The 72,089-nt window shown below is 43.4% G+C and overlaps 1 long non-coding RNA gene across 1 annotated transcript; it reads right to left on the bottom strand.

Annotated features, from left to right (window-relative positions):
* Nucleotides 1–44,823: 44,823 nt before the first annotated feature.
* On the bottom strand, nt 44,824–70,961 carry LOC128343014 (uncharacterized). The gene is made up of 3 exons (XR_008315305.1): nt 70,048–70,961; nt 69,404–69,472; nt 44,824–44,869 (listed from the first exon to the last, which is right to left on the bottom strand). It is a non-coding gene; the product is annotated as an uncharacterized LOC128343014 (long non-coding RNA).
* Nucleotides 70,962–72,089: the final 1,128 nt, after the last annotated feature.

Here is a 72,089-nt window from a genome sequence, read left to right as displayed (position 1 = left end):
AGTGGTTCCAGTCTCTTGATTTTTTTAGCAGGGGGGAGGGCATAGCCAATGAAAGAGCATGTTGAGTCAACATTCAAAAACATTATTAACATCCATCTACTCCATCACTCTTTGTGAATGGATTTGCTGAGATTAAACGGCAAAGATTCGTGACCTAACTCATAATTTAACTCAGTATTGATTCTTTTCTCAGAATCAACATAGGTGAAAAGGTTACCTTCTGCCCGTACTCCTGCTTTAAAAAAATGTTTTCTCAGTGTCTTTATCTATTGCTACTTAAGAAGGAAGAAAGACTCCATTTCTTCTTATAGGGCTTACCTAAGGGTAGACATGGTCATCTGGTACCTTCTTTGTTTGCTTCCTGGAGCCAAGCAAAGTCAGCCCTCTTCTCCCAAATCTACTGAGTTTTTTTAAATGGTATGAGATCCTTTTCATTGCCTATTACAACCTGCCATCTTTATTTGCTTTTACCAGGGTTTTTCTTTTGCTTCATGGCTTCATTGTATTTTTATTCATTATCATCACTTGTAGCTGCTGCATTATAGCTATATTCTTTGTTCGTATCCGATGTTATATTGTAAGCTGCTTTGAGGTTATTCTGAGAAAGGCAGTCTATATATATTTTAAATTAATAAAATGTATTGATTAAAGTTATTGATATAGATTCATTCATATTAGATTTGGAGAGGTTAACAGGCAAACACAACTGATTCTGTGTCTCTGAACTTTGTATTAAGGCTCTGTTTTCTCAAAGAGCTTACAACACTGGAGAAAATAGCCACCTTTGGTGTACGGTCATCGGAATTCTAGAGCATTGAGCAATTCCTGCCAACTGATTACACAGCATTAATGAAAGATTAACTATTTAATGCATTAGCTTTTTGTGGCTGCACAGAACAGCTGTGCACTTGGCCAAGCCCCGTCTATCCCCCACGCAACATGTATTTTCTCATAGCTTGCCAGTCGCTTTGAGCTTCTTTACCTCTCTCAGCTGGGACATAAACCCATTTAGATCTCTGAAGCATAGTTAAAATAGTTCTTCATTTAATTCATTAATAATGCTAGAGGCCATGACTTTAGAGCCTATGCCAGGGTGCTATATAAATAATAAATAATGATTATTCTTTTTGTGTCTCAGACATTGCTGATTTCTTAAAAGTTATCAGGTGGATTGCAGCATGATATATCAAACATGTCTAGACAAAGATGATAATTAGATGCTTGTTTTTGCATGTTTGTGGTTTTGCATTATGTGCAAATGCCATCTAATTTTAGTTTAGGCAGCATTTGCACATAACACAAAACTGCAGCTAAAAAGGGCAGAGGTTTAAAAGGGCAGCCCCAACCAGGAATTCTTGAATGGCTCTGCTCTACTTTTTGTATGGTGATGTTGGGGAATATGTTCCGTCCCTAGACTTACTCATGAGAAGGTCTGGGCAGTAGGATAAACACTGCCTCCAGTGAAAGGAGTTGTAGCAGATTACAAGCCTTTGTCTCAGAGCAAGCCCACATGAGGGGAAGAAAATTGCCGGATCATCTCCTCTATGCTTTCCGAGTAAAGGCTTCTCCCAAAACTTTCCTGTAATCTTGGTAGGCTCTAACCACCCACTTATTGACAGAGCTTAAATCTTGCCCCCCTGGGCTTGGGTGGAAATTCTAGGGAAAACTGTCTTCTTCTTTTGCTATTGAAAAAGTATACAAAATCTTTCCATGTGCAAGTGGTGAGAAAAACTGGTAGTTACTGAACGTCTGAGTTGTGTTGCACCAGAGACACCCCCTTCCTTCCAGCCCATCCACCCATTTGAACATGGCCATCTTTATTTTTGCCTAGAATGGCAACCTCACTCTTCTGGAGTTGCAGACAACCGGGGCTCCCTTCTCCCACAATTCCCCATGGTGGCAGATCTGCATAAAATAAATACTGCGGAACACCGATCCGAACCTCGGGAATTTGAATGAGATTAAAGATCTGTCCCTGGTCCCGCTGTTTCTCCAGTTTGCCTACCTGGCTACTTCCTGACACATGGAGTATCAAAATCTCCTTTGGGTGTGTGAAAGTCTTCCTTGGAGAGTAGGTGGTAGGTGGTCACTGTGCAAAAGTTCTATCATTAACCAGAGAGAACATGGGGCCTCACATAAGTGGGAGACCCTTTTTTTAATGGCTCAACTCATAAGCACACAGTCCACTGGAAGAACAAGAGTTGGCAAGCCTAAGGTCTTCCCCAGTAGACTGAGAGTGCTCATCCCTTGGTGGCAAGCCACCGCAGGAGCAGGAGTGTGGTTTGCTTTCCATGGACTACTTTGCCGGGGTGAGCCATCGCAAGAGCATCCTTGGTCACAGTGGGCCGGAGCCCAGGATCCTTTGCCCTCCTTTATATACATATCCCCTCCTAGGGATTAAAATGCCCTTTCCCTGCCCTCCTTTATATACATATCCCCTCCTAGGGATTAAAATGCCCTTTCCCTGCCAAGGGCAGGTGGGTCATTCAAAAAGGCATGATCGTGCTTGGCACGCCCCCTTGAAGACCGTGGCCAATGGCTGCCACCCTGGAGAGGGGCTGATGCCTTCCCTGCAGTCTGGCAATGCAAGCACTACAGAGCTTAGTGGGATGCTGCCTCTGTGGACCAAGAAGAGGGATGGACTCCCCTGCCCTGAAAACGGAGGTTGCTGGACTGTGGTTGGATGAACGTCTGCACTGCAATTCACAGTTTGAAAAATTAACCACAGGTTTGGCAACCTTCGTTTGCACATTATGTGCGAATGTGGTGAGTACTTGTTCCAGTGAAATCAATCTCACAAAGTGTGTGTGTGTGTGTGTGTGTGTGTGTGTGTGTGTGTGTGTGTGTGTAATTAATAGTTGCACTGATCTAGAGCTTCTCATTTATTATATAGTGGCTAAGAGTGAACTAGATTTCCCAGTTCAATACAGCACTGTGAATGCAGTAGATGTCTCTAGATTTCTCTTTTTCAGTATTTCTCAGTCTCAACAACAGTGTTCCCTCTAACAGGGATTCCCAGATGTTGTTGACTACAGCTCCTATAATCCCCAAGCAAAAGCCATTGCAGCTGGGGATTCTGGGAGTTGTAGTCAACAACATTTGGGAATCCCTCTTAGAGGAAACACTGCTCAACAATTTATCTGCAGGATAAGAATAATGCCTTATACAGCTGTCATACCAGCTGCTGAAATAATGTTAGTGAAGTGTTTGAAGCACTCTGACTGCAACCCTGTGCTTTCTGACTGAAGAGTAAGCACCACTGAATTCAGTGGAACTCACTTCTGAGTAGACTTGCCTGGCACTGAGCTGCAAAAAGCTGCTGTCTGGATGCTAGATAGTGTTATTGTCCGTTAGTCTGTTACACAGTGAAACCTTTCAATATATATATAGTTTAATGAAGAGGTTAGATCATGGTGTAGAATCTGCCACCACACCCACACGGGCATTGCTTGGACAATCCAAACTTTATGCAGAAGCGAGAGATGCATTTCTGTGCAAAAACTGGAGGTGGGGGGGGGAGGAGCACAATAAGCCAGTGGGGCAAAGTATGAACTATATCCATTGGGTCCTGGTGTATTTTTACTAACTGGGAAATTTTAAAACATAGTTGTGAGTAAAATAATTGACAAAGCAATATTTAAATCAAACTAGAGAAAATAATTTGAAGCTCATGCTAACTATGCAAATGCTTAAATCTCCCTTTTGTTGTATGTTTTGCTGCAGAGATTTGTCTTTTACCATTTTGTCCAGCCCCATAACTATAAATCTTTCTTTGTTCCTGTCACTGTGTAATATTTCCTGAGGCTCTTCCCAAGATTATTTCAGGTAGCAATAAATTCTTACTCATGCTTGAGGATGAACCAGTCTGACTGTGTGGTTAGAAACTATGTTATGGTAAATGTGACCATCAAATATTATAACACTGTTCGTTATTGAAGACTGCTCATGCAAACCAAAGTTCTAACCCTTTTAAGAATTGCAAATATTCCCTTCTTAAAAGTAGACCAGCAAAAAAAAAGTGGTCAAAGAAGCTGTGATATTTTTAAAAATGTTCAGATGCATCTCCTGAAGTGCTAAATGACTCTTCTCAGCTAAGTTTTTTTGTTATCCCTACATAACAGGGAATTTACACTTGTAAGGAAATAATGCCCTAGTCCTTTTGCTGAGTCACTTTGCTGAGATAGTTCCTCTCTTGAGAATCATCTCAGTCCTGTGTGATAAGAGCAAGGTCCAGTGGGCCTTACCTCTGAGTCTCATGCATAGGAATCCTGACACTAGGGCACACTCTAGCTCTATGTGTAGTCTGTCATTAGTGTTGCTCTGCTGGTATCCCCCTCACACCTACCTATTCCGGAGCTGGCCAACCCGCTAGGTGAACTAGAGTGCCAAGCAGAAAGGGGCACCAATCAGTGTTCCCTCTAACAGGGATTCCCAGATGTTGTTGACTACAACTCCCATAATTCCCAAGCAAAAGCCATTGCTGCTGGGGATTCTGGGAGTTGTAGTCAACAACATCTGGGGGGCGCCAATGGCCTAGGTCATGTGTGCCACCTGCTGGCATACTCCCCCCGCCCCTGTAGGCAGGTGCATGCACTATCAGTGCTAGCCAGCTGGGTGACAGGGATCATTCCCCATTACCACAGCCAGCCACAGCCAGCCAGGTAATGAGTGACCAGGAGCAGGAATGTGCACCAGCAGAGCCAGCCAGTCAGCCACAGCCAACCAGCTAACTAGGGTGGCCAACAGGGATCGCCCACCCAACAGGAGGTGCCCTCCCACATGGGCAAAGGGGGTGGAAGAATGCTAAAACCAAGCTTTGCCTCTGGCACCCCTCATCCTTAGGCTGGCCCCGACCCACACAAGCGCCATGGACTGTTTCAGACATCATGTGAAACCAAAGTTAAAGCTTGTCTTTGTGAGACAGCCTTTAGCCTCAGGAGCGTGTGCTCTCCTCTCCTCTCCCCAATCATGTTCAGGTCAGAAGAATTCCACTTCTGGCTTTGGGTAGAAACAAACCAGATCAGAAACAGACCGACCTTGGTTTATTCTAACCAAAGTTCTTGTGGAAAACCAAGATCTGAATCCAAGGTTTCAAGTGGGCTTCAGTTCTCAGTTCATTTCAAGGAAGCTGATTAAAATAAACCAAGATCAATCACTTCAGGCATCATAAGCAATCTTGGTTTGTTTCTAACCAAAATTGAAAGTAGGATTCTTTCACATGGGCAGCAGAGGGGACAGTGCATGCTCCTGTGACTACTAGGATACAATGTTCTCACCAAGATTTTACCATGGTTCCACAGGATGTCTGATCAGTCAAGAGAGCATAGACTTGTTCGCAATTTGTGCAGGGATGGGGTTTGGTAAAAGAACTGATAAAAGCATATGATGGGCCCTTATTTGACATCCTAAAGGCCTGCTAGAAATCTGGGACAGGCATCACAACCCTGTACATATTGAAGAGCTTTTTATGTGAAGTGGGATAGCGATCAATGTTTCTTCCATTTGTCACATGTTAACTTGCCACTTTAGTTGGTGTAGCACAAACCACAGTTGGCACTGTAGCCCCTAAAGTACAAGCATCATTTGTGGCTCTTTGGCAACAATGTGGGTAGGTAAAACAACAACCCCCATTTCTTTCTCCTCCCACCCACTGACCATGCACTTCTCCCTCATCATATAACACAGAAAATGCTGCAATGGAAATTAGCCACCTTTCTCCATGGCTTCTTTAAAATGGAAGAACAAGAAATCCCCCCCACACACTAATATTCCAGTGAATCAAGATGAAAAGTCCAGTCTTAAAAGCATTGTCATGTTTTGCAAAGCTGCTTGACTAAAAACAAGCTTTTAAAAAAACACCTGCATCTCATATGTATCAGCTACATGTTTGCATGTTAGATGTCTCTCAGTTTCAAGAATGACTGCCTGAGATTACAACATGTAGACATACTTGCCTATCCATCCATATTTGGAGCGTACCACATCTGCTTTTGGAGGCACTGCTTTGGCTGTTTGCTGACTATATTGTGCACAAGGGGATTTCTTTTCTCTCTTTTCCTCCTTCCCTGTAATTTTTCCCACACCCCCTTAACAACACATGTAAGTTCATGACATTATTTTCAACCCATTCGCTCGATTCAGTCTGACTCACTGAATCTTCCTCCTTGTTCTTCAGTAAATATTTCCCCATTAATGCATCCTCGCAGGTTCAACCTGCGGTTACTCACATTTTAAAGGGATTTTTCCGCCTGGTACTTTAAACACTTACTGGGCTTGCACTTGCATGATGCAGGTGCTCCCTTGTAGCAAGGAAAGTCTGTGTCAGCAGCACTGACAGTATAAAGGGGGCATGCAAATGTTATTAACCCATTGTAAGCTGCAGAATGATTAAAATGGTAAAGTTGTAAAGCAGGTGTCAAATAAATGTAATGCAACACAGACTAGGGCATTATCTACAGTATCTTGGGAGACAGGAGATTTGATGTTTGGACTCCATATGTACAATTCTGCAAACCAAACTATACAGATGAATAGCTCAAGTTGGTGAACTGGGCCTTGCGGTCAATTGTGAAAATTGCAAGCAGTTCATAGGGTCAACTACAGTAGTGCTCCCAACATTTCACTGAAAGACTGTGAGACGCTTCACATGATCAGTGTGAAGCACCTGAGAGGGTTCCGCTCGTAGCTAGGTAGCCGGATCGGCTGCCCACACAACTGCCGGCTCTATCATGGAGCTGACAGGGACAGCAGGGATAGGGGGCCGAGCGGCCCCCGGAAGTTCCAGGATGCCCTGCGCGAGTCCACAGGGCATCCTGGAGAGAGCCCCCAAGCCTGAGAGGCTGCTTGCAGCCTCCCAGCAGGGGTCTCCTTATGTGTTGCCATGGCGCGGAGCTGTGCAATGGCAGCACAGGATCCAAAAACCTGGGTTAGCGGAGCACTCGCTCTGCTAACCTGGGCCAAGGGGAGAACTACTTTGGCAGGCTAGCCACCAGAGAACCACCGGGCTCACCCATGAGCCCTCTAGTTCTCACGTTGGCGGAAAAACGGGCTAGGCTTCTTTAGCCCGGTTTTTCCCCATCATGAGAATAGCCTCTGTATTTGTAGAGTTGGAAGTTCTTCATCTCGCCCAAGGCACAAAATATCATGAAAGATCTCTTCCCTCCCCCCCCCCTTCTCTCTCTCGATGGCCCTCAACTTCTTGGACATCTTCAAAGCCACCAAGAGAACCATTTCTGCCAGAAGGCTGTTTTCTCTTCCAGAGTGAAAGATACATTAGCTATAATTACAATCACTGACATTCTGTGAGGGAAGCCATGCACCCAAGAGAGGTGCGTGGCTCACTGCTTCTGTGGCATTCACCAGCCTGTCAGTGCTCCTAGCAAAGGCAGGGGAGGCTTCGTGAGACCAATGCTGTACATCATCACTGTTGTGATTTACTCCCAATGGGAATGATGGAAATAGGTCGTCGCAGTGATGATGTATACTTGTTTGCACAGAGCCTCCCCTACCTTCTCTAGGAGTGCCAATGGGATGGTGAGTGCCATAGAAGCTGTGGGCCGCACATCCCTCTTGGCTGCATGGCTCACGGAGCAAAACCTCAGCCATCCACCATTGAATTTTTTTAGCTTCCAATCTTTATAGCGTATACATTCAAAGTACTGGTTTTGAACTGTAAAACTCCTAATACCATAGGCTCCATTTCATCCACTAAGGTTGACTTTAAGGCAGCCTGTTCTCAATACATGGAGCAGCCCTGCATCACTGAGCCTGCATTGACTGTGGAAGAGCTCTCCGACTCAGCTGCAAGGAGCATGATGAAGGCGGGCAGCAAAAGTGGGTGGGATGGGGGCAATGGAGGTAAGGCAGCGGTGAAGGCAGGTGGGGGGGCCTCCTCAAAACTTTGCCTCAGGGCTCCTCCCAATCTTGTTACATCACTGATTCAGGACCAACACAGCTGTCATCTGAAGGGCCTCGCATTCGAATTGAATGAATTGTTTATTTTGATCATTGAGCAGAATCACACAAAAACCCAATAAGAGAAAAACAAAAGAAAAAGATCACTTTAAATCCATAATTCAGTTAAAGATTTAACTAATAGTAACCCCATCATTAAAGCTATACACTAAACTGATACCAGCTTCCGGTGGACTTTCCCAGCTATTGAACAAAACTTGGCAACATTTAACGAAATTTTATCAGATGCATCTGTTAAAAGCAAATTAAGATAAAAATTATCTGAATGGCCTGGAAATTCTTTTATGAGGGGTAATAAATAGTAATCTCAAATGTCCCTATAAAAATTATATTATACAGTAGCATACATGTGCTATTGTTTTTATACTCCCACTGGTGCAAGGGCAAAATCTCTCAGCATAAGGTCTTTTATTCATCCATCTTATTTATTTATTATTTCTCACTGTAAGCTGCTTTGGAACCTTTTGTTGAAAAGCGGTATATAAATATTTGTTGTTGTTGTTGTTGTTGTTTTATTGTACCTGCCATCTAGTATGGCCATTTGAAGTGCATTGAGACGAGCTAGTCTAGAGCTTTGCAATACTCGGGAATAGTTACTATACTAGATATCTAACTGGTTTATTATTGACACCTTGGTTTCCTGAGGAACTCCTCTGGGCATGTGATGAAACTCTATCTTCTTCTATAAATCTAATATATGTTGCTTAACTACCAACTTGGCTTTTGAAAACTCTATAGATTTTAAATAACCTGGTGATAGCCCATGGTACAACAACTTCTTCTCCACAGCTTGTTTCCAATAAGATTGAAAACCATCTGCAAGTACCAATGCTACCAAACCAGAAGGATGGGAAATTTATTTTAATTTTAACCATAGAGCAAAGATGTTTAGCCATTGCTAAGTGGTAATCTTTGTGAATCCCTATATTTACTAGGTGGGTCTCTGTTTAATTTTCCTTTTTTGTTCCTAGCAGCAAGAGAGGAGCAGCTGCCAAACAAGGCTTCTATTTCAAAAGGAATTCAGACAGACCTTTTTGTGTGTGTGCTTGATCCTGAGAATAGCATGACTGCTCCTGGGAACTGTAATATTTTCAGGAGTTGTGACCATTGCAACAGTCTCTGAAAAGACTACGATTTTGAGGAGCACCCACACTGAATGAATGAATGGATGAATGAATGAATGAATTTTATTACAGTCAATGACCAGCAATCAAAAGATAAAATTAAAATGATTAAAATTAAAAAAATCAAAACAACAGGATTGGGTAATAGAGCATCAGAACAGAAGGAACTGTAATACTCTTCTGATCAACCTGGCATATTTTTTAGAAGTGGCTTAATCCAGGTAATGTGAATGTTCCTAAAATATTGTGTCCCAGTATAAATGTCCCAGTATAAATGTCCCAGTATAAAAGAACATGTGAGATGGACTCGATATTGCCTGAACCACATGGACATAACTGGTTCCTGAGCACTATTCTCTTAAATCTGCTATCCAAAATGGCATAAGGAAGGACATTAAACTTCGCCAGTGAGAAAGCTCTCCTTGGATTTAGAATAGTCAGATTTGTGAGGTATGCAACTGGCTGAGAGTAGTTTGAGAAGCTACCTGGAATTCTACTGATGTTTACAAGCCTTAAATCAGATTGCTTTTCTGTATCTGCAATACATTGTTTAATAATTTCTTTGGTGGTGTCATGTCCCAATGGAAGTAGATATTGTGGTGAGAGAGGCCTTATCTGCCCAATTTATCATAAAGGCTCTTATAATTAGAGTGGAACCTCAATACCGGGGGGGCAAGGCCCTGATGGTAAAAAATATAACTTGAGCCAGTAGTTAAATGTGTGAAACCACCCATGGGCCTCGACTCTGGTTAAACCCACCTCTAGGTGTAGGGTGGCATTTGAAACACATCTAGGCACCTGGAAAATGGCACGAAGGAATCTAGACTGAACCGCTTCCATGGGTTTGAAGTTACAGGTGAAACAGATCGGGATCCCATATAACATTTGAGCCAGTATTTTGTCCTGGTATACCTTAACAGCCGCTGGGATGAAATAGCCCCCTCTAGGGTGGAAAATATTCAGTATAGCAGATGCGCTCCTCTGTGCACTTGCTGTAGCATGTTCACATTGTGCACCTATGTACCATTTGCATGAAAAATTATACCTAAGTACTTATAGCTCCTAATTTTCCATTTGTGTGATTTTGGTCATTTGGCAAATACCATAACCCTAGTCTTTGGGGTGTTTATGACTAGAGACTCATCTTCGCAAAACTGTGTAAATCTTTGTAGTGATCTTCTCATGCTGACTACTGTCCTCGATAGTATAGCCACATGGTCGGCATAAAAGTAGGATCAAAATGGGTCTGCCTGCTAGCTTAGATGGATGGAGGTCAGAGTTATCCAGAAGGGGAACTAAAAAATTAATATAGAAATTAAACAGACAGAGAGCAAGGATACATCCTTGCTTAACCCCCTTCCATGTAGCTACAGGTTCAGACAGATGACCTTTGTTACTGCACTTTACTCTCAGTGTGGTGATTTCATACAGCATACGGATGAGCAGCACCCACACTGTTCCCAGGATTGCAGAAGAACTACAGACTGGGGGAAATTTATTTCAGGAACAAACTTCAAAGGGGGAAGTGATGGAAGAGTTTTCAGCACCCTCCCATGCATCCCTTCAGTGTTTTAAATCTCAGCCTCACCCCGCTTCACACATGACTAGAGGAGGCCCACATTTAAAGATATGGATTTGCTGCTATCACATGTAGTTTGGCCTTGTGTGTATGGGGGTGGAGAACTCCAGTGGAAATATTTGCTGGATTCCACCCCCTCCCTATCTGGCATTCTTTCTGGTGCTCATTAAATGGGATTCTAAATTTCAGTCAGGGATGTATTTTAAAACCATTTTAATGAAAAAAAATTCTAATCCCATCTAATCACACTATAAGTGCTCTTTTTCTCTTCAAAGGGAAACCAGTGTAAAAATTTAATGCATGCCTCTGCCTGGCTGCATTAGAGGTGTTTGGCCAGTCTTAAATCCGATTAATGTAACTGTTACAGATTACAGAGAAATCATTTCTGATAGCAGATAGTCACAGCAACTCAAAGGAGAGTCATATTTGCAATATGTACTGTGAAGACATAGTTGTGATATTTAAACAGACAGGCATAACAATGTGCGGCCGTCAAACTTTTTAATCATTCTATTAGAAAAAGAAACAGCATTTCTCTCACTCAGATCACAGACATAAACTATCTTTCCAAGTTGTCTTGTAATAGCCTAATTGGCTAAACAATAAACCTTTGACTGACTGACCTTTCCAAGTCATTTGTTGGAAATAAATATAGGCTTTGATTCTGCATCCAGCTAAGACCTCATAAGACTTGTTAATTTAAATAAGCAGATGGAACTGTCATAGACTGAAACCATAGGCAGATGAGGTTAATTTCTATGGTATTCAGTATGCCAAAAAGGCAAGCCTCCTGATTCTAATAAAGTAGATCCCTTTGTGGCATTACCCCACTCAGCTTCTGTAATTGGTTTTTCTTGGAGTCCAGGAAGGCTGACCCATAGTTTGCAAACTCCCTACTCAGTAATCACAGCAACTGACATCCTCCACAGTGCTACCAGCAATGGTGGCCAGTGAGCACTGGTGGCAAACCTATCTGCTACTGGTACCTGTAATGCTCTGCAGGGCGGAGGTGCCCAACCCGTGGTGCCCACATTATTTGCGTGGTGACGTCGATGGCTTCCAAGAGCCTGTGCTGAAGGAGAGGAGTACCGTCGGGGCCTAGGGGAGCCACTGCCAGCCTGCCATCTTATTTATTTATTATTTCTCTGTGTAAACCGCCCTGAGCCATTTTTGGAAGGGCGGTATAGAAAGTGACCTCCTGCTCACCCATCCACCCTTTTCCAACCCCATAGAGTTCCTCTTTGCTTGTAAAGGGAATCCTTACTGGATTCCCCTTGGCAAGCATGCAGAACGGGGGCAAACCGAGCTGAACCAGTTCAACCCGGTTCTAGTGCAAGAACCCAATCACCAGCTGGTTCTAACAAACCAGCTCATTCAGTTTGAATCTGAACTGAACCAGCTGGAGAGGTTCCATGTATACCCCTAACTCAAAAATGGCCAATACTGACCTCACCTTTTCAGGAAAGGGCAAGAGTCCACTGACTGGTCATATGCTATGTGTATACATGGTCCTAGATTTCCTATAAAGAATGTCAGGTGGCAGAACTGGGAAGGACTTCTGCTTGAGACCTTGAAATGTCACTGCCAGACAGATTAGATAGTACTTCTCCCAGGCTCTTTGCTTGCAAACAGTCTAAAAAAGAAGAGCACCAGTAATATGAAAGCAGCAACCAGGTAAGGAGTTGAGGACATGTGGGGTGGCCTAGGCGGGGGATGGAGGGTGTTAAGAGGAGTCCTGCTTAGGCACCAAAATGTTTTGGGCTGGCCCTGCTAGTGGTGACAGCTTACCCATCACACTGTCATCATTCTTCTTCAAATGATCTTGACTGGCTACCAATATGTTTCTGGGCCAAATACAAAGTGCTGGTGAGGCCTTCTGAGATCATCAGGAGAGATCTGGTTGCAGTTGATTATGCGTTGTGTGAAAAAGTACTTCTGTTTGTTCGTCCTAAATTTCTCGGCAATCAGTTTCATGGGATGACCCCTGGTTCTAGTGTTATGTGAGGGGGATGTGGCCTCTTTTTAAAACATTGCATAAACTGCATGCCACTGTATGATCTTTCAGTTAGCCAAATATTTTGGATAAGCGTACACCTCCCCAAACATTCAGCGGCTGGCATGATACACAACATTCTGGCTCTGTTACATTGTGCCTCAGGACTTCTGCAGACTCATAGAGCAGCCCCAACACTGTTAAGAATGAGTGGTAGTGCAAGCAGTATTTCCAGTTTCCCCCACTGTAACAACCAGTGGAAACTACTGAAGAGCTGCTTACACTATCATTCATCTTAACAGTGTCGAGACTGCTTTACGAGTCCTCAGCAGCCCCAGGGCTCAGTGTTACAGCTCCAGGACACTGCATATCCTGTCAGTCAGTAAAGATCATTGTGGTTAATTTCTAGAAATAAAAGTAAAGGTAAAGTTGTGCTGTCGCGTCGGTGTTGACTCCTAGCGACCACAGAGCCATGTGTTTTTCTGTGGTAGAATACAGGAGGAGTTTACCATTGCCATCTCCCACACAGTAGAAGATGATGCCCTTCAGCATCTTCCTATATCTCTGCTGCCCAATATATAGGTGTTTCCCATAGTCTGGGAAACATACCAGCAGAGATTCGAACCAGCAACCTCTTGCTTCCTAGGCAAGTTACTTCCCTGCTGCACCAATCCAAAAAGGAGAAAGTGGTTATATGCCTAATATTTCTGGAAACACAGCACAAGTCAGAAGCAGGGAGAACACCTGCAATTAGAGTACTTTCTCTTTTAATGACTATTTGGGTTTGGCTATGACTGCCGGGTTGCAAATGGTATGGTCCTGGCAATATCAGTCATGGCAATATCAGCAGGCTGTTTATGCAGGCCTCTCTACCATTGCTCCGTACTTTGGTAGATTTGCTTTGTTCAGGAGGCCCGTAGGATCAAGCTTACTGTCAGCAGGGGAAAAGCAGCCTTTCTGAAAATGCTCATTCATGGACGTCGTGTGGGATTAAAGCAAATCTTTCGTATAATGATAAGTACTATAATCGAAAGGATTTGTACTAATTCCATGCATGTTGTGAGTATTTGAATATTTTTTTTTCCTGGGGGGATTTTTCCCCCTATTTGCTTTACAAAAACTTGGATTCATACCAAAGCCTAATGACTCTACTTTATATTAATCTTCTCTAAGAAGCTAAACTTGAAAACTGCAAGGAAGGGGGATGGAAATCCTGCTAATTTATTTTAGAGAAAAGGTGTCATAATTTGAATAAGAAACAGCAAGCAAAGGATAAGGAGAAGTTAAGAAAAGGCTCAGGCAATCACTTAAAAGCACTGTACCTAGAGAGACTGTGAGAGAAGCTTCAGTGTGTTTCAATGTTCTCACAATTGTCTATTTTCACTTTGATAATAGGTGCCAGTGTAACTGATGTGAAAATCTGAACATTCATTCCAGATTTTCACATTTTACTATGCTATACCATACGTTAGAATAGATGTTATCATACTGTACTTCTAAACAGGAAGCAAACGTGGCTTCAAAGAATGTTGAACAATGCAGAACATATAAGTTCATCTGTGGTAGGACTAAGCTAATGTTAACTGACAAGCAGAGAGAATGCACAGAATATGGAGTATAAAGTTGAACCTGGGAAATGTTACCCAAAATTTAAACATATTTTCATCTTGGAAGATAAAACAGGAATTACTGCACTGGATTTCCTGCAATTCTCAAAGAATTGAAAAAGGACAGAATGACACTGTGGCGAATGGGAGAATGGAAATTTTCTTTCCTTCTGACTCAGCTCAGTTAATGAATAAACTGACTGAACCAGTTCTAACCAGCTCCTAGCAGTCTTCTCAGTCAACTAGCTCAGGAATGACTTCTATCAGCGATGAGTCATTTCCGCAGCATGCTCAGGGAAGCAACCCACAAACAATTAAAAATCCTCAACTTTCAAAAACCAGAAAGCTAAGAAAAATATTCTGGTAAACCCAGAAGTTCTGGTAGGTCACTGCTGCCACCAGATCTCTCCTACAAGCTACTCTTAATGGGAATTGGAATGATCAAAGATCCCTGTTCCCCTTTTCCTCCTTGCTAACAAGCAAGTGTATAAATCTAGTTGTTCTCCCAGGCGTCTGCCTGCACATGGAGTTAATTGTTAATTGGCCAAGCTCTCACTGTGTTTTGCACCAGAGAGATCCCCCTTCTTCTCTGTCTTCTCCTGCTGGGTTAATAATCAACCTTTGGAGGCTTGTAAAAAGTAAAGAACAGAGAAAAAAAGACTTTTTATTAAAATTACTACAGACTAGTTCCACCTGAGGCTTTTAGCTTTTTAGATACGCTTTAAAAAATAGTTCCAAAAATACTTCAAAAAGTGTGGTTACTTTTGTTGGAGATAAACTTCCAGTGCATCGACCTTTTGCACCAACTGTCCTAATGACCACTAGGGGCATTGGGAGTAGAGACAGTGAGTAAGGGTCTCCCTATCAGTCCCTACTCTATGACCCCTGAACTGACTCTGCAGCACTTCCTGTGCTGAGTCACAATGCTTCCTTTCCTCCTAGAGAGCAGATGGAAACATCTCTCTCTCTCTCTCCTTACCTATCCATTATGTAGTCCTTTAGATTAGGTATAGGTCTTTCCTAACTAAGTGTATTTAACCAATAAATATTTAATGTTTATTCATACAAGGATCTCCACGTGATTTCTCTAAATAGCTGAAATATCTAAACCATCCTCTGCTACCTACTCTGTAACTGGAGTGTGTGCTCATTCCTTAGTGCTCTGCTGTTTTTCCTATTAAAAATCAACAACCTTTAACAACTTTTTAGTTTGTTACAAGAATACTTCAAATGCACCCATATGGTTCTGAGGTGGCACACTTTGAAATCTTAGTTACTCAGTTGCAAAGAACAGACACTTAGGAAAATGCAAAGTACTCATACCAAAGCAAAATAAATTCCTGATGCACAATCTGACTCTTTTCCTAGGCTAAATTCGCAAACCCAAAGCCCTGGCTTTTTGTCCTTGAACTCATGAAACTTCTGATGAGAATCAAGCCTCCTGCAATCCTGTCTTACAAGGATCTACAGTCATCCTGCTGCAGCAAACTACATTGCTGCATGCCCTCTATGCTCCCAGCACAGACTTCCTTTCCTCTTTCCAGAATTGCCCCCTGCCGCTCTCATGTCCCACTCACCTTGTGGACTGATTCGTTGAGGCCTGGAGTTCACCAGCCTGTCAAAAAAGACAAGGGTTCACTTCCTGTTAACTCTTTAGAGAGTGGGGAGACTGGTCACTACAGACGCAAAGATGTGTGTTTTGGTCATAACATGTCAAAAACAAAGTGCAGCATAACTATGTTTGCACTAGCCCAAACAAACATGTAGGCAAGTTCATTACTGGAACTACTTCTAGATATGGGGCTACCTTTGAAGATGACTTGGAAAGAACAGCAAACACAGTGTGCTGCAGACAATTCAACTCTTGACGGGCAAGATGCATAGATTTAAGTTCCATTGAACTGGCTACTGCTCTGTTTCTAAATGCAATTAAAAGTACTAAACTTAAAGCCCTGAACTTCGTGCCTACATACTTTAGTGAACAACTTTTCACTAAACTGTTGGAACTGGGACCCTAGCAGCATCTCCTCCAGCTACAATGTCTCATAGTGACCACTGGAGGGCTTTAGGGTCATGGATGAAAAGTGCTGGACTCCTACCCTCTTTGTTCTCACAGAGTTTGTAGTCTCCATTTTTGTGTCTCCAGAGTTGGCTGGTTGTTTAGTCTCTCTCCCCTTCAGCTTTCCTATCCTTTTGTAACTTCTAAATAAATCCTTCTTGTTCTTCAAACTTAAAGAACTGTCTACAGACCTCTTGCTTGGCTGAATTCTCCCCAAATTGATTTTGGTTTGCTAATGGGAGTTGAACTGCCATCCATCTCCTACACCTCCATGCCCCCTGAAAACTATACCGGGGGAGAGGGAGCTTCTGCATGCGCAGCCATTACTTGCATGAAACCAGAAGAGCCATTTCCATCACAGTATCTTTTTTGTGAGATGCACTTCCAAAGGAGATTGCCTGGCCCCCTCCTTGGTTAATTTCCTTCAACAGATGAAAATATTTTCCTTATGAAAGGAATTTTCTGGAATCAGTTCAGTGCTGGTTTATTTTGTTGAACTATAGACAGCACCAGTCCAAGCCCTTTAGGTAACTGAGGCAGAGTGCCAAATGCTGCCCGTGCCTTCATAGCCCTGCCTCCTGCTTCACCTACTGCCCTCCGTCCCCTCCTCACCACCACTCTTGCTGATGTACCACCCCAAATGTGGTTCTTTTCTGGGTCAGATAGCCAAAGACTTCACCAGATTAGAAAGGTTAAAAAAGGGCTTTTTATTTGCTCTATCGTAGCAAAGGTTCTCGTCAGCTAATGCTCAACCTCCAGAATGCCTGCTCTGTGATACGGCAGCATATTTATACAGCAAAGTTAAGAAATAAGTTTCGTTTCTCAAAGAAAGATGAGTTCAGTTTCCCAACAGTAAAGATAAGACAGTAGAAATAACTTTCGATTTCCCCCACAACAGCTCCCCCAAATCATCTTCAGTCAGTACTCCTCCACTAACCATCTAAGCACATGCCCAAGCCTTCTTCTGCTCATTCTCTGCTTGCATGGCAGTTACAGCAAAGAAAGATAACAGCTTCTAATAAGATAATACTCCACAGCCCCACCCTGCTCTTTATGTGCCACATGCATAATCCTAAAAGCATAATGATCCTAACAGCAAATAACATTACTGCTATACATCATTGCCATTGACCTCCTCTTCATTGGCTGCTGCCACCTCACTCATTAGCACTCAACAACAACAAGCCACTACAACTACCCTGACCTCCTGAAAATCCATCGCTTGAGATGACCACCTTAAGTCATCTCCTTATGAGCCCAGCCCTGTCTACAGATTACTGTATAGTCTGGATGCATTTTAATTGCTGTTGGTCGTCTGGAATGGGGTTGGTATTTTAGTTTATTATGTTATTGCTTTTATATTTTTATTCATTTTTGTGATGTTTTGTTGCATTATGAATTATGTTGCCTTAATTATGTTCAGGTACAGAAGGCAATTGATGAATGACAGAAGGAGATAAAGAGTGCAGTGGGGAGGAGACAGAGGCAGGGAGAGAAACAGAGACATATGGCTTAGATCCAAAGAACCATGAGTAGGAGAAAATTCATTAGTTGGTGCTGTTCTCTGACCTCTTGAACAAACACTAGCAGAAGACTTCTCAAAGTGCAGCAGCACAATGTATTAGGGCTGCCTTAAAGTATGAAAAACAAGGGGTACATAGCATCCATAATTGTCCTTAGTCTGAAACCAGATTCCAGAATATGTTGGGTACCACTGTAAGCATTTGAGGAATGCCCTCCTCATTTTATTGAACTCCCCACACTAAACCTCCCCATGCAAAACATCTCCCCCTGAAAGTGTATTTCCTCTCCCCTAAAAAACAACATTTTAAATGAGGAGTTGTTTCTCAAGCTTTCTCTCTGTTTGCACCCCTGATGGTACCCATGGTGATTATGAAATAAACACAGGCCGTAGCATAAAAACCATAGCTGGTCATTAAAAGGCCCTGAAAAAAGCTTGTGCAGTGCCTCGCACATACTCTTGAAAAAAAGGGAATGATTTCTCTGGGTTTGGGGTCCACTTTCTCCTGCAACACTCTTCTGCTAAATTGGAAACAAACTCTTTTGTGAGCAGATTTGTGGAAGGATACATTAGGATCCAAGCCATTGGTTCTCATTGCAACCATTGATCTGTAGGTGTTCAACAATTAAGAATTATTGTTATTTATTTTAGGTATGATCCTTTGCTGTGCAGGCACAGTATATTCAGACATGGACAAATTGCTATAATGCTCAACAGACCCCCATTTCTCCCCTGTCTCCACTGGTGATGCAGAAATGCAAATGGTGCACCAGGGCAGTCTGGGGAGTGGGAGAAATGGGCATGCCTTGCATATCCAGCCCTCTCCTCTACTTGTCCATGTGACACAAAGCCATGCAGTTCTTACCTCCCAGCCTTCCAGAGGGGCCATCTCATTTTAAGAGGGGATTGCTCTGAAGAAAAATGCTGTGATTTTCAAAACAGAACAGGCTGCATTTTGCACATTTGTCATATGACCCATTGTGGCAGGTGAGGAAAGGGTTAACTCTTTTTCTTGAACTGAGCAAATGCCACAGCTGTTGCCTGCCCTTAGCAGAAGGATCACTTGCCTCCAAGACTAGTCATGCAAAAAAGGGATGAAATATGGCTTACCTCAGATGGAAGGAGATAGCTAATCTGAAAGAGATTATAAAAGGAGAGAGTATTGGAAAGGCTTATCGCTGAGAATCTGGCCTCGTGGTTGAAAAGAAACTTGGACTGCAAGAAACCCTTATATGCTGCATGCTGTGTTGGTTGGTAAAGGAGGTTTAGAAAGCCTCTCTGCTGCAAAATGTTACTGTCATGCTAATAATGTTGCATCGCTGCTGCTTACAAATATTCATGCTCTACCTCCACATGACCTGACATTCCAAGTTCTGCATGAAAATATACCCAGCCATCCTCAACAGTTATTTGATTGGGAGGCACATCTTCATCAGGCCATTGGTTTTAAAATCAGTGATATATTTGCGTGGTAGCTAGTCACAGAATGTAAGAGTTGGAAGGTGAGTATAAAATGTAAGAGTTGGAAGGAGGAGAGCTGGTCTTGTGGTAGCAAGCATGACTTGTCCCCTGAGCTAAGCAGGGTCTGCCCTGGTTGCATATGAATGGGAGACTAGAAGTGTGAGCACTGTAAGATTTTCCCCTCAGGGGATGGAGCCGCTCTGGGAAGAGCAGAAGGTTTCAAGTTCCTTCCCTGGCTTCTCCAAGATAGGGCTCAGAGAGATTCCCGCCTGCAGCCTTGAAGATGCTGCTGCCAGTCTGTGAAGACAATACTGAGCTAGATAGACCAATGGTCTGACTCAGTATATGGCAGCTTCCTATGTTCCTATGACCTTGGAGGGCTTGCAGTCCAACCCACTGCACTTGGCAAGAAACTGCTACAGCATCCCTGACAGATGCCTGTCTAGCCTCTGACTGAAAACCTCTAACAGAGAGCACACACACCCACCCAGTGCACGAGGCAGACTGCTCCATTGTCAATCAGATCTTACAAATTCTTCCTAATATCTAGCGTGAATCTGCTTCCTTGTCATTTCAACCCATCAATTCTAGTCCTTTCCTCAGGAGTCACAGAGAACAAGTCCACTCCATCTTCTATCTGACTGTCATTTAGATATTTGGAGATGGCTATCATATCTCCCCTTAGTGCTCTCTTCTTCAGGCTAAATATACCCATCTTCTCCAACCATTCCTCATAGGACTTGGTTTCTAGACCCTCCTCATCTATGTTAATTTGAACCCTTATCATCTGAGACAGGGTTTTTCTGTGGCCAGGTCAGTCTCCTAGTTATGAATTCCATTGTATCCATCACTAGCATGCCACAACCAAGAACTAGAACCACAGTGAGTCAAGAATGGCCCTTGACCTTTAAGGCGAAGAAGAGGGCAACCAAGATGATCAGGGGCCTAGAGCACCTTTCTTATGAGGCAAGGCTACAACACCTGGGTCTATTTAGTTTAGAAAAAAGACGACCGTGGGGAGACATGATAGAGGTCTATAAAACCATGTATGGTGTGGAGAAAGTGGATAGAGGGAAATTCTTCTCCCTCTCACATAACACTAGAACCAGAGGTCATCCCATGAAATTGATTGCCAGGAAATCTAGGACCAACAAACGGAAGTACTTTTTCACACAGCACATAATCAACTTGTGGATTTCTCTGCCACGAGATGTGGTGACAGCCAACAACCTGGATGGTTGTTTAAGAGGGGTTTGGATAACTTCATGGAGGAGAGGTCTATCAATGGCTACTAGTTGGGGGGCTATAAGCCATCTCCAGCCTCAGACAGGATGCCTCTGAGTACCAGTTGCAGGGGAGTAACAGCAGGAGAGAGGGCATGCCCTCAACTCCTGCCTGTAGACTTCCAGCGGCATCTGGTGGGCCACTGTGTGAAACAGGATGCTAGATGGGCCTTAGGCCTGATCCCGCAGGGCTGTTCTTATGTTCTAAGGATATTGCCACAAAAACATCAGATTTTCACTACTCAGTGACATCATTGAGCTGGCTACTGTTGTTCAGTGTCACATGTCTCTCATTTTCTGCTCCTTCACAACACTAGAAGCGGGGTCATCCCATGAAACTGAAGGCCAGGAAATTTAGGACCAACAAACGGAAGTACTTTTTCACACAGCACAGAATTAATTTATGGAATTCTCTGCTATGAGAGGTGGTGATGGCCACTAGCATGGATGGCTTTAAAAGGGGCTTGGACAAATTCATGGAGGACAGGTCTATCAATGGCTACTAGTTGATGACTATAGGCCACCTCCAGCCTGAGGCAAGAAGCCTCTAAATACCAGTTGCAGGGGAGCAAGAGCAAGAGTGAGACCGTGCCCTCACCTCTAGCTTGTGGGCTTCTCAGAGACATCTGGTGGGCCACAGTGTGAAATAGGATGCTGGACTAGATAGGCCTTGGGCTTGATCCAGCAGGGCTGTCTTATGTAATGGCTAAATGTGCTTCACTGTGTTAGGCTGCAAACACAGCCCCAATGAGTAACTGAACCATTGCCTCTCTGCTTGCCTGCTACCTCCCTCATCAAGCCTCTGAGCAGATGCATTGTCAAATGGCTTGGGCTCAGGGTATTTAAGAGAGCGCTTTCTTTGTCATGAAACCTGTCATCTACTATGATCTTCTGGAGAGGTCTGGTTATGGTGGGTGACTCGGGACTGCGCTTTCTCTGTGGCTGCCCTGGTGCTTTGCCCCCTGTTGAAATAAGCGATCTCCTTCTCTGATTGTTTTCAGGAAGACCCTAAAGATTCACCTGATCTCGCAACCTTTTAACTGGAATTAATTTTAATAATGTAACAACTTGTTTTATGAGTGTTTTAATTGTGTTTTATGGATTTTTAATGTTTTTACTTTTTATATAGTTTGAAATTGTGTACACTGCCTAGAGATGTATATATCAGATGGTATAAAAATATGATAGATAGATAGATAGATAGATAGATAGATAGATAGATAGATAGATAGATATTCAAAACCTACCATCCTGAAGAAATGCAATTATACCATACCATAAAAGAAACCTAACAGAACATTATTGTAATAGATGTCAAATATATTACATGATTATGATACCCATTTTGTGTTTGTGTCCAAATTGTGCCCAGGAGAGATGCTGCCATGGTTCCACCTTGGTTACACTTCATCTTGGAATATATATAAAACTGGTGCTGTCGTTATACTACCCTTCCACAAGGAGTTGGCCAACTATATTGTTTGCATTTCAATAATGCAAGTTTAATAAGATTCCCATGTTTATACTTTCATACAGTACACCATACAGTTAATAAGATCTTGGTGTGGCATTTATCATCGAGTGGGAAGCACTATTTGTTAACCTTTTATTCATTTGCAGCATGATGGTTATTCTTATTGACTATTGCATTTTGTCTTCTCCAGGCTACAAATGAAAATCAATTGTAAGCAATGTAACAAGTAGCCATTTCCATTTCCAATTTTTAATCCTCCATCCAATAGATGGGGCTGGGATTTAAGGCTCTATATTTTGTCTTGGGCAATGAGGCTATTTCTGCCATGTTACACCTGGCTCCCATTTAATTGATTGATTGATTAAGTGCCATCAAGTCGGTCTCAACTCTTAGCGACCATGTATATAGATTCTCTCCAGGATGATATGTCTTCGACGTGGCCATTTAATTAGTTCTTACTGTATCTAGAGATAGGGGTGCACCTAGGTTATTTTATACCCTGGACCTTAAGGCCTTTGGAGCCTCCCACCCCCACTGCTGCAAGTTAAGTATCATCCCCCTACACACACACACACACACACACACACCATGACACGTGTGTGTCCCCACCTCCCCCTCTGTCTCTAAAGCACCCAGCACACTCGGCCGCCTGGTGTAGTATGGGCCAGTGGTGACCACAGCACCAATTGGCCTGTAACATTTTAATGGTTGTAGTTTTAAAAGTTTATTTAGCAGAAACAGAAGAGATTGGCCTCTGACCTAATCACTGGATCTTTAGTAAAACAGATTATCACTCAAATGAATGAAAAAAGGCTTCAAGAACACTTTGCTTAATTGAGCTACAAAAGAAGCTCATACTGTTGACCATTTTAGCCACACGTTCTCTTCATCAGTGTGTAACCATGCTATGCGTCCGCAAAGCCATATGTGACCAGACAACTATAACTGTTCAGTCTCCCGCCTGTCATATAGCCCATATTTTACTCTCATTCTGAGGACTGTATCTAGTCTACAACTACTCAAGTTTCCTGGTATGCGAGAAACCCCCTGTAGATTCTCCCTTGTAAGTGCTTATCATTTAGTCCTCTTCCTTCTGCACCTCATTCCTAATTCTTTGTCTAATTTTCAGTGTTAGCAATATGCTTTTGGATCGTATTTCCATAAAAAGAGCTACTTCTTTTGTTCTTCTCTCCTCCAAATCTGAATAACCTGTTTTCTATGGATACAGAGCATTTGTCTGCATAACCAAACAGTACTGTGTCTCTCCGGTGTGGGGGACGGAGGGGACTTTTGGATACAGACAACACTTTGGCTATAGCCTGACTTCTTTTAACCCCGGCTATTAGCACTAAGTAGCCATTTAATCAATATTCTACCTATCTTTGATGCCTAATTGTATATCACCTTTTGTTTTCCCCTTCTCTTTTCTTTTCTTCTCTTCTCTCCTCGAAAAAAAATACTCTATAACAAAACCCTTGATTTTGGGTGTCCAGAAAGTCTGCCCTAATTCCACAGTACCTTAAAACTTCTTGTTCTTGGATGGACATATTGAAGAGTTGCTGCACCAGACCAAAATAGAAGGGGCAACTTGGGCAAATTCTTGTGCTGGGCCCCCACTTCTAATAGTGCCCAGTAACATTTCCCATGTATTCATATATTTCTGGCTGCCCTTGATGGTGCCAAGTACCAGAAAAGCTAGCCTGGTCAGTAGACATACTCCTTCTTCAGCAGCACCACCTGAGCAGCTATGCTGAAAGAGGGAAATGTCCTTGCTATTATTGTTGTCCACTGCAAACCTCCCCATTGGGCCCTGGGCCCTGTCAAGTCTATTAGCAGAAGTGGGCAGTAGCAGCAGCAAAGGATATCCTCCTCATACTTCAGGGATTGGTTGAATAAGCCATCTGAGGTCATAGGTCTTCAGGCCAATGCCAAAACTGGTTGGCCCTTGATGCCAGTCTTGAGCTGTCCTGAATTTAGTAAAAGAGAGTTTGCTTAAACCTCAAATCAGATCAGTTTGTATAATTAGGGTTTGTGCTAATTATGTGTTTTTGCCTATCAAAAGATAAATAGGTGTTCAGGTAGCAATAGCAACCCTAAGTGAGGGCGAGTGTGTGAAATGTGGTTAAATTATTATTAATCTTGCATGAATTTTAAAGAATATTATGCTAATCAAACACAGAAAAATGGAAGATGAAAGCACAGAAACTACAGCCGAATGCCAAAACATCACATAGCCTACAGTTAAATCTAAAAGAGCAAAAAGGAGCTTCTAAGACAATTTTATTTTACTTAGGCAAAAGAAGCTCTTACCAAATACTTAAGTGGCAATCTTCAGCACATTTACCTGGGAGTAAATTCTATAGAATTCAGTAGGACTTACTTACTTCCAAGTAAAGGTGCCAAGGATTGAGCTACACTTGAGACATATCACTTCCATTGTCCTTGCTTTCCTTGTGTGAGCTAAAAACATAAGAACAACCTTACTGGACCAGGCCCAAGGCCAATCTAGTCCAGAATCCTGTTTCACACAGTGTTCTACCAGATGCCTCTTGAGAAGCCCATAGGCAAGAGATGAGGCCATGCCCTCTCTCTTGCTGTTGCTCCCCTGCAACCGCATCTTGCCTCTGCTGTAGGTGGCCTATAGCCACCAGACTACTAGCCATTGGCGCCATTCACACATAACAGGAAACCAGAGTTGAAGGGGCCTGAGGTTGAATTTGTTGTACATTCAAATGCATGCAAGCATTCGAGAAGCTGCAATTCGGACACCAAAGCAACCGGCGGTTTGAGTTGAGGAAGAAAGCTCCTGTGGCTGTAATTGGCTGGCGGGGCTATCCTTCATTCCAGAAAGAAGCCAGGCAGAAAGTTTCCCCTCCTCTCTGCAGTCTCCCTGACTTCAGACAGGGTCCTGGGGGTTACATCTGAATGCAGACAGGTAAATGTGATGGGGGAAGGGTGGAATCGCAGTTCCATTGGACCCGCAGTTCCACATTACATGTGAAGACGGCCATTGATATGCCTGTCCTCCATGAATTTGTCTAAGTCCCTTTTAAAGCCATCCAAGCTAGTGGCCATCACCACATCCCAGGGCAGAGAATTCCAAATATTAACTATGTGTTGTGTGAAAAAGTACTTTCTTTTGTTGGTCCTAAATTTTCCAGCCTTCGGTTTCATGGGATGATTCCTGGTTCTAGAGTGAGAGAGGGTGAAAAATTTCTCTCTGTCCACTCTCTCTACTCCATGCATAATTTTATACACCTCGATCATGTCTCCCTGTAGTCACCTCTTGTCCAAACTAAAAACCCCACATGCTGTTGCTTTGCCTTATAAGGAAGGTGCTCCAGGCCCCTGATCATCTTGGTTGCACTCTTCTGCACCTTTTCCAGTTCTACAATGTCCTTCGTAAGATATAGAAACCATAACTGTATGCACTGTAATCCAAATGTGGCCACACCACAGATCTGTATAAGGGCATTATAATATTAGCATTTTTATTTTCAATCCCCTTCCTGATGATCTCTAGTATGGAATTTGTCTTTTTCACAGGTGTAACGCACTGAATCAACACTTTCAACAAGTGGTCTACCACAACCCCAAGATCTCTCTCCTGGTCAGTCACTGACAGCTCAGACCCCATCAGTGTATATGTGAAGTTGGTCAGTGGGGGGGCGAAGTTTCCCCACTTTACACTTGCTTACATTGAACTGCATTTGACATTTTGTTGCCCAATCACTCAGTTTGGAGAGATCCTGTTGGAGCTCCTCACAATCTGTTGTGGATTTCGTTACCCTAAATAGTTTAGTGTCATCTGAAATTTGGCCACTTCACTGGCTACCCCAGCTTCCAGATCAGGGATTCTCAACGTTGGGTCCCCAGATGTTATTGTACTTCAACTCCCATAATTCCCAACTGAAGGCCTCTGGGGCTGGGGATTATGGGAATTGAAGCCCAATAACCTCTGGGGACCCAACGTTGAGAATCCCTATTCTAGATCATTTATCAAAATGTTAAAGAGCACAGACCCCTGGGGGACCCTGCTTCTTACATCCCTTCATTGTGAAAACTGTCCATTTATTCCTAACCTCTGTTTCCTGTCCTTCAACCAGTCACAATCAATCCACACATGAACCTGTCCCCTTATCCCATGACTGCTAAGTTTACTCAAGAGCCTTTGATGGGGAGTTTTTTGAAAGTCCAAGTATACCATGTCATCCAGATCACCTTTATCCACATGCCTGTTGACACTCTCAAAGAACTCCAAAGGTTTAATGAGGCAAGACTTGCCCTTGCAGAAGCCATGCTGGTTGTCCTTCAGCGAGGCCTGTTCTTCTATATATTTAACAATTTTATCCTTAAGTATACTTTCCATCAAATTACCCGGCACAGAAGTTAAGCTAGCCAGCCTGTAGTTTCCAGATACCCCCTGAATCCCTTTTTGAAAATCAGAGTTACATTAGCTACTTTCTAGTCCTGTGGTACAGGGCCTTGTTGTAGGGACAAGTTACATATTTTTGCTTGGAGATCAGCAATTTCACTTTTGAGTTGCTTCAGAATTCTTGGGTGGATGCCATCTGGCTTTGGTGATTTGTTATTTTTTAGTTTTTCAAGGTAGTTTAGAACATCCTCTCTTATCACCTCAAATTGATCTAGTTCTTAAGCCTCCAAGCCCGAGAAGCTCAGTTCCAGAGAAGGTCAGTATCCTCCGTCATAGAGACAGATGCAAAGAACTCATTCAGCTTCTCTGCAATCTCCATATCCTCCTTAATAATCCGTTTCATGCCTCCACCATCTAAGGGTCCAACTGCCTCCCTGGCAGGTTTTCTGCTTCTGATATATTTAAAAGGTAGGGACCAATCTACTTAATCTAACACACTTCTCACTGCACATTTTCAGATAATCATTTACTTTCTTTGCTTTTTGTGATCTGCAAATTCTTCAGGTTATATAATCAAAGGATAGCCTGATTATATTTAATGTAACATTTTGTGCCAAAGTTACATTAAATGTGCGATTTGGCCCTGTGTGATTTTGTAAATGTAATGCATTACTGGTTGTTCATTTCCTTTCACCATTGTATTGTAGTGTAATTGTGTTCTAATATCTAACTAGGTGTCACTTGTGTTGTTCTTAACATTAAGAAGAATGCAGAAGGTAGTTATCTACTAAGAAATAAACTTTTTAATGTAACCTACCAAAGGAGAAACTATTGTAGAGAAAAGAATAATCTTCTGCTAGGCAACAGCTGCCTCTTCAAGGAAGAGCTGCAGTTCAGTAGTAGAACATGTGCTTTGTAGGCAAAAGATCCAAGTTCAATCTCTGGCATCTCCAAGTAGAGTTGGAAAAGGCAGGTCCCCTGCCTGGAACCCTGGATCTGCTGCCAGACAGTGTAGGCAACCATGAGCTAGATGGACCACTGCTTTTGTTTGACTCGGGGCAGATTCAGATGCCTGGTAGCAAGTAAGTAGGAGGGATCCATCAGTTCTGAGTGAGTGCTTCTGGCCCTCACCGGTACATTCATTCCTTTCCATGTTATTCACACTCAAAAATGTTGGGTTGACCATGTCAAGTCCCTTCCAACACCCGATATCTGTAACCAACATTTGAAACTGGGCTGAGACAATCAGATGGTGGATAGAACCTGACATTGTCAACCTGCCATTTTAATTTATTTATTTAAAATATTTATACCCCGCCCTCCAGTACACAACTACTCAGGGTGGCTCACCACATTAATAAAATAGATACAACTAGCTGAACCCGCACAGAGAATCTGTGCAGTAGTTCACTTCCTTTTGGGGGTTAGTTGGGAGAATTTGTTTGGCTGGTCCTCCCACAGCCCTCTCACTTGCTCTGTCCCCCCCACAACAGCTCTCTTGCTCGCTCTGCCCCCCCACACACACCGCCTCTCTCGCTCGCTCTGTCTCTGACCCCCACACCGCTTTTCTCGCTCAAGCTGTCTCTCCCCCCCGCGCCTCTCTCGCTCGAGCTGTCTCTCCCCCCGCGCCTCTCTCGCTCGCGCTGTCTCTCCCCCCGCGCCTCTCTCGCTCGCGCTGTCTCTCCCCCCACGCCTCTCTCGCTCGCGCTGTCTCTCCCCCGCGCCTCTCTCGCTCGCGCTGTCTCTCCCCCCGCGCCTCTCTCGCTCGCGCTGTCTCTCCCCCGCGCCTCTCTCGCTCGCGCTGTCTCTCCCCCCGCGCCTCTCTCGCTAGCTCTGTCTCTCCAACCGCGCCTCTCTCGCTCGTGCTGTCTCTCCCCCCGCGCCTCTCTCGCTCGCGCTGTCTCTCCCCCGCGCCTCTCTCGCTCACTCTGTCTCTCCCTCCCGCGCCTCTCTCGCTCGCGCTGTCTCTCCCCCCGCGCCTCTCTCGCTTGCTCTGTCTCTCCCCCCTGCGCGCCTCTCTCGCTCACTCTGTCTCCCCCACCACCTGCTTATCGCTCGCTAGAGTCTATGGCCACCACCAGTCGCCAGGCCAGGCCCGCCAGCTCCACGGCCCGCTGCTTGCCTCTGCAGTACACTCCCCTCATCTTCTGCCCCAGTCCCCTTCCCCAGCCTTCTGCCCCAGTCCGCTCTCCCCCCCAAGCCTTCTACCCCAGTCCCCTCCCCCCAAGCTTTCTGCCCCAGCTTGCTCCCTCCTCCGTTTCCCCCTCTTTCTTTCTCTCTTTTTCAGTCTCTCATTCATGCTCCCCCCCACACACGCTTTTTAGCCTGCTTGTGTTTTCCCCACTGGCCGTTGCTACCTCCTCCTTCCTCCAGTCCCCAGTGTCAGACTCGGGCTCCCAAGCATTCAGCCGGCTCCTTCCTGCATGACCCTCCCTCTAGCGAGCATCTTCCGAAGCGGCCAGCCGTTTGTCTCTGCCCAGCCAGGCTCCACTGCTTTCTCTCCCCGCAGCTTCCCCCCTCCCTTCTGCCCCAGTCCGTTCAGTTGTCCTCTCCGCTTGCCCGCTTTCCTTCTTTTCCTTTCCTCCCTAAGCGGCCACTTCCCTGCACGGCCAACCGCTGCCCAGTAGGGATGTGCGTTTCGTTTTGGATACAAAACATTTTGTGCACAAAACAGGCCGTTTCGGCTGTTTTGTAGCCAAAACAAAACACCCAATGCTCAAAACAGAAAATTTTGTAGCCAGAACAAAACGTCCCTGTTTCGGATACAAAACGTTTTGTTTTTTCGGCTGTTTTGGAACTCCATTTTGCAATCGCAAAAAGACTTTCTCCTTCAGTCTCCATTTTGAGTTTTGACGTCTGTTTGAATTTCCAGCCCTTCCAGCCTGCAGATTGGCCAGCAAAAGAATGGGCTGATCTGCTGGCAATTGCCTCCTTATTCCTTTTAAGCAAATTTAAGGGTAAATTTTACCCTCATTGGCTAGTGGGGCAGTGTGCATTTACCCTCATTGGCCAGTGGGGCAGTGTGCATTTCATTGTTGTTGTTTCACACTGTTGTGTGTAGCTCAATTGCATTTCAGGTGGGGGGGGCGGGGATGTGGATGTGCATGACCTTTGGAAATCTGCCTGATTTTTTCCAAAGCTCTGCTGTTGTTAATGTGTGATGTTGATGTTATTTGGGGTGGATTTGGGGCAGAAAGGGGGCTTTGGGGACAGAAGAGTGGTTCAGGTGGTAGTGCCACAATGGGTGCCTGCTGCCACCCAGATTCCAAAGGAATTGGGGAAAGGGCTGATTTTTAAAGAATTTCTGAAATTGAAATGTCTTTGGGGCAGATTCGGGGCAGAAAGGGGACCTGAGGGGCAAAACAGTGGGTTGGGTGGCAGTGCCCCAAGGGGTGCCTGCCACTTGCCCTATTCCAAAGGAATAGGGCAAAGGGCTGATTTCTTAGGAATTGTTGAAGTTTACGCTTCTTTAAGGTGTGTCCCCCTCCCAGGGAATAAAGGAGGTTTCAGAAGACGCATAACTCCACCTGGGGGGCACTGAGGTAGCCAGGAGCGAATGGTGGTATAGTGCACACAGGGTGCCAACCACCCCCTTGGGTTGCTGACCCATGGGGTGCTGGGTTCTGTTGTTTCCGAGGTGTTCTGAGTATAGATTCTCTGGTAGCATATGAGATTTTCAGTGACAAACCATGAATTCACTCTCACATGCTACCAGAGAATCTGAAACTACACTCAAACATCTCAGAAACAACAGAACCCAGTACCCCATGGGTTAGCAACCCAATGGGATGATTGGCACCGTATGTGCTCTACACCACCACTTGCTCTGGGCCACCCTGGTGCCCCCCAAGTGCAGTTATTGGGCAGGAGTTATGGAGGTCCATCATACCCTATGGGGAAGAACTGTAAACTCCATTACATCTTTAAAAATCAGCCCTCTGCCCAATTCCTTTGAAATAATTCTGGCAGCTTCCTTGCCCCCACTGGGCACTACCACCCACCCTACTCTGCTCTGGACCACCCCTTTCCCCCCAACATGAAGCTATACTTTTGCTGAAACCTCCATTCTTCCCTATGGGAAAAATCCTATACTTCCAAAATTCACCAAAAATCAGCCCTTCGCCCAATTCCTCTGAAATTTGGGTGGTAGTTTCCATGCATTGGGCACTACCACCCCCACCCACTAGTTTTCCCCCGGGGCCATTTTTCAAAATCCAAAATGTTTCGGATTCGGATTTTGCAATTTCGAACAAAGAACAAAATTGGGGTGTTTCGGATTGGCTGATTTCGAACAAAGAACAAAACGGGGGTGTTTCGGATTCGGGCCAAAAACAAAACAGGGGGAAAAACAAAACGCACAACCCTACTGCCCAGCCAATCCAGCGCCTCCGCTGCCCAGCCAATCCGCTGTGTTGCCGGGACGCATCCCAACAGAGGCACGTCTACGAGAATTAATATAATAGATGTAAAATAAAACTATTAACGAGTAAAAATACCAAGCTATAACCTGGTATTTTTGGTTTCAGACAACACAGAAATTACCGGACGTACTGGTGATTGCTGGGAGCACACACTTGCCTACTTCTTTCTGCCAGTCATCTGAACGTGCCCTCAGTATAAGATAGCTTCATATGTAAGAATCCAGCTTTCCCTACTGCTGCTTTCTGCCATGGCTACATATTCCTACTTTTTTGGATATGACTTGTTCCTTCACATAGAGGCCTTTGCCAGCTGTATTCATTTTCCTCAGGAAATAACTGTGCAGTGACATTTCTGACTTGAGACAAATTCCTTTCCCAGCTTTCCCTCACCAAAACTCTGTCTTGTGCTTTTTTCACACAACCATCCCTCACCAGCCGCGGGTTTCCCAATCACAGTTTTGAGTATCTACAGCTGGGAAGTTGTGGCAGGTCTCTCCAACTGTGACCTGAATATCTGCAGTTTGGCAATATTTTTTAGCAATTGGGTGGGATTTGGTGATTTGGGGGGTTGCTGTGATATTTTCAGGGGTCAGGGGTGATTTTCAGGGATTCCCATTCACTCCTCTTACTTTTCTAGTTTTTACTGTATTTTGCGGTCCTTTTGTGACCGCGATTCCCCTAACCCTGTTTGCCATTGATTTCAATGGCTCGCCAACCATGAATTCACCAACCGTGAGGTTTTCCCGGAACGGAGCCCTTACAGTTGGCAAGGGATGACTGTATTAATATTCATACCTGTGCCAAAAAAAAAATTATAAAGTAACAAAATGCATGAGAGTATATTTGTTTTCCAAATTATGATCTAGAAAGCTAATGAAAATCATGACTATTCTGTGCAAGATTTAAATCAAAAATATATACTCACCAGGCCTTTCTTAATAAATAGTCTATAGCCCTATTCATACATTAAGTTGTACATGCATTCAGATGTCTGTACACATTTTTGTGTGAATGACTGTATGTGCACTCATTTTAAAAAAGAACCTGGATACAGCCCCTCTCATATGCTGCATATAGATGGGAAATGTAGTACTGTATGTGCACTGAACATAACATGTGAACATGTTATAATCTCTGCATGCATCCATGATCTTTACATGCATACAAATCTGTACATGTTTACACTGTACACCTTGTGTGTATGTTGAACGTAATGTGTGAATAGGACTTTTGCATAAGCAGGGACCATGGTGTGCAAAAATATGATGCAAGAGTATTCTCTTATGGCACACTTGCACTGTACATGATCTATCAAGACAAAAGAAGCCCATCAACTTTATACTGTGGACTGCTAGGTACCTGACAACCCCTAGTTCCTTCAGTTATATATGGGCAGCATATCTTCACCCTGATAGACCAGGAGGTGCACTGTAGATTATTGTGACTTTGTTCCATTTTGTGGCTCAGAAGATGGCAATCTTAGCATCAGTTTATAATCTGTTCAGGTTCCTTGTTGGGACTTGGAGAGGATAGAACTTTGAAAGTGATTAATGGGTAAGATCAGTTCGATGTCTGGGTTTGAGAAAGTTCCCTTTAAACAATGTGACAATTGATGTCAGATAGTCAAAGTTTGGTCAAAGTTTGTACAACTTTATTTTCAATAAGGAAATTCTAAAGATACATATCAAATGGGTGGGTTAAGTTTTACATAAATGAGAACTGCTATACATTTTAAGACAAATATTTAGCAAATAGTTATTTTAAAAAATTCATTTATAGTGCAGAAAGAAATATAAAGACAAGGTGGCAAACTTAGACAACAGAATTTGAAGTATTAATAACTAAAAATGCCGATCACCTATTGGGATTGATATATAAACTGTGATTGAAATATGACTCAGAAGCAGAACAGGTGAAAGATTGCATGATTTAGTGGAAGCAAAATTTCAATAGGACAATTGATATGCAACAATGGGAATATCAATGGAAAGTGAATATTAAATTTACAGCAAATAACACCTTAAGAGAAAACAGTTACAAAATACCGCTGGTATATATATTACTCCTACAATAATTGCAAAGATGGATAGTAATTGCAATGGAGATTGCTGGAAGAGTAGGGATGTGCACTAACTGGTTCGGAGGCCATGTTGGAGGCCTCTGAACCAGTTCGGAGCCGGACCGGTCCGGCGGTCCGGCACAGAGGGGGGGTCTACCTTTAAGGGTGGGGGGGTAGAACTTACCCCTCCCGCCGCTCTTCCCCCTCCAGCGCTGCAGTTTAAAGCGAAGTTTTTGGGGCGGCAGCGTTCCTTGCTGCCGCCCCTGCCCCCGTCATTGCCCGGAAGCCTGTCGCCACGCACACATGCGTGCTGCTCTTATGGAGACTTCCGGGCAACGACGGGGGCAGGGGCGGCAGCGAGGAACGCTGCCGCCCCAAAAACTTCGCTTTAAACTGCAGCGCTGGAGGGGGAAGAGCGGCGGGAGGGGTAAGTTCTACCCCCTGCCCTTAAAGGTAGACCCCCCCTTGGTGCCGGTCCGTACCGGTCCGGACCCATGCACATCCCTATGGAAGAGTAAGACCCATGCGGGGACATTTTATCATATGTGGTGGATGTGTAGTAAAGCGCAACAATTCTGGGGGGAGATTCACCATAAGATGCAAGACATTTTAAATATAAATTTTACTTATTCACCAGATTTTTGTTGTTGTTGTTGTTAAATAGACTAAACCTTATATTCCTACTAAATATATGGAGTTTTCTGTATACATGATTACTGCAGCTAGGAGTCTATATGCTGCCAATTGGAGATTACGCATAATCCCAACTTTAGTTGAGTGACTACTAAAGCTATGAGAATATGCCTCTATGGCTAGGAGTACTGCTTATTTACAGAAAACTTCAGATGAAACATTTGCTTTAATCTGGGAACTTTTTATAATTTATAATATATCATAGGGTCAACATCCACATCCAAGATTTGGATTTATTTATTTTTTTAAACACACAGATGGTAAATTAAAGCATTATTGCTGGGGTTTTTTATAATACTTGATATGAGGGTGGTGTGTGGTTTTTTTTGAGGGTTAACAATGGATGGTTATTGAATTCCCGATTCATGTATGTAATTATGGGATGTTCAAGAGATGTTAATGTATGATACCCATGAAGGGTTTTTTTAGAATCTTTTTTCTTTCTATGTTCTTTTTCTATTTCTGTAATCTTTTGGGGGAAACAATTTTTAAAAAGAAAGAAAGAAATTTCATTTAGAGAATTGAGTCCAGAACCTGATAAGTACACCAGGAATGAATAGTGATCAGCAGTCTTCAAATAATTTCAGCATTCCTCCTGAGTCCAGAAAATCAGCATTTTAATGGCTAATCCCTATAGAAAGAATATTCTCTGCTAATTCATTTCAAAAGTAAATGTAAAATATTTCATCCAAGAAGAAGAAAAAACACATCGGAAGATATTTGTATTCTCATTCTAGACAACATTGTTCTGGGAAAGCCTCAAATTAATATCAGGAAAACTGTTTTAAACTTCTCTGTTCCAAACTCCTATATAGTACTGACAGTAACAAAATGTTGTTGTTGTTTCCATTCAGAATGAGGATGGTACCATTCTCATCCTCATTCTGAATCCATTCAGAAGCTTTAAGATACAATGCTTATGTTTGGCTTTACTCAGGGTGACCCATACCTAATTTTAGTCATTGCATACATTTCTGCTTTACACATTCTGTTGAGACTGGTTTTGCTCTTTGTTTAATAATTTACTACTGAAAGGTATTAACGGAAGCAGCACCTAACTTAGACCCCAAAAGGAAGCATTTCTCGGACGGGGGGATGATAAGCTTCTTTCTTTCTTTCTTTCTTTCTTTCTTTCTTTCTTTCTTTCTTTCTTTCTTTCTTTCTTTCTTTGGAAATTTGGCTTCAAGGGGGGGAAAACTTGACCTTTTCTTCCCCAATTTATTTTTTGAGTTGGAGAAAGAGAAAAAACATGCTACAACAGGAGATATAAAGAAAAGAATTGCTTTATACTCCATACCTGCCATCTACAATTATCATGGCCTGACAGACAAATATAATTACAGCATGTGATGTCTGTTTGTGTGTGAGAGGGTTTTGATTGTGTAGGCTTGTCTGTATTACAGCACAGCACACACAGTTACAGTGTGTAGTAATGCTAATCCAGAGCTAGTGCCCAAAGCAAAAGGTGTCACATCACTTTGTAGGACTTGATTTGATGTGTATAACTGCCTTTTCCAGGTGAAGTTAACCACAGCAACAAACACAGTACAGTACTATAGAAGGAAACAGGAGACTGAGCATGAATAGAAGTGAGTAATGAATCAAGAATGAATGAAACATTCTAATTTGATTAATTTTGTGAGCTGAGATGAGGGGCAGGAATGTACAGATCATTCTTCTGTTGGAACTATTAATTAGATAAGACCCCACAGTTTTTTACTCTATCTATCTGTCTATCTATCTGAGGTCACTTTATAGAATAATTTATAAATATCATTTGTTATTGTAATCTCACTCCATCTGATCGTGAAGAAGTAGCTTACATTAGAAATGCTACTGGTGTTAATTGGAAGATTCTTTGTGTCATCTTCTCTTGAAGCAAACAAGAACAGTTTAAATTCAAGGTATAATTGCATTACTTTTAATTCATTATTATAAAATAGGAACATAGAAAGCTGCCTTCTACTGACTCCGACCATTGGTCCATCTAGCTCAGGATTGTCTACACAGACTGATAGCAGCGTCTCCAAGGTTAAGGGAAGGAGTTTCACTGCCCTGTCTTGGAGATGCCAGGGAGGGAACTTGGAATCTTCTTCATGCAAGCCTGAGCTCTCCTTCAAGAACAGCCCCATACCCTAAGGGGAGTATCTTACAATGCTCACACATGTAGTCTACCATTCAAATGCAAACCAAGGTGGACCCTGGTTGGGACCCTGGTTGGGACCCAGGTGGACCATTAAGAAATGCTAAATGACTGTGCCCTAGAACAGTTGGTCATGGAACCAACCAGAGAGAAGGAGACCTTGGATCTAATTCTGAGTGACATCCAGGACCTGGTGCATGATGTCAGTGTCATCAACCCTTTAGGGAACAGTGACCACAGTGCCATCAAATTCAGAATACGTGTGGGGAAAGAATCACCAAGGACGTCTAACACAGACATTTTGAATTTCAGAAGAGGAAACTTCTCCCAAATGAGTATGGTGAAAAGAAAGCTGAGGGGGGGAAACAGGAGAGTCACTTCGCTCCAGAGTGCATGGAGTTTACTCAAAACCACAATACTAGAAGCCCAGTTAAATTGTATACCCAAAAGGAGGAAAGGTACCACTAAGTCCAGGAGCAGGCCAGCATGGCTAACGGGTACCATCAAGGAAGCCATAAAAGGGAAGACGACTTCCTTCCAAAATTGGAAGGCCTGTCCAAACGAAGAGAACAGAAAGGAACACAAACTCTGGCAAAAGAAATGTAAGGTGGCAATAAGGGAGGCAAAAAAGAGAGTTTGAGGAACATTTAGCCAAAAGTATCAAGGGGAATAACAAAAACTTTTGACAAAGTTCCTCATCAAAGACTCCTGAGGAAACAGCAGTCATGGGATAAGGGGACAAGTACATGTGTGGATTGCTAACTGATTGAAAGACAGGAAACAGAGGGTAGGTATAAATGGAGAGTTTTCACAATGGAGGGAAGTAAGAAGTGGGGTCCCCCAGGGATCTGTACTGGGACCGGTGCTTTTTAATTTATTCATAAATGATCTAGAAGCAGGGGTAAGCAGCGATGTGGCCAAATTTGCAGATGATACCAAACTCTTCCAGGTAGTGAAATCCCAAACGGATTGTGAGCAGCTCCAAAAGGACCTCTCCAAACTGGGGGAGTGGGCGACAAAATGGCAAATGCGGTTCAATGTTAGCAAGTATAAAGTGATGCACATTGGGACGAAAAACCCCAACTTCAAGTATATGCTGATGGGATCCGAGCTGTTGGTGACGGACCAGGAGAGGGATCTTGGGGCCGTGGTGGACAGGTCACTGAAAGTGTCGACTCAGTGTGCGGCACCTGTGAAAAAGGCGAATTCCATGCTAGGGATCATTAGGAAGGGGATTGAAAATAAAACGGCTAACATTATAATGCCCTTATACAAAACTATGGTGCGACCAGACTTGGAGTACTGCATACAGTTCTGGTCACCACATCTTAAAAAGGACATTGTTGAACTGGAGAAGGTACAGAAGAGGGCAACCAAGATGATCAGGGGCCTAGAGCACCTTTCTTATGAGGCAAGACTACAACACCTGGGGCTTTTTAGTTTAGAAAAAAGACGACAGTGGGGAGACATGATAAAGGTCTATAAAATCATGCATGATGTGGAGAAAGTGGAGAGAGAGAAATTCTTTTCCCTCTCACACAACACTAGAACCAGGGGTCACTCCATGAAATTGATTGCCAGGAGGTCTAGGACCAACAAACAGAAGTACTTTTTCACACAACGCGTGATCCACTTGTGGAACTCTCTGCCACAGGATGTGGTGACAGACAACAACCTGGATGGCTTTAAGAAGGGTTTGGATGACTTCATGGAAGAGAGGTCTATCAATGGCTACTTGTCGGAGGGCTGTGGGCCACCTCCAGCCTCAAAGGCAGGATGCCAGTTGTACCAGTTGCAGGGGAGTACCAGTTGCAGGGGAGTAATGGCAGGAGAGAGGGCACGCCCTCAACTCCTGTCTGTGGCCTCCAGCGGCATCTGGTGGGCCACTGTGCAAAACAGGATGCTGGACTAGATGGGCCTTGGGCCTCATCCAGGAGGGCTGTTCTTATGTTCTTATGACCCTACTTAGCAAAGAGGGTTATTCATGCTTTCTACCACAAGACCAACTCTCCTCCCCTCCCATAGACCAGCTCTCATCCCATATGCTCAAATAAATTTATTAGAAGCAATAATACTTAGAGTACAGGATTTGATTTGTATGAAACAGCTGCATTTCACCAAGCATATGGCCAAAGAACAAAATCAGTGGGTGGTCGGTCAGCTGCTTGTGGCAAACAAGCACAAGGACATCATGGTTCTCATTACTTAGAGGGGAAATTTCTAGCATTCAGAAGATCTGAATGTCAACATTTTTACATCCAGTTTTAGACAGATCCTGAACCTAACACCCTTGCTTAGAATATAAAGGCCGTTTGAAAAGTTTCTTCAAGTTTAAGAGGGTCATAGCATTTGGGTCTAAATGAAAATGATTGATTGATTGATTGATGAAAATTATACTTACAAGAAGAGATGTTCAGTGCTACTACCTCACAAATTGTGGTATGTAAAATGAAACCCATTGTAATGAATGGGGACTGGCAAATGGCGGATTTAAGCCCAGCCTTTGTCTCAGAGCACAACCACGTGGGGGGAGGATTTCTGATTCATTCCCTCCATGTTGGCTCAACAAAGACTGTCCCTCTGGTATCACTGCCACCATGCCCACTTTTTAACAGGGTTTAATCCCTCCCAGGTGTGGGGGAAATCCAGGAAAACCCTCTTTCTTTTACCAAATGGAAAAATACAAAAACCTCCCACGTGTAGCCTACACGTGAGGAGAAAAACTTGGTAGTGTGTTGCTGAGCAATCAAACTTGAGGCGTGTTTGCACCAGAGTAAGACCCTTTCCAGCCCCCAGCCCCTCTTTCCTGAGTTGAAAATCCACTCAAAGAGGCTGGTTAAAATTGTAAAGAACCCAAAAGTAAAATAACCGTTATTCAAAATACTACAGACTGTTTCAGTCTGAGGTGCTCTCTCTCATCTTCAGTTACAGGTAAGAGCAAACAATCAGTACTTTACAAGAGTACTTCCAAAAAGAGCACGCCAGTTGATAGTTGGAGGGGTACACTTGAAAATCTTGGTTACCCAGTTGCAAAGATAATTCAAAAAGCACCCCCAGTTGTAAGGAACCTTTAGAAGCACCTTTGAAGGTTACAGAGACTTTTGCAGTGCCCTGGATGGATAAAAAGGGCACAGGTACAACATTATTATATTACAGATAAAACAAAATAGACCAGTTGTAAGGATCTGCAGAGCACTAAAATAAAGAAATCTGATGCCAACTACCTAACACACGGTTCCCTGCCTAAACCCTTCTCTGAAGCCAAGCCCTGGCTTCTTCCCTGAACTCGCCAAAACCATAGTAGTGATGTGCACGGTCCGGAGAAGTCCGGACCGGCACCGAAGGGGGGCCTTGTTTTTAGGGCGGGGAGGGCTTGCTTAGCCCTCCCGCCTCCTTGCCCCCGCCAGCGCCCGTATTTAACAGTATAGGGGCGCTGGAAACCAGCCGCCCCCCCCGCCGCCGCCGCGGTGAAACAACTCCCCAAGCCAGCCAGCCCTCCCTCCCTCCCAGCTAGCTGCCCGCCCGCACACCCACCCACCCGCTCGCTCACCCGCTCACTGGATAAGAAACGAGAGGAGCTCCGGCACAGAGCTCCTCTCGTTCGGAAGGCCTCCTGCAGAATGGCAGTTTGCGCGCGCGCGCGCGCATGCGCACGCCGCAAAGCACGCCGTTCTCCGGAGTCCCGGTCTACCCGCCGGGAAAGGGCCGGGTAGACTGGGCCTCCGATCGCTGAGTAGACCGGGCCTCCGATTGCCGGAGGCCCGGTCTACCCAGCGATCGGAGGCCCGGTCTACCTGGCCCTTTCACGGCGGGTAGACCGGGCCTCTGATCGCTGGGTAGACCGGGCCTCCGGCGATCGGAGGCCCGGTCTACTCAGCGATCGGAGGCCCGGTCTACCCGGCCCTTTCCCGGCGGGTAGACCGGGCCTCCGATCGCTGGGTAGACCGGGCCTCCGGCTATCGGAGGCCCGGTCTACTCAGCGATCGGAGGCCCGGTCTACCCGGCCCTTTCCCGGCGGGTAGACCGGGCCTCCGGAGAACGGCGTGCTTTGCGGCGCAAGCCGCCATTCTGCAGGAGGCCTTCCGAACGAGAGGAGCTCTGTGCCGGAGCTCCTCTCGTTTCTTATCCAGTGAGCGGGTGAGCGAGCGGGTGGGTGGGTGTGTGGGCAGGCAGCTAGCTGGGAGGGAGGGAGGGCTGGCTGGCTTGGGGAGTTCTTTCGCCGCCGCGGCGGGGGGGGGGCTGGTTTCCAGCGCCCCTATACTGTTAAATACGGGCGCTGGCAGGGGCAAGGAGGCGGGAGGGCTAAGCAAGCCCTCCCGCCCTTAAAGGCATACCCCCCACCCGGACCCGGACCAGGCAGGGCCGGACCGGTCCGGCAGTTTGGCCATTCTTTGGAATGGCCGCCGGACCGGTTCGGGCACACCGCTAAACCACAGTAGAGACTTAAGGCCCCTGCAGAAATTCCTGATTGCTGCCATAGCTTGACCAGCCAACCTGTTGCTTCCCCTGCCTGGCTCCAGCTGAATGAAAATAAAGGATCCCTTCACTTCCTGCTGCCAGGCCCTTTAAGTCCTGGTCACCGTGTGCTGAGTGGCTGATCCCCAGAGGTCACTGCCTGACAGAGAGGACAGGGTTCCCTTCCGGTTCACTCTTTAAGGTAAGGGAGGGGCCAATTGCTACACCCATGGACATCCATGTCAGTCTGTATATCTCTTCCAGATCTGCAGTTCTAGGACAGAAGTTGTTCTAAGTGATTCTTTAACATATTGTATCTTACAATACATTGAAGATATTATACCAAAGAACAGAGGTGTTTGGCAGCTAATTTTTTTTTTTAAATTATAGCTCAGATTTTGATTGTGAAGTATTGTAAATTCAGTCAAGCCCCTATGAAAACAGAATAGATGCAAAATGTATGGTACTCTTTGCTCATAAAGAAATGAACATATGGGAATTTGTGGAAGGGGACTTATGGGGCAATTTTCTACATTCAGGAGCATGGTCTGCTTTTTTCAATACTGGAATAATAACAATGTGAATGTTAAAGTAAAATATGAAGAGTTACAGCCAGTGTAATATTTTTTCCATTTATGTCCTTATTAATTGTTCTGTTTATGATTGAAAATAATTAAGGAACTCAATCTATAACCTTTTTTATACTTGTTAATTTTTCTTTAAGTATGCCTTAAGTGAATAGGGGTTTCTAGCACTGGCTTCCATCTATGCACTGAGTATCACCACTAGAACTGCTCCAGGACACCACGTTTTGACACAGCCATACACATATATACAAAGGAGATCCATTTCCAAATCTTTCTTGAAAGGGAATCTTAGCTAATTACTGCAAGCAATAAAATATTTAAAAACTTTGGTGGTTAGAAAACAACTAGCGGCATTCCAGGCTGTAAGTTATTATGGCTGATGTCAAAACGTGGTGACACAGAGGGCTCCGACCCCACGTTTTGCCAAGGTGACAAAAGTGTTTTATTACAAGAGACAGCAACAGTGATGGAGTCAGCCAAATGGTGGCCTGTGTTCCGCCCCACCCGGCGGCCCCTCCAATGATGCCCCGCACGTGTGATGTCATGTACACAAGGGCGTGGCTTGGGCTCCAGAGAGTCCTGAGTGAGCTTCTCCCCTCTCATTTCAGACAGCGTTTGCTGCCTGACAGCATTTATTTTCCTTCTTCTCACTCGCTGGAGGGAAAGGAAGGGAAAGAAACACCATCAGGCAGCAAGTACTGCCTGGAAATGAGAAGGGGAGGGCTGGGGTGGGCCTTCTGGCAATCGGGCCATGCCCCCTTTGCATGTGACATCATGTGCAACGGGGGCTCCAGCAGCCCTTTTCATTGGTGGCCTGGGTTCTTTAAACCAGTTCACTCAATGGTGGCTCCGCCCCTGGATGGCAACCCCACTAAGCAGGTTTGCAATGGGCCTCAGTAGATACTGCTTTCAAATTTAACTACTAATGGGAATAATTTAGCCACATTTAGCTAAAACATTTAGCCACAAAATATTTTTTTGTGTCTGGTACATAGGAACATAGGAAGCTGCCATATACTGAGTCAGATCATAGTTCCATATCGCTCAGTATTGTCTACACAGACTGGCAGCGGCTTCTCCAAGGTTGCAGGCAGGAATCTCTCTCAGCCCTATCTTGGAGATGCCAGGGAAGGAATTTGGAGCCTAGATGCTCTTCCCAGAGCAGCTCCATCCATCCCCTAAGGGGAATATCTTACAGCGCTCACACTTCTAGCCTCCCTTTCGTATGCAACCAGGGCGGATCCTGCTTAGCTTAAGGGGACAAGTCATGCTTGCTACCATAAGACCAGCTCTCTTCCCAAAGAAACAAGAAATACCATATTTATTTTATTTATTTTTTACATTTTATATCCCACTCTTCCTCCAAGGAGCCCAGAGCGGTGTACTACATACTTAGGTTTCTCCTCACAACAAACCTGTGAAGTAGGTTAGGCTGAGAGAGAAGTGACTGGCCCAGAGTCACCCAGCAAGTATCATGGCTGAATGGAGATTTGAACTCGGGTCTCCCAAGTCCTAGTCCAGCACTCTAACCACTATACCACGCTGGCTAGTTTTACTTATTTAGTTTTACTTATTTATTTCTGTAAATTTCTATTACAAGAAAGTTAGCAGTATTACTGCTCTTGCCTACTGTTGTTTCCCCACAGTCTGTCCCTTGAACTCATTTCACACATCCTTCCAGTCACGATGTAACACCAGACATGTCCAACTGAGAGTAAAATAGTTGATTGAAGGGGTTGGAGGGAGAAAGCAGCCGATGGGAAGAGTTTATAGGAAACACATTCTCTCTCTACTGCCCTTGATATGCTTACAGGTGCATCTGCACTAGTGTTCCCTCTAAGACATGCGTGTGCGTGTGGTGCACACAATTTTTTGATGTCCAATCAGTTAACTTTAGATCCTGATCATGTTGAATCCCCAAGGCCCCACTCTCAGTACACATGCGCACACACTGCCTTGATACTGCCACCCAGAAAAAAACTCTCTCTGTTCACAAATGAGGGTGGGGAATAGAGGGGAACACTGATCTGCACCACAGTCCGTGGTGCCTGGGAAAGTGAACCAAGCTATGGATGGAGCTTCCTCCTTCAACTCTGCCACTCTAGCTGAGTCAGGGAAGCAAGGCACAGGACATCTAAAACAGCACCAGCACTGAAACACTCACTCTGCCACTGCAGCTCGCCATCACCCAATAAGCTTTTCAGAGTCCAATGAGAGGATTTACAAAGCAAAAACAGCTCAGGCATTCACTAGGACTGGGGCTTCAAGGGTCAGCCAGTTGAACCCTGCGAGTCCTGTTGGAATTGTGATAGCAATGGATTATTCTCACTTGGAAAGCAAAGGGTGAACCATTTTTCCTTTTGCAGGTAGCAGAAGCTCTGAAGGAAGGGTGGGAGAGTTGCCTAGCAACCAGAGGTATGTTAATCAATTTCTGCATTCCAGCATGTAGACTGACTTCCTATCAATTCTCAGGTGCAAGTACCTCAGCTGTGATCCAGCATGATTCATTTTATTATGTTTTATTTTCTTATTTTACATATATTTAAAATCTTACAGTTATGACTTGTGATTCCGTCTGAGTTCTTCAGAACCAACTCTAGTATATAAATAACAGTAGTAAGTAGTAGTAAGTAAATAAATCTGCCAGCATGTCCTTAGGCCCATGCAGGGGGCAGAGCTATAATTGGGTGGACAATTTTAAAGAACCCAGCCTCCCAGCTCTGGGGAATCACCTGGCTCACCCTCTCCCTTCCCCCTGAACTCTGGCTAGCCTCATTCCCAGCCAGCTTCATTGTCAGCTGAATATTTTCTTCATTCTCCCTCTCGCTCCAAGTGAGAGAGAGAATGAAGAAAATACCCAGCTGACAACAAAGCCAACTGGGAAATTAGCTGCAGCCCCTTTGAGTAGGCATGTAGCTGGAACACATGAGGGGCCACCAGGGAAAGGGGCGAGCATGAGCCCACTCTCCCCTAGCTATGTACCTGGGTCCATGTCCAGCCTGGCCAATCCCTGACACTGCCCTCAGATACACTATCCACCTCTATGGATAGTTCATTCCATACTGAAATGCAAATAGCTCTCTCTTATTCTCTTTAAGAGGAGCTTCGGTACATGGTGCTTCCATGCATGGAATATGTCATGCATAGCACTTTGAGACACACAGACATTTTGGATCTGGGAAACGTTTTGGATCTTCACGTAGACATTTTGAATCACGCAGACGTTTTGGATCTTCTTTGTTAAAAGAAGTCAACCTGATGCTTTTGATTCTTAAAAGAAGTCAACCTGATGCTTTTGATTCTTGAAATATACACATGGAACAGACCATATAGTCTTCACACACAAACACATCATATAATATAATTGTTACCACATCATATAATATAATTGTTACCACATCATATAATATAATTGTTACCCCCCAAAAAAGAAGAGGGGGGAGGGAGGGAGAGAGACTGGTTTGCAGATGTATGGACTCTCAGCTGGATTTAACTTTGAAATTGCCCAGTTGTACACCCCTTTGCTCCCCTAGCCCAACCTGACAAGGCTTACCAGGTTCGGCCACAGAGCAGGAAATTGCGAGGTTGTTGCATGTCACCCTGTTCCTCCTCCACTCCAGGCTGTTTGCTCCCTGTGTCAGCCTCTCTCCAGAGGCTCCTGACACTCACCACCAGCCAGCATCTCATCCCAAGCTGTCCTCTTATAGGCCCCTTCACAGGCTATGCACCTCCCTTTCACAGGACCAATGACCATCTTTATTTCTTGTAATTCCCCATCATCTTCTGCTGCTGCTCCATCCTTCTCTCCTCCCTCGCAGACCCCCTCCCTTTGGGAGGCATGCTGCTGACATCATTCCGCGTACCTCCCTATCGACCCTCTCAGGGCTCTGCCAGCTCCATGCCATCTTCATGGTTGAGGTTTCTTCCTGCCGCGGGCCATGGCGGGCCATTGGGGCTGGGTTCTTGCCCACTGGTGGGGCCTCTTCCTCTTCTCCCTGGCGGCCGTTTGTTCCTGCCTCACCGGAGCGTCCCACAGCTCCACCGCCGGAGGTAAGGATGTCTGGGTGTGCCAGACAGAAATATTAATCAGCTTTTATTTCGATCAATGCCCAGAACAACAGAAATATTAAATACCACAATCACCACCAGCATTTTAGAACAACAGCGATGATCTAATGGGGGTATTAGCATGAAAACTTTGGTGATACTTTGAACTGCTGCTATTGCTGTACAGCTTCATCATTTGCTGTACAGCTTGCATGAAATACAAGTCTCTAAGGACCGAACTGTCTTTTTAAATTTAAGAAATGTAGGAAAGAACAGCCTTTGCTACTGGACTTGAAACAAAGAAAGAAAACTAGCAGGTAACAAATCTGTTACTCATGAACATTGCACCTGGTATAACTAAATACTGCTTGCATCATTTCAAGGAAAAATTATTTGTTTTTAGACAGAGCAGTGTTTGGTGGGAATTCTGCCGAGTTTCACATTTTCCATCATCACCATCACACATGAAGGTCTTCAGTGCCTGTGAAAGAAAGTGACGCTCTGATGACAGCTCACTTAACCTCCAGTCCACTCTAACTTTGTAGAAGCAGTTGTGAATTTAAAAAGAATACGCAGCCACTGTAAGGAGTAATAACGCCAAGGCCATGTCAACACCATTTGTCCTAATGCAGGCCACTCCCATTTATACCAGATGTACTGGTGGAAACTCATTTTGTCTTTCTGGATGTATGAACAATGACCAGTAAAAAAAAATACCAAATTTTTGCCTGATATAAGCAAATGCCCTTAATGGAGGGCTGTCTGTACGAGGGATATGCACGAAGCAGATTTTGCATTTTGTTTCAAGCTTGAAACAAAACACAAAATGGCAGAGATGTTTCATTGAAAGAGTGATCAAACTGGTTGTTTTGATGAAAGAAACTCAAAACATTTTGAGTGTTTCAGACACAGGGAACAATGGGGAAACTCAAAATACCCCATTGTTCCCCATGGATAGCTCCTAGGGACCCCAAAGAGGGTTGGGTGGTAGAGCATGATGGGTGCTTCCTGTCACCCAACCCACAAAAGAAATAGGCAAGCAGGCTATTTTTTTTAACCTTTCTCCAAAAACCCCATAGAATCCTATGCGGGTTTGGGGGAAAGCTTAAAAATGTGTTAAAAATTGGTGTCCCCAGGAGTGACTCATGGGGAACAATGGGTATAGTCTCCCCATTGTTCCCTGTGACCAGAACAAGCTGCACTCACAGAGTGCACAAACAAGTTTTGCATTGCAATTTGCAATGCATTTTGTAACCCTGCCTTGAAAAACACTGCAGAAGCACACAGTAAAAGGGAATCTGTCTCTCCCAACACAGATTTCAAACACAGTCCAAAAATAGCCAAAAAAGAATCACTGACCCAGAAGTAACATCACTGGCACAAGTTGCTCTCTCACACACCATTATGACTCCTTATGTTACTCCCTACCATTGCAACAGCTGCCACAGCAGCACCCTTAGCAGCAAGCATAGCTGTAAGCTCAACTAGAGCAACATCAACCACATTTTGACTGAGCACACCTTGCAAGTCAGGATGCAGATTGCAGAGAAAACCAGAGCAGTAAGTGAAGCACTGAAGTTATTCTCAAGGCCAGACATGGAGATCATCACAGCAAATCACCAAGAAATATTACACACACACAGAGAGAGAGAGAGAGAGAGAGAGAGAGAGAGAGAGAGAGAGAGAGAGAGCTGCCACTATCCATTTCTCTCCACAACACTGTCTCACAAACAAAATAAACCACAGCGGAAGGAAGGAAGGAAGGAAGGAAGGAAGGAAGGAAGGAAGGAAGGAAGGAAGGAAGGAAGGAAGGCGCTGAAGTTCTGCCTTTGTCAATCTGAGATCCAGCAAAACCAGATAGTTATAGCAGTAATAGCACATCACATTATACTCAGTGTTGAGAAATGAAAACCACAAAATCAAACCTTCCTCTCCGCACTACAAGGGCTCTCTCTGCCTCCCAGTCCCTTTGAATACATTTTGAAATTCTCTTCTTTTCCATTCCGCTCGCATTGCCAAACTGTGGGCATTGGGTCAATTTGTCAGTCACCCAGCAACTACTGGCCATGATGTAGGGGTGGGTGTACTCTGTGTGAACATGTCTTCACTTACCCTTGGCAGAGAAAAGACATATTAACTCTTTCCTGCCACTCCTTACAGCAGTGACTTTCCTGAAATTCCTAAGCTACACAGCCATGCATATGCACAATTAGTGATACCCCAGGATGTCAATGGGCTCTTCCAGATGAGAAGGGGATCTTGGGGGAGAAACACAGAAGGTTCACAGAGAAATGGGAGGGAGGGGGCAGTGGGTGGGTAGGTGAGAGAAGGGATGGTTCAGTAGAGTTTATGCCACAATATAGCTGCACAGCTGCTACCAGTGTCTAAGGCAGACCTATGGTAATCATAGCAGGTGATTCTGGGAAGTGTAACCTGGCCGAGAAGGCAGCACCTGTCAAAGCCAGGTGAATGCCACTTTCGGTCAGGAGGATTAATCTGGATTCAACGCACCCTAGTTTAAAGAGCAGGGGATCTTGATGGAATTAGTGCAGGCTCTCTGGATTTGAAAGGGCAGTCGTCAAGACTCCCCTCAGCAGGGATTGTGGTGAAAACTCATACCCCAACACTGGAAGGGAGCCTACAACCAGCAAATGTATTCTTCCTAAGGGGGGTCCACAATAAGTGTGGAACTGAGAATATCTTGTTCACTCAGCCCTGGGAGACTGACTGGGGGAGTCAATAGTGGTTCAAGATATGGGTGTATCTGAGACAGTGTGCCAAAATTATATTTTGCCCTTGTGCGTGCATGTTTTTTTGTTTTTTTGTTGTTGTTGCCTCACCTCTTGCATGAAGACACACAAACACCCACCTCAGAAGATAGTGCTGGAGTACTGTTACTCCACCCCTGACTTTAGGCATTCAGGGTGCCACAAAGCTGTCCTGCCACCCATGTTTTTTGACATCTACATGAAACTGCTCAGTAAGGTCATTCAGAGTATGTGAATGATACTCAGGTCTATCTCTTATCTGTCTCTGGGGAGGCAGTGGAACTTCTGAGACAGTATTCTGAGGCAGTTTTGGATTGGGTGAGGGTGAATAAACTGAAGCTTAAGCCAGACAAAATGGCTGGATTGATGATCAGGAGAAAGGTGTGCATCCTATCCAGTGTGGGGTTGCATCCCCCCTGAAACAGCAGATCCACAGTTTGGGTGTATTCCTGGATCCAAAGCTGCTCCTGGATGCCTGGAACATCGGTGACTTGGAGTTCATTTTTTCAGCTTAATCTACTATGCCAGTTTACACTTTTCCTAGAGATGTCAGATCTAGTTTCAGCCGTCCGTGTACTAACCACCTTCAGGTTATGCACCGTATGTGGGGTTGAAGACAATCCGAAAACTCCTTCAGTTGGTCCAGAATGTGGCTGCCAGAATGTGGCTGATCTTTCTGGGGCCAACAGATCAGTTATTTTTGTTGTTGTTATTATTTTTAAAATATGTATATCCCACTTTATTTGAGGCTGTGGTTGAGGCTTTGGCCAAGAGCACTTTTTACCAGCTGCGATTGATCAGACAACTCCACCCATTCCTTGAGGAGAATGAACCGAAAACAGTGGTACATCAGCTGGTCACTTCCAGCTTGACTACTGCAATGCGCTCTATGTAGGGCTGTACATGGTTCAGAAACGTCAATTATTTCAAAATGCGACAGCCAGGTTGGTCTTGGGATATCCCAGAGAGAGACCACATTATGCCTGTTCTCAAACAGTTGCACTGGTTGCCAGTATGTTTCTGGGCAAGATATAAGTGCTAGTTATTACCTTTAAAGCCCTGAAAGGCTTAGGTCTGGGTTACCTGCGAGAGCGCCTTTCTCTACAAAATCTCCACTGCTCACTAAGATCATCAGGAGAGGTCTGTTTTTGGGTGCCACTGGTTCATCTGGTGGCAATCTGGGATTGGATCTTCTCAGTTGTCCCCCCCGACTCTGGGTTGTAGAATGCACTCCCCATAGATATAAGAAGGTTATCTTCCTTAGAGGCCTTCAGGAGAGCCTTAACAACACATCTTTTTAGCCTGGCTTTTAATATCTAGTTTTAATTTTAATTTTAATCTGCTTTTAAATGTTTTTAGAAAATTTAAATTGTTTTACTATGTGTTTTTTATTTTAATGTAAACCTCCCTGAACCACTTTAGGAAGGGCAGTATATAAATTGAATGAATAAATGAAAATTTCCCAGAGGAATATAAAGCAGGGAACAGCCCAAGAAGTTAATCATAAAAATAGTAATAAAAAATAAGCAAACATGAAATCCTGAGACAAGCAATAATGAGAAGAAGCATATACATCAACCCCAGTAATTCAGTCCATGTCCAGCTACACATCTCTATCCCCTTTACCAAGCCTGGCTAGGCTTACCGGGTCTGGCCTCAGAGCAGGGACAGGAAGGGGGTTGAGCATCACCCTGTGCCTCCTCCATCCCAGGATGCTAGCTCCTTATGTCTGCCCCTGTCCGGGGGGCCCTGACACCCGCCACCAGCCAGTCTGTCATCCCTGGCTGGCTCTTTATATGCTTCCACACAGGCTATGCATCACCCGCACCCAAGTATGGGCCAACACCCCTATTTATTCCCTGTAATTGTCTACCCTTTACAGCTGCTGCCAATGCCTCTCCTTCTTCTCCCTCCTCCTGTTCAGACCCCCTCCCTTCGGGAGGCGTGCTGCTGATGTTATCCTCGCACGCCTCCCCTTCAGCCCTTTCAGGGCTCTGCCCTCCTATGCTTCTTCCCGGCTGCAACCTGTCCCTGCCTCCTCTGACCCCCTCACCACTCCATCCTCGGAGGGAAGGACAGCTGGCCTTGCCAGACAGTCCATATTGGAAGAAGTATGCATAAACAGGAAGAGTTTTAACTTCTGCTTAAATGTGGCAAAGAAGGCACTCATTCAGTCTTGGAGGAAAGGATTATTCCGATCCTAGCTTCACAGGCTGCCAATCGGCTTCTGGGCTTTTTTCACCAGAATCCTTTTACCTGAAGATGTCTCCACATCCAATTCTGAATTAACTGTATATATTGTTTATAAATATATATACCACTTCTATCAAATGATAGTTTTTAAAATGTCCACAAAGAAATACTACAAATAAGAACTGAATACAATTCTATATTTCTGTCTATAATATTTTCACTATGTTGCTTTGTGTGATAGCACAGGTCTCAGCCTAAAAGAAAACAGTTTGTTCAAAATCTTATTATCCTTTTCATTTCAGAGCAGAGCAGATTTTTCCCTCCAAATCCTGACCTAATCCCCTTACCACAACACAAATAGAATATAATATTTTCCCCTATGCGTGACAAAATACAGATGCTGATCCCAGTGATATGACACATGACTGTCAGCTCCATAAATCTTAATTCTGCAACCGTCTATTTTAATAGTCACAGCAAAGTTCCAATAAATCTAAATTTGAATGGGAAATTGTTCTGGAAAAGAGCCCTACAACAATAGAAATTTAACACAAGAGAATATTCTTTGTGTGGATAGTTCAAGTGAACCTATAGAAAGTTGGCAGCATGCATTAAATGTGCCATTTTATTCCAAGGCAGATTCTATTGTATCCTGTGAGATGAATCACATATTCTTTTGTAACATCCTTTTGGTGAAGACAACTATCTATATGTTATGCGGTCCGATCTCTCTACATGAATAGTAAGATTGGTTTGCTGTTTAAGTTACAGATACTTACAAATAATTATCGTGAATTAATTTACATTTATCTCTCAGAATGTCTACAAAGATGGCCCAAGCCTTGAACTCCCATCCAATGGCACTTGAAGTGAAATGGCACTTGAAGATTCTCTGGGCTTCCCATCTGTCCAGTAATGGTCAGATTCTGTTAATAAAGACCGCAGATCTGCAGATCTCATGGATGGATTCATTTATCTTTACCCCACCCATTCGGGACATTAACATCTAAAGCAGAACTCAGCATCTCCTATTTTAGAATTAAATGCTGAGGGTGGGGGGCAATATAATTTTCTGGGCCCAGTGTCTATGGATTGGGCTTCACAACCCACAAGTTTTGGCAACTCTGTGTTGGGCTGCTGACCCCACTCTTGGCATGCAGAGTGGATTGAGCAGCTTTTTCTGCCATCCCCCTGCCCCAGATCTCCTTCCCAAGCTGTTTGGTGTGCAAAATGTGCTGAGCAGTTATTTCTATACCCCTAGTCCAGATTGCCTCCCTGCCCGCCCTCCCACACTTCCTTCCTCCCTCCCTTCCCAGCAGGGGCATACCTTCTCAGGCAGTATCATCTTCTTCAGCTCCAGCCTCCCACTGTATCTTTGGAGAGCAGCATTGAAGTGAAAGTATATTCAGAGACCAGCACTCTACTGGCTTCCTTGCAGCAGTGGTGGTAAGGAGAAGGGAGCAGATGGGAGCAGGCAGGTGGGTTGGTGTCCACCTGCCAGACTGCCTCTGGACCTTGGGGGTTCTGTTCTCCCTTCCTATTGCCATCCTGACACTAGGATACAGTATGTACTTAATAAAATCCATGTGCCACCCATAAAGCAGAAGATCGTTTCCAGCCTTTTGAATCTATAATTCTACAGTGTTCCTGTCACCAACACAGAAGGCTTTCAATAAAAATTTCCAGGTGAGCATGTTTGTGATATAATTTGCAAGATACCATGCAGTTACCTACATTAATAGGAGTTATTTTATTCTTACTAAATAATTGGTAAGAGTGTGTTGACAGAGTGCTATGATTTAGGGAATTACTAAGGAACTACTCAAATTATAGGTATAGGTATATAAAAATAGATAACCAGCTATGTTAAATCTGTCATATGCATTTAATGTCCCACTATATTTGTCTGATGCATTGCTTTCTGTTTTAGGCCTAAGTGCGGATACAGCATATCAGGTGGATGAAATTTCCTGGATTGAACCACTTCAAACTAAAGGTGGAAAAACTTAATCCTTGAATGCTCCACAGGATTCTTCCCACATATGCATGTGTTCCTGACATATACAAACCTCCCACATATAAAGTACCCCAAATATATACCCACATATATACAACACATAGTCAACTTGTGGAATTCTCTGCCACAAGATGTGGTGACAGCCAGCAACCTGGATGGCTTTAAGAGGGGTTTGGATAACTTCATGGAGGAGAGGTCTATCATCAGCTACTAGTTAGAGGGCTATCGGCCACCTCCAGCCTCAAAGGCAAGATGCCTCTGAGTACCAGTTGCAGGGGAGTAACAGCAGGAGAGAGGGCATGCCCTCAACTCTTGCCTGTGGCTTTCAGCGGCATCTGGTGGGCCACTCTGTGAAACAGGATGCTGGACTAGATGGAACTTGGGCCTGATCCAGCAGGGCTGTTCTTATGTTCTTATATAGAAAATATATTGCTTCAATTATTATCCATTGGACTGGATTTTGACAGATGTAGTATTGTTGTGTGTATTTGTATCTGATCAATGATCTATATATCCATAGCTCCCACATATACCCACATAAATAGAAAACCCACATATCTTCCCAGATATATAGAAAATATTTCTGCACATAAACCTGATTGCGCATAAGTACACATTAAACGTTTGGGGAATAAAATGCAGTAAAACAGAGTGGGGTGGGGGTGCTCACTTAATTCTCATGCTTACCCACCCCCATGTATACGAATTTGTTTTTCTAAAATATGCTATTCTGTACCTACCTACAATCTGAAATGATATGATCTAATAAATTTATCTTGTGATCTGTTTGAGTAGACTGCTTCCTATTTTGTGAGATATAATACCAATTAAAACATCTTCCTTATGAATAATCCAGTCTAAGGTGAAATAAACTTGATGCTCAGACCCAACAGAGTGTGCATGGAACAGCCTAGGCTGTCCACATGAAGCCCATTCAAAAGTTAAAATCTGGCCAATCAGATGTTTTGTGGGATCTGAATCCAGCTTCTGACATCCTGTCCTCTGCAGCTGATTAGTGAAATGTTAACCTTTTTGAAAGTGCTCCAACTGTTGGATCAGAAAGCAAACCGTGTGTGTAGCACTATTTGTGCATGCAGTTTCCCAGAAACTGTGCATTTGTTTCTTTGCTGATGTAGTACTCAAGCAGGATTGGGGCAAGTAGATAACCACTTATGGTGGTATCATGACATCTAATTCAAATTTGCCACCTATAAATTAAGAAGAAAATTGATTGATTTACAGTTATTCTTCAAGAGTTTTAATACTGCAGATACTTCAATGGTTGTGCTTAGAAATAGGACAGGAGTTGAAAGATCTGAATTCTGATCTTGAAAGTATTTCTTTTTATGCAGCCCTTAATCTGATCATTGTTTCAAAAGTCACCTCTTTTTTACAAATCGGAAAGTAATTTCAATAAAATACCTGAAGTCCTTTGTAAATAAAGCTACTACACAGAGGAATTATCTGATGCTTTTAAAATAATCTGTCACTGCAGTTAGAGGTGAATTGTTGCCATTAATAAATCTATGAGTGTTATTTAGCTGGTTACATTCAGCCGTGAAATATTATACTTTTTGGAAATTTAATTGCTACACAATAAGAGAATGATTATAACAATATAAAAATAATGCAGTGATGGAGACCTGAGAGTAAATAATAGGTTATATAAAAACAATGTTAATCAGTCATAATGCCTTGCCTACACACTGTCATGGAATTGGAGGAGAGGGAGTCCATTATCTTGAAAAGTTTTCTTCAAGTTTTTAATTGTTGCTTATTTCCATTTCTAGCCCACCCTCATCACAAGGGTTCATGAAGGACAAGTAATAGCTATTGGTAATCAAGCTAACCCTAAAACATGTTTGATCACTCTTCTCCACACTGCCACTACTGGTGAACCACAGATATGTCTGAAACACTTCATTCTTGTTTACTTAAGAAATAATTGTTTACACATTAGGAGTGTGCCATTATTGATGTTGGAAGAGTCTTTCCCTGTGTCTCACATTTACAAATTTTAATCCTAATCCTAGATATGTAGCTTGGGAGTGCTCCTGGACCCGAAACTCTCCCTGGTTTCTCAGGCTGAGGCAGTGGCCAGGAGTGCTTTTTATCAGCTTCAGTTGATAAATTCAATTGATTCAGTTCAGCTACGTACATTTCTAGAGGTGAATGACCTTAAAACAGTGGTACATATATATGCTGGTAACTTCAAGGCTTGACTACTGTAATGCACTCTATTTGGGGCTGCCTTTGTACGTAGTCTGGAAACTACAATTGGTACAGAATGTGGCAGCCAGATTGGTCTCTGGGACAATACGAAGGGACCACATAACATCGGTTCTAGAAGAACTGCACTGACTGCCAATATGTTTCCAGATGAAATACAAAGTGTTGGTTATTACCTATAAAGCCCTTAATGGCTTGGGTTCAGACTCCTTGAGAGAGTGCCTCTTTTGTCATAAGCCCTGCCACCTGCTACGATCTCCTGGAGAGGTCTGGTTACTGTTGCCACTGGCTCGTTTGGTGGCAACCCAGGACTGGGCTTTTTCTGTGGCTGCCCCAGGGCTCTGGAATAACCTTCCTGCTGAAATAAGAGCATCTCCTTCTATGTTTATTTTCAGGAAGAACCTCAAGACCCTCCTGTTCTCTCAGGCTTTTAATTAGAATTCATTTTAATAATTTTTAAAAACTTGTTTTAATAATTTATTCTATTGTCTTTATTGTCATGTGTTTTAATTTGTGACTTTTAAATATTCTTAATTTTTTACACTACCTAGAGATATACATATCAGGCAGTACAAAAATATGATAGATAGATAGATAGATAGATAGATAGATAGATAGATAGATAGATAGATGAAAACCTACTGAAGTCTGGTAGAGGTAGACTAGAATGAGGTCTGGTAGAGTCTGGACTAGAAGGAGGGTGACCCAAATTCAAATCCCATGAATTCAGCCATGAAACTCACTGGGTGACTCTGGGCTAGTTACTTATCTCTCAGCACCTCACAGGGTCCTTGTGAGGATAAATATAACCATGAACTGGGTCCACCACAGAGAAGACTCTCTTAGTCATCACCATTAGCCAGACTTGGGAAGTAGCAGAATGCAGAACATCCAGAATATGTTTTCATCACCAAGGTTCTGCAAGGGGACCACAGAATAGAGTGGCTTTGGGAAGAATGCTTTCCCTTTAAACATAATGTGCAGAACTAGATTTGCACATCAGAAAGTATCCCATTTAAGCAACATGATGCACCCACATCTCATTTTAGACAGTAAGCATTGTTTAAAGGTAAAGTTGTGCCATCGAGTCAGTGTCAACTCCTACTGACCACAGAGCCATGTGGTTTTCTTTGGTAGAATACAGGAGGGATTTTTATTTATTATTATTATTATTATTATTATTATTATTATTATTATTATCATCCCTCTCTTTATTATTATTTATATCCCACTCTTCTTCTGAGGAGCTCAGAGTGGTGTACATGATTATTTTTATCCTCACAACAACCCTGTGAGGTAGATTAGGCTGAGAGATACATGACTGGCCAGAGTCACCCAGTGAGTTTCATGGCTGAATGGAGATTTGAACCATTGCCATCTCCGGCGCAGTATGACATGATGCCTTTCAGCATCTTCCTATATCGCTGCTGCCCGATATAGGTATTTCTCATAGTCTGGGAAACATACCAGCGGGGATTCAAACCAGCAACCTCTTGCTCCCTAGGCAAGTTACTTCCCCGCTGTGCCATTAGGTAGCTAAGCTTTGTTTACACAAGGGTTTTGTTCAATAAAATATATTTTTATTCAGATATTAAGTTTGTGGTTGTCAATTCTTATGGGAAACTGCCTGCTTTATAACCATGCCTCCAGTCCAATGTTCCCTCTAACAGGGATTTCCAGATGTTGTTGACTGCAACTCCCATAATCCCCAAGCAAAAGCCATTGCAGTTGAGGATTCTGGGAGTTGTAGTCAACAACATCTGGGAATCCCTGTTAGAGGGAACACTGCTCAAGGTTCCTATAGGAGCATGACAGTATTCCCCTCATTACAATAATTAAACCTCAGCCATATCCCCCCCCCATAATTACATCTGCTTTTTAAACTATCTAATATTATACAGCACCTATGAAGGTGGAAGTAGCAGACAGCTAGGTGAGGCTAAGAGCTCTCTCCCATGTTCTGTGCAGGTGCTTCCAGTGCTGCACTTCCTTTCTGGAAGAGATCATGGAGGAAGAGGTAGCTGATGAGATTCTTGGGGGCCTATGCCCCATGGGCCACCCCCTAATGGCATCTTTGGACCTAGCAGTGGACCAGGAGCAAGAGGGTCAACCAGGATTAGGAAGCAAGGCAGGAGTCAGTATTGGAGCTATAGGTCAAAGCCAAGCAGTTAAGAGGAATCAGGAGCAGAAGATGAGCTGCAAGTCAGAGACAAAAGTCAGAGACAAAGCCAAGGGTCAAGACAAACAAGAACCAGGGTTTATAGACAAGCCAAAAGTCAAAGCCAAAGCCCGGAGACAAGACAAGCAGAAATCAGGATCCAAAACCAAAAAGACCAGTTTTTCAAACTGAGACAAATCCTGAGCCTAACCACAAAGCCTTTAAATCCTTCCTGTCCTGGAAGGATCCAGTAAATAGGCTGACTAAGTGGGGTCAGTTGAGGGCCTGAGAACACATTGCTCTAGCAAAGCTGGGGTAGTTCAGTTGGCCACCATATGGCGCAGTGGTACATAGATTATAGGGACGTAGGTGTAATTGAAAAAGGTGAGAGACCAATGCTCCTGGGTCCCTGACGGAGACCACTGTCCACTGACTGAGTGGCAGCTTGCTCTTCACTCTCCCCCTCCCACCTCTCTGGCACTCTGTTGGCTCATGATTGAAGGACTTGACTTCAAGCAAGATGACTCCATACACTGTGGGGAAGTGTCAGGCAGCATTCTTCTCTTCTCTTCTCTTCTATTCCTTTCTGACTGGTTAGTGCTCAAGTTCAGCCCACTCCTCCCTCAGCCTGACTGACCAGCTCAACAGTGAGGGAAATGTTGCTGAGCATCAGCCAATCAGTCACAAGGATGGGAGCGGGGGTGCTGCCTGACACTCTTCCCCTCTTCTCCTTTGAAGCTGAGTCAGAGCTGAAAAGATCTTCAATTAAAGGAATCCTCTTTGAATTCTTCCATCATTAAAAAAAATAGGGTAAAGCAATAATAATACTTTTCTCTGCTCACCTGCCCCTCCCCCCAGAGTGTGTGTGTCTGTGTGTGTGTGTGTGTGTGTGTACGCACGCACATGCTTGTGTGTGAGGTGGGGGAGAGAGAGAGAAAGAGAGAGAGAGAGAGAATCAACAGAGGTATCAGAAAATAGAAGTGTTATTGATATTGTATGAGATGAAGGTATATCTGTCTTTAAAATGTTTCTGAGACAGGGGAATGCATGCATGTGTGTGTGAAATGTCTGCATTCATGGGAAGTGTATGATTTATCTGCATACAAGCAAAAGAAAAGAGCATGCCAAGAATGCTTTCGCTATTTCCTTACAGTTCTTCTGCAGCAAAGACATGAGATGGGGAGAAGAAAGGAGGGGAGGGGGCAGAGGCCCTTCTTCACTTCTTGCCTCAGGGCCCACTCCACACTTGCTATTCCCCCTATAGATTTTATTCTTAACACAAGTAGCTCTTGACATTAAGTCACTAGTCCTATTTAGACATTATGTTGCATGTGTGTACAGGTGTCTGCACATATGTGCATGTTTTTGGTATGAATGACATGAGTTAAAGTGAACCTGGATGCAGACCTCCTCAAACTCAAGGTACCGATATGAGTTGCATATTGGTACATGCACTGTACATGCATTGCACATAATGTGTTAATAACTGCATGTGTGTCTCCTCTACAGAAATTGTATATGCATTTGTTATGAGGGGAGCCATCTATCCCCTTGAGGGGCCTTTTACGCTAGGTTATAATACAAGCAGTTTCCCCACAGACTTAAAATCCAAATGAAAATATATTTTATTGAATACAGAGTAGAGGCTTGGATATGATAGAACATGCAAATATACCCACGAGACACAAAACATGAAAAGTGGACACATGTCTGGGTGCTAACACTTGCCCTTTGCTGTACTGGCTATTTAATTGCATGTGCTACAGTGAGGAATGGGGGAAGGGAAAAGAGTGGGGGATGCTGAGAGAGAGAGAGAGAGAGAGAGAGAGAGAGAGAGAGAGAGAGAGAGAGAGAGATCTGAGCAAGATCAGATAAGGAGGGAAGGCAGGACCAATGAAGAAATCCAGAGAAGGATCAAAGGAAACAGAAATAGAGACTAAACATGAACAGGTAGAGGAAATGAGTTGAGCCAGTCTGGAGATCCAGGGAGGAAGCAGGGGCAAATGGAGCAAGTGTGGGGAAGAAAAGCAGTTTCGGAAGGACTAAAGGAAGAGTGGAGAAAAGAAATAGAAAAATCTAAATTATTCCAGGTAGAGAAAGCAAGTTGTGTTGCTCTGGAGAACGAGAGGAAGAACGGAAGAAGCAGGACAGATCCTAGCAAATCCGGGGATAGGAATTAAGTTGAGTTGGTCCAGAGGACTTTGAGGGAGAGCAGAGGGAAGTGAAGGACAGACCTGAGCAAGTTTGGGTAGAGAGAGCAGATGGAGACCATTCAGAGATCCAGAGAAGGGAGCTAAGTAGATAGGAAAGCAGATAGGAAAGCCCAAATGAGTTTGAGCAGAGAAAGAATACAAAGAACAGGCTTTATCCTATGAAGTGAGGGCCACAGCTTGGCTTTCCAGCTATGGAGCAAACTCCAGTGGAGAGTTGTGCAAATGGGAACCAGAAAATGAGACCTGACATGGTGGTGGTCCCTGTGTTGCCACACAGTCACTAATGAGGGACTGTACCAGTGCTCCAAGGAACTAAACAACTGGGGACCATAATGGGTGGTGGGTTGTGTGGCTAGATTCTCCTGAATAGAAAAGGACATCCTGTGAATACCCTAGGCAGAGATAAATGGGCCAAAATTCACTCCCGACTGAGTGGTAAAAGCATGACTTGCCCTCCAAACTGCAGCTTACATTCTCATGAGAAAGTGGTCTGTGTGTGGACTCTGTCCATGGTGCATACAGTAGGCAAGTCCATTTCAGACCAGAATGGACCCAATCTCAAGAACCTGTGGCCTTGGAATGGACCTTTGAGTCGGAGTCCCTATGGGGGCTCTCTTTTTATTTTGGGGAGGAGTCGGCCACCTTCCTCACTTGGAAAGTGAATCTCCTTTCCCAATCTTCTGGTGAAAAATAGATCTAAAACTCTTCTAGACTAGTTAGCTGGTACCTTAAACACTCACATGCACACAGCCATGCTCAAGATGGGAATGAGAAACTGGGGATGAAAAACTGAGAACTCCTCGGAGCAGAGTAAGGGAAAGGATTCTCCCTATATATACCTGTCCGGTGTGAAGAGAAGGAAGCCAGGGTCTCAGCAGAGAAACATGGGGTGCAGTGGTGGCAAAGCTGCTTCACAATGGGTCCCAGAGACTGCACAACTTGAGAGATTTGGGCCAGGGGTTTTACAGAGTAAATGACACTAAACCAGTGCCTTTCCAGGTTAAAAATGAATGGGGGGTCTTCAATGGAAAACAATAGAACAATGAATTCAAATGGGTTAGACTGGGTAATGATATTACCTGGGCAACCAGATGTTAAATTTAAGGATTTTAGGGGTTTGTTGACTCTAAGGCTTAGATCTGGAAAGAAGAACTGGGTGGTTTTAACACCTAGGTTAAAAAAAAAAAGGCAGTGCTGAAAACAAAAGGAGTCGTGAATGCTTGATTTGTAGTCTCAGGAATGCATAGTGGTGAGGGGATGTGAAGATTCTGTTTGGGGGTGTTGAGGAGCCCTGTACAGACCTTTATAAGGATAGGATGTGGTAGCCATTCCTTCTTCCTTGCTTGACTTCCTAGACTGCCTTTAGCTTCAGTGATAAACACTGTCGCTTTCCTGGACTTTCTCTCTCATAAACAAATGAAACCAGACTAAGCATCTTTGTATGGGTGCCGGGGGGACACACGCAGACAGTCCCATTTCTGGACCCTGTAATACACTGAACATGTGAATAGGACTGCAGAAGTGATCACATCGGTAAAGGCAGCTGGAACGTCCCACAGGGTGACTGCATTCAAACAAAGTAAGTAGCATATTGAGCAAGAAGCAAAAGCTCTTCCTAACTCAAAAGGGCTACTACTGGAAATCTTCCAAAAGGAAGAGGGTCTACTAAATGGTATCATTTTTTTGAAAGACATAGGTAAAATCTTTGCATTCACAGGGAAACTGTATCACAGTTACTACTGTGAATAATAATAATAATAATAATTATTATTATTATTATTATTATTATTATTATTATTATTATTATTAATTTATTTATTCAATTTCTATACTGCCCTTCCAAAACTGGCTCAGGGCGGTTTACACAGAGAAATAAATAAATAAGATGGATCCCTGTCCCCAAAGGGCTCACAATCTAAAAAGAAACATTAGATACCAGCAACAGTCACTGGAGGTACTGTGCTTGGGGTGGATAGGGCCAGTTACTCTCCCCCTGCTAAATAAAGAGACTCACCACGTTAAAAAGGGCCTCTTTGCCAAGTTAGCAAGGCTGGATTTTAAAATTTACATGAATGTATTGAATGTGTGGGGATATGTTCAAGAAAAAAATCTTTTGATTGACTGACTTATTATTTATGTATTTAATACATTTATATACCACCCCATACAAAAAATGTCCCTGGGCGGTTCACAATATATTAATTTATTTTTTTATTTAAAACCATTAAACCATTAACATAATTAAAACAATTTAAAATACAACAAAAACTCTGAAACCTAAGCTTTAAAACTATAGACTAAAAGCCTGACTAAACAGGTATGTTCTTAGGTTCTTCTTTAAAACATTCAAAGAAGGGGAAATTCTAATTTATTTATTTTTATTTTATTTTATTTTTAAAACTTATATACCACCCAAGCTTTAAACTCTGGGTGGTTAACATAAAACAATTAAAACACATAGAAAAGTTAAAATAAATCAACAGTTTGGTTAGAAAGTACATTCCAGAGTCCCAGGGCAACTCTAGAAAAGGCCTAGTTTTGAGTCGCCACCAACCGGGCCGGTGGCAACAGATTATCTTAACAGATTATCTTAACAGGAAATTGGGTTGATGAAGAAGAAGGCACTCTCTTACTGTATATACTTCAGACCTAAGCCGTTTAGGGCTTTATAGGTAATAACCAGCAAATTGTATTTCATCCAGAAACTTATTGGCAGCCAGTGTAGGGTGGTGGTTGTTTTTTTAAAATGGGTGTAATAAGATCTCTTCAGGCATCCCCGGAGACCAACCTGGCTGCTGCATTCTGTACTAACTGCAGTTTCCAAACTGCGTAAAAGGCAGCCCAACAGAGTGCATTGAAGTAGTCACGCCTGTATGTTACCAGCATAAGCACCACTGTTTTAAGGTCGTTTATCTCCAGAAATTGACGTAGCTGGCGAATCAGCCGATGCTGGTAGAAAGCACTCCTGGCCACTGCCTCAACTTGAGAAATCAGGGAGAGATTTGGGCCCAGAAGTACTCCCAGACTATGTACCTGCTCTTTCTGGGGAAGTGCAAGCCTCTTCAAGAGTGGTCTAATAATTGTCTCCTTGAAACAAGGAGGCATCCTGCAGAGGAGGGTTGAGGCTGTGAGTCCAACCTTAACCAGATGGTGGTCCGTCCATGACAATGGGGAGGTTACAGGAGTCCCCACCCACGGAACACCTTCCTGATCAGAGCAAAAAACCAAATTGAGAGTGTGACCATAGGTGTCATGGCTGCTATGAACTCCTGAGCTGATCCTGACAAATTGGTTCCAAGGTGAACATTAAAGTCCCCCAGAGCTACCAGTCTGGAAGACTCCAACACCAGTTCCACAACCAAGTCAGCCAGCTCAGTTAGGGACTCTGTTGGGCAGCAGGGTGAACTGGAACACCAACAGAAGTCCCAGTCTATCCTTGGTCTCCAGACGTAGGTACACACATTCAATATGGGCAAATTCCCTGACAGGAATCCTGGCAAGGGATTTATTAGTCTTAAGTAGCACAGCCACTCCTCCTTCCCACCCACGTCCTCTCATCTCCTCCACAACAAAGTATCCTGCGGGAGAAGCTGGGCCCAGACTGGACCACTAGCCTCCCCTCCCCTCCCCTCCCCTCTCTGTAATACATACCAGGTCAGCTCCATCATCCCCAATCAAATCATGGACGATTTCTGTTTTATTTTGAACCAACCTGGCATTACAGAGAAGGTAAGGTTCTGTGGGGTTTGGTACTGCTCCCCAAGCTCAAAGAGATGGCAGGGAAGCTGGAAGGGGTAACAGCTATTAAGTTTCTGATCTCCCTTCCCTTGTAACGGCCTGCTACCCTGCCAACTCCACATCTTCCTCTATTCCCCACCACCACTGAAATCGCCCCAGGGTCAGTGAACACACTCCCCCCAGGTTCAGCAAAACACATACTTTCATAGAGTCTAGCAAATAAACAGAGAAGTTCTAAAAGCAGCAGCATAACTTGCCTCAGCCCTCTGTCCCCGTCCCTCCCGAAGCCTGCCTCCAAAGGTGGCCACTGGCTTCAGTGGCTGCCTAAAGGTGGCCTGGCCCACTCAGCAGCCTGCTATCGGCTGCACCCCTGGCACAGCCCCTGGTTTTATAGGTATAGTGTCAACCAACTCCTCCTCCTGGCAGTAAACCAGGTGAAAACCCCCAGGTGAAAAGTATGCACAATTAGCCAGAAGGGAGGAGGCAGCCCACAGAGTAACAACACAAACACAGCAAAAGAAACACAACAGGCCTAGCAGAATCCCTTTGCTGGCAGATCACACAAGTGTCCTTGGCTGTCTGCAGCTGAAAAACAAAGGGTGGGGGGAGTGGATCTCAACACTGCAGCCTGTAGGATCTCAACACTGCAACACTGGGAGTGGAAACACTGCAACACTGGGAGTGGATAAGGGGGGGGGAGTGGATCTCAACACTGCAGCCTGTTAACAATTCTTCTTCTCCTGTTACTCTTTGAGGGGATAAGATATTAGGTTAGGTTAAACCCTAACAACATTTTGATCCTTCTCATGAAGTCAACGTTCATGAGTGAAACCTACCAGATGAGGCTATCCAAGACAGTAGAATAAATTGGTGAATTTTGTTCAGAGCTTCCCGGTAACTTCTTCTAGGATTTTACCTGTGGCCCCAAGAAGTAATTGTGCTGAGGACTGCTAAATGTAATTTTGTCACATAAAAAACAGTCTTTGTGACTAAGATGAAAAGGTGACTGTGAACAAGACCAATGACACAGAGCTACAGCAGGACAGCAAAAGTCTTCATAATGAGAGATTGCACTTTCCAACTATCTTTGAGGGTCAGAGGGAGGGAATTATTTGATTTATGCTGGCAGCAATTTCCCTAAGCCATGTGAGATGACATACCTCAAGCTGTTGCAAATGTAGGCAGAGCTGCTACAAGCCATTGCTCTAGGTTGGATCTAGATCCCCTGGGGGATCCAATATATTGAAAAAGGTTCCTAAATAGAGACTGATCACTTAATTTGACTGCTTGAATGGAAGTTCCACATATTCTTTCATCTGTAACACTTATTCACAGCTCCTTTGAGGTTAATAATCACTTTTTATATATAAAATTAGATTAGTTCTTCAAGGTTATAGTTTCAGGGAACTGAAACATATCAAAAGTGTCAAATAGCAATTATGCCATATTCCTGATCCTGGATTTCATAAGGCAGAATTGCAATAAAAAAAGAGGTTGGCCTTGACGACTCCATTAAATGACATCAAGATTTACTGAACTAATGTTTATTTTTCTGACAATGTCCCATAAAATTATTAAATCTGTCAGAGACATTATTATAAAAGTCCATGAAGTAAAGTGGTGGTGCTGGGGGGTGGGGGGTGGAATTAATCCAAGTTACCGAAATAAACATTTGAACAGGTAAATTGTTTGTCTTTAGACAATTTAGTTCCATGACTTATTCGCAATGGCTTATTATTATAGTGAATTCTACTTTGCTGTACTTTTTCAGCATTACCATACTAATAGTCTTTTGTCCTTCATTATGAAAGAAAACTCTTTGAAGGATTTCAGTCTTTGTCAGTGAGGAACACCTATCTTTTTTATGAATACAAAATAGCATCTATTATTATGTATATTAAATAGCAGACTTTTAAATGAACTATACTGTGTTACTTTACATAATCCAAAGAATTCTTGCTGCTATTCAATGGAATGTATACATATTACAAAGCTAAGAAACTGTTCATTTTTGATTTTTCAAAGCTGTATATTTTTATTATAAAGCCCCTTGCAATTAGATATATTGTAGTTCTATTTAAAAAGAGGCAACAATTATATAATTGCAATACTCCTAAAGAAAAATATGCTTTATTATATGTACTTGAATGTTTAATGTTTTATTACAGTTAATTATATTTATACTCCTCTATTACTATCCATATGGCATTTAGTCACCTAATTAGTTGTTATTGTATATTAATTTATTTTTAACAGTGAGCTAAAGTGCAGGATATATTTTTAGACTATTTTTACTATGTCTCATCGCAAAAAGCAACACAGTATATGAAATTGTGAAATGAAATTATGCTGCCATGGTGTAAACACATACATAAGATTGTGCCTGAAATATATGAATATATATGAAGCCAAATCTTCCAGTGCCCTTTGGATTCTTGAAGCAAGAGGCTCACTATAAACTAAATATGACTTTTTTCCCCAGATGCTAAAACTTGCAAGATTATATTGTATATCTGGAAAACTGTATGTTGGTGTAACATGACACCAAATTTAGAATTTGGCAGTTGAATGTGGACAAGTACTATCCTTTCTCCTCCTCACTAAATAAATGCCAGCTGGCAGGGCTACATATCTCTGGTGTACGGTTGCTGCACCAAACCAAAAGGTTCCAGAGCTCTGCCATTCTTGTTCCTGTGCATCAGTGTCATGTTATTGCCACTGTGACTGAGTGGTTGGGAACTCTTGAGTGTGGGTTCTAATTCCACCACAACCTTACTTTGCACATCCATGGCATGCACACAGGCTGGTGGACAAAACATTGTCTGAACCAACCCACAGTTGTTTGTTTGTTACATTTATAAACCACCCCATTCAAAGTCTCTGGGCGGTGTATGATGTTTTATCCAGTATGTTTAGTCCTGGGGTGGGGGCGGGGGGGAAGATGACACTTTAGAAAGTGTTGATTTCTTTAGAATGATTTTTGGTTGATGTGAGAACATGGTGTAGGCCAGAGATGCTCAGCTTCAGTCCTCCTGCAGATGTTGGCCTACAGTTCCCATAATCCCTGGCTATTGGTGCTCCAAATTGGTTCAGCCCCAATACTGAATGTATTGGTGCTCCAAATTTTGCAGCTTTCAACTAGTTTGAAATTAGAGGCATATATAATGGATTAGAGGACAGGAGTGGAATTCTACTAGATCACTCAAATTCAAGAATACATTGGCCTGTCAAGCCACATTCATACGAAATATGCAGGTGTCAGGAGCGGAGCTTTAATAGCGCAGATGTGTTCAAAGAACATGAGCTACCCAGCATCTGGAAGCTGCCTTGCGCCTCCTCACTCTCCCCACTAGCTAGCTGCCCACTACTGCCCCCAGCTTCTCACTTGCGTTTGCTGCCACCCATTCTGCCAGCTCCTGGGCAGTGGGAAAGGAGGAAAGCCCTGAGTGGGGGCTTTCCTCCTTCTGCCCAGCACAGAACTGGCTGCAAATGGAAGACTTTCCCATCATCTAGGAGCCGGATGCATGTGGAATGGTGGAGTGATGTGGCAGGCAATGGTGGCTTGAGCAGCAAGTGGCATACTCATCCCCCAGACAGGCTACCTGGGCGGTTGCTGAGGTACTGGTGGGCAGGGGGGAGCTCAAGGGAGGGCAGGATGAACACAGGTCCACCCTTCTCAAGCTATGCCCCTGGCAGTTGTTAATAATAAATGCCCTCCTTGCACTATTCTTGGACTGGGAATAGGAGGCATAATACGCTGGGATCCTACAACCCTTAAGGCCCAGTAAGTTTTGCAAGGAGCACATGCTTTGCATGAAAAAGGCCCCAGGTTCAATCTCCACAGCAAAACTGACTAGGAAGCAGCAGCTTTTGCAGGACCTCCACTTGAGACTCTGAATAACCACTGAATAGGCCACCTCCAGCCTCAGAAGCACAATGCCTCCAGGGCATGCCCTCATCTCTTGCCTTGGGCCTGATCCAGCAGGGCTGTTCTTATGTTCTTATCCAGAGTGGACAGTACTGGATTAGATAGACCAATGGTCTTACTTGATATAACCCAGTTTGGTATGAGTAAGTAGAAACCTAATATAGTGTCTTCTGAGCTCCATATAGGCCAGTTTAAATGGTACCAGTGACTGTTCCTCCCCATTCCTGATCATTTGCCATAGCCCTTCAGCAACCAAACACATATTTGCAATGGGCAGAATGTAGGACGAAACTGTGAGAATATGAAGCTGCCTTCCACTAAATCAGGCCATTGGTCCATATAGCTCAGCTTTGTCAATAATCACTGGCAGCAGCTGTCCAAGATTCCAGGTAGGAGTCTTTCCTAGCTCTACCAAGAGATGCCTTGGACCTTCTGCATGTAAAACGTGTGCACGACTACAGCATCTCCCTGTATGTCTCCTTTTGTGCAACAGTATGCTGGCATTACAAGGAACATCTGTGCAGTGTGTGCCTTCCCACTCCCTATTGTGCTGGTGCAGTTGATTTCTGAAGACTGGGTTGTACAACCCATTGCTCCAGCTCTCTCTCACACACACTCTCTCTCTTTTACAGACACACACACACACACACAACCACAACCACCACCACCACAAACGTTATAAGGCATGTAGCTCACAAGACAGACTGGAAGATGAAGGAGGAGGTGGCTGCTAGGCTTCTGGGCTGTCCATCACTCCTCTCTTTGCAAAACAGAATTGAGCAGGAGATTCTTTCAGGGATTTTTCTCCCCCAGAAACATTCTAGGAAGGTACAATATGGTTCTCTCCAGCACAAATGACTTCTAAACCCTTCTGTCTAGCTTCCTAGAGTTCCAATGCACTTCATTATCATGTGTGTGAAGAATGTGTGACTCATATGCCCACACACTCAATCTGCCTTTTGTACAGGATGCTGAAAGGTCAGCCTTGGTATTTTGAATCAAATATCAGAAGCTGAGATTTAGAAAGATAAGCTACTAGGAGACTCACAAGAAGCCATTTTCCTCTTCTGTTTAACATTAGATATTATAACATTATAGTGGGAACAGTGTATGAAAGACAAAAGTAGAAGTTCTCTCCTACTTTCCCAAAGAAGAAGTATTGAGATTTCATGATGCAAATGAGAGGAAGTGAGATTTGCTGGGTGCATTTTGGCACCTTCCTTATGAACACAAACACATTACAGAAATGCAACAGAAGCATTCACATAGTTCACCATGGTGGGGGTGTCACCGCTTCACTCCCCTAAAGTGAAATATACAATTATAGTAGGTTCTGTGGTCTGGAAAGGTTGAGGGGCATCCAATGTAACCTATGCAACTACTCAGGAACAAGTAGTCCTACCTGTGAGTAGAATGTCATGATTCAGGATGAGGGTAAATCTGTGGTATGGACACACTAAAAATTTGTACTCAATATGTCAGTGAAAAGGGCAAAGAAGACAAAAATAAGTTCTAATCAATAGATTTATTTTAACATTTGATGAAACTTGATTTTTAATTAATATTTTAAATTTTAATATTTTAACATTACAGCAAGGGTTCTCAAAGCTGTGTTTGCAAATGTTGTTGGACTACAACTTCCATCACCCCCAACTACAATGCCCCTTGGCTATCATGGCTGGGGTTGATGGGATTTATAGTCCAACATCTGGGGACCTGAATTTGAGAATTCTTGTTTTAAAATATTTTTAATGGCAATAACCTAGCAAGTGACCCCTGCTTAATGCCCAGAGGAAGACAAAAACCTCCAGGATCTTGGACAATCTACCTACTGGCCTTCATGGAAAATCACCATCAGGGGCATCACCACAATTGGGCAAGTGTGTGTGAAGAGCACAGGCTGTGGGGCTGTGTTTGCTGCTTCCTCTGCTCCTTATATCACTCCCACTGTTGTGCTCGCCCCAACTCTGCACATGCTGACAAATGTGCAGGCGCAGAACCATTTGAGGGGGCCAGCAGGCAAGTACCCATTTGAAAGGGTCAGCAAGTTTTTGTTATGCTGACCCCTCAAATGGTGCTGTGCATGCCCTTGGCCAGCTGAGGAGCAGGTAAAGGGGTGGGATGCACAGCTGCGCAGGATGCCAGACAGCAAACCGAGAAGGGAACCCCGCCTGGGGGTGTGGTGCAGCATAGCATGATGGAAAACAAAATGAACCAAAAAAAAAAAACCTGAGTGGCAAGCAAAATGGTGGGGTAGAAGGGAAAAGAGCAGCAAGCAAAGCAGTATAGGGGGAGAAGCAGTGAGTGAATGGGAAGAAATTTGCTCCAGATTTTGCACCTGGGCTGCCTTCAGCGTGGCTATGCCACTGATCATCATGCAGAGACAGCAGAGGTGTGCATTTGTTTTCTGAATGAGTTAAATGTAATTCCTTTCTGTGCGTGTTATTAATTATGCTTAAATTCATTCCCTTGCCACAGATTTCCTCTCTATTAACTGCCCTTCTGGTTGGCTCTGGATTTACAGATGTGTCCAAAATATTCAAAGATTTTGTTTCACTCCATCTGAAAGAATAACTAAAGAGAAGTTTAGCATTGCTCAAACATCATGAGAAGGAATTATCCCTTCTGAATGGCAAAAAGAATTCATTGCATACAATAGTGCTGCATAAGTCCCTGGGCTTACTTCCTTCTCACACACTTTGTACTGTTATTTCTGGTTGAGATAAAGCAATGGAATTTCTGTGCTGCCAGTATTCCTGATGACAAATCTACTAGTTGGCTTTGTAAAAAAGATGGATTAGTTTTATAGATTGTATGCTGTTTTAAAAGGTGCTATTTTCTTTTCAGCTACTTATCAGTTCAAGAGTCACCATTTGCAATGACAACATATTTGCAATGAGAACATATGGATAATAACTCTTTTAAAAAAAAATACTTTACAGTTTTCCTCCCCTCCCCCCCCCAAGAGACATCAAAATGATCAAATAGATGTTTAACCATCATAGGTTTTTCAGTGATAGGAGGCCAGATAGTCACTTTCATTAGCAAAAAAGGACCTACTTCTCAAGAGTCTATTTCCATGTTGATGCTGTTTCACATTTCCTTCTTCCTGAAGCAAAGCAACTATTTTGGTATTCCTTACCTAATGCCATTTTGTTATGAGTTTGTTGCTTTCTTGAGCTTGTTGGAATGTATGAGTTACTTTACTTTTTTCAAGCCAAGCCTACAAATAAAGATTTCCTACAATCCAGTGATCTGTACAAATCTGTACATTTGTAAAACAAAGGTGTCCTTTTCACTTACTTAGAGAAGTATCTCTCTCTCTCTCGGGATAATGGATAGATTGTAGTTCCTTATAAATTGTCTTTTGATCTACAAAATAGTAATCAGAATGACAAGATAAATGTCTTCAGTGACAAGTCTGAAAAGGCCAATGGGTTAGAAATGGAACCAAGCAGCCACTTCCATTAGCAATAAAGGACTTGACTCTTAAGGGTCTATTTCCACATTGGTGATGTTTCACATGTCATAAAGCAAAGAAACAATTTTGATGTTCTTTACGTCACACTAGACTTTTTGTTATGAATCTGTTGCTTTCTTAAGCTTGTGGGAAACATGAATTGCTTTACACTTTTCAAGCCAAGACATTTCCTACAATTAAAAATTGCCCCACATCCAGTTCTCTGCACAAGTCTGTTCTTACACAAGACAAAGTTGTATACCTTGGAGAAGTATCTCTTTTTCTCTTGAGAGAACAAATAGATTGCAGTTCCTTGTAAACTGGAAAAATTACCTTTCAATCTTCAAAACAGTAATCAAAATGGTCAGATCAAAGTTTAACCATAAAAGACATCATCTGTGGTTGATTTGAAAAGGCCAGTGAACCAGAAAAGAAATTAGGTAGCCATTTTCTTTGGCAAGAAAAGACTTACCTCATAAGGACTTACCTTCATGTTGAAGGTGACCATCTGTGATCTTTCACACTTCCTCCTTCCTGAAACAATGCAACAATGTGCATCGCTGTACTTTTTGTTATGAGTTAGTTTGTTTCTTAAACTGATTGAAAACCATGCATTTCATGTCAAGTCATTTCCTGCTTAAAAAAAAAACAAGTTGTGATGCTGTTGCCTCCAAGAAAGAAACCAAATGGTAGGTCTGTGCAAATTCAGATTTTAAAATACAGATTTTGTCCAAAACTGCCCCAATTTAGTAAAAAAAAATTAAAATCCAAATCCTTTTTAAAAATCAGATCAGTAAATTCTGAATTAATTCCAAAATGTTGAAATTAATTTTGGAAATACTTCAAAATTTCAGAATTTGCAAAGTGGCACCATTTCCCCCCATAGAAGTAAATAGAGAAATCAAAGGAAAAAATCACTGGTTGGTCCTAACACCTTGAAATGTGCCACGCATGTGAATTTGAAGAAAACTGGTAAATTCCCTGATTTGTGGTGAATTTTTTGAAACTTTTGTTGAAAATGGCTAAAAATGGTGAATCTGGCTTGTTTCAAGCCAGAACTTTACAAAATGTTCTGAAATTGAAAACCCTCCTTGTACCATCATTCCACCAGTATGTGGAAAACCCTCCTTGTACCATCATCCCTCCAGCTGCCTTTTGCCTTCATGAAAAGGGTTAACAGCATCCCCCTTTTGACCCCCTTCTTATATTTTTGATATAGATGGTCATATAGTTATGAAATCTGGCAAACATGAAGTCTACATTGGCAGGACTCTGTGTTATTTTTTAAAAGCTATGGGTCACTCCTCTTATTTTAGGTGAAACTTTATAAAAAATGGCTAAAATGGGTTGGAAATCTGGCTTGTTTCAAGCCAGAACTGGTTGGATCTAAAGTAATCCTTAGGGCCATCATTTCACCCCCTTATGGAGGGGAAAGGACATTCCTTTGATTTTATATTAATTTTTGCCTTCCCCATTGCAGAAGCACACAGTCAGTAAAAGTGAAACTACTTTGAATGTTTCTGCTTGTGTGGTTAGAAAGAATTTATCATTTTCCCTTCTTGCTATTAAGAGATTAAAAGGTGTGAAGTCTTTTTAATCTCTTTTAAAAGGTCTGCCTGTTCCTGCAAAGGGAATATAAAAATTAATATAAAATCAAAGGAATGTCCTTGTTCCTCCACATGAGGGCGGAATGATGGTCCTATGGAGGGCTTCAGATCCAGAACTTTTTGTAAAGTTCTGGCTTGAAACAAGCCAGATTTCACCATTTCTAGCCAATTTTTATTTTTTATTTATTTTATTTATTTGATTATTTATTTATTTCAGTTTTTCTGAAACAATACATAACATTATGTTCCTTACCCTTGAATGGTTCCTTATCTTGTGTCATGATTTTTGTTATGAATATATTTTCTTTAGCTTGACAGAATCTATGCTTTCTTTTTTAAAATTTTCAGATTATTCCCAAAATGAAGGTTGTCCTGTTGTTGTCCATTTGTCTGTAGTGTCCTGTTCAAGTTTGTCTATTTCCAGGGTGAAGATACTTCTCTAGGATGCTTTACACACAGGGCTTCTGCCCTGAATCTCCTTCAGAAGAGAATGTGTGCATTCACACACCAGCCAAACCTACCCCGAAATCCCTTCAAGATTTTTGGACCCACTCCACACACAAACTAGGCTTTGTGATGCGAATCCTAGCTTATCTTGACATATGTCCAGGTTTTTAAAATACTGGTTTTAAGCTACTCTTTCTGAAAACGCTGGAGCAAATGGGAGAGGCACTGATGTAGAATCATTAGCATGATAAGAGGCATGCTCTCTTCAGAAATGCAGATCTATCTCTGCAGCGAGCTCTCCCCCACCCCACCCTGATTGGCTAGAAGGAAAACACTGATGCCTGCCACATGGGCATGTTTAAAAAAAAAATGAGAGCAGAGGGGAGGGGCTGCTTCCCTCAATGCCACAAGTTTACTTCAAAGTGGCTTCACTTAACGTTTACCCGGAAGCATGAAGCCAAGTGCGAATAACTCC

This window comes from Hemicordylus capensis, chromosome 1 (assembly GCF_027244095.1).
Source record: "Hemicordylus capensis ecotype Gifberg chromosome 1, rHemCap1.1.pri, whole genome shotgun sequence".
Lineage (NCBI taxonomy): Eukaryota > Metazoa > Chordata > Lepidosauria > Squamata > Cordylidae > Hemicordylus > Hemicordylus capensis.
This window is presented reverse-complemented; position numbering and strand designations above follow the sequence as displayed.